Source organism: Pyrgilauda ruficollis, unplaced genomic scaffold, assembly GCF_017590135.1.
Source record: "Pyrgilauda ruficollis isolate IOZ18807 unplaced genomic scaffold, ASM1759013v1 scaffold2, whole genome shotgun sequence".
NCBI lineage: Eukaryota > Metazoa > Chordata > Aves > Passeriformes > Passeridae > Pyrgilauda > Pyrgilauda ruficollis.
The window spans coordinates 6,422,185-6,494,273 of record NW_024519206.1 but is presented as its reverse complement, the minus strand read 5'-3'; positions in this window follow the sequence as shown (position 1 = coordinate 6,494,273).

The following is a 72,089-nucleotide window of genomic DNA, read 5'->3' as shown; positions in this document are numbered from 1 at the left end:
ATCTTTTATCCTTGAAAGCATTTTTACATATTTACATTTTTTATTTCCTTAATAAGGAAACACTGACATTTTGTGGGTTTTCCTCTCTTATGAAAAAAAATTCTTAAGCCATGTAACATTTCAAAAAATTTCTACCTATTGAAACTTTGGTACTTACTCTAGTTTTGCACTTGAGCAAAGAAATGTTTGCCATTCCCATTTCTCCATAAATAACAAAGTACTGCACAGTACTTTGAACTTAAATCCTGTATCCTAACAGAAACAATGTTCAGAATGATTCAAACCCAACTGCTAATTGTGCCACATCTCTACAGTATGAATCAGAAATCAGAAAAGTCTCAGTATGTGATCACTGAATTATTACTAGAAGTGGTGATCTATGTGTACATATTGCCTTTCAAAGTACCTAGATAAAATCTACGTCACAGAGAGTACAGAATCTAAAGTAGAGAGAGCATATAATGAGAAAAGCACACAGCCTTTGAATAGCACATGTGCAAATAAATTAATTGAAAATAACAGATAGTCCCTATAAACATTTTGTGCTCTTTTTCTGTTAACTGCTCTAAAATGATGCATCTTGCCATGATGCAGCAAGATTGCTGCATTTGCAAAGATATTAATGCCAAGAAATAGACTGTAGGTGTTTATTTCTACTTTTTGCTTAAATTTGGGAACTGAGAACAAAAAGGCTGGGCTAGAACCATATTTCTCTGGAGTCCATAAATTTCAAGTATTTCTGTGTCTGTAACTAGTTTGAAAATCAAGATTCCTGAAACACCAAGCTGATAACTCCCTGTCCTCTTGTGTTTTGCTTTTAAGCCATACAACTAAAATATTGTGTTTCTACTTCAAACAGAAAATGCTTGCATGGGTAGCCAAGGTAATAACCCCTTGGATATTCTTTACTGGTTTTGTACCTTCTGTAAGTGTTCTAATCCAATATTTGCTGCCAATAATGGTGGTTATAAATGCTGATTTATAATGGCAATAGGCACTACCCACAGTTTTACAGGTGGTGAATAAATCTCAGTCACCACATACAACTCAGGCCAAGGATTTTGTCTTTGTTGCACAAAGTAAATAATGTTTATTGCTGAAAATCTCCAACCTCAAGTGAAGTACACCGTGTTATCACATATTGCATTATAACTTGCAGTATCAGACAATACTCAACGTGCCCATCTGATCACTGGAGGAAACAGGGGAGTTCATGTTTGAATTAAGAGAGTTGTTGGGGAGGAATTTGAAACAAAAATTTCAGTTTAAATGGGCTAAGATGGTGCATGATCCAACACTTTTTTCACTTTTTGTGAAAGTATGACCAGACAGGTGTCTTATCGTATTTTCACAAAGACTGAACTATCAGAGACAGCAGTGCCCATTGGGACTCTGCCATGGTGGAATTTTCTGGTATCCAGCTATCAGAAGGAGAGAGGGGAAAGGAAAACTATTGGAATGGAAGGGGATGCTTAAGCATAACAGCCACAGGTAACAATTCATATATGCAGAACACCCAAACAAGGAGTAGTCCTCAGGAAATGCAGTGAGTAATACAAGGGAATGGGCCTACCTTTTTGATTGATCTAGGACTTCTTTTTACATAAGAGCAGTAGTCCACTTTCCATATAAACAAGTAAACCTCAAGGGTTTTTTATTTTGTCCCGTGTTTCTTCATCATCATGCTGCTACCTTTAGCAGCCCTGACCATGATCTCATGCTAGTACAGATATTTGTGCACAACAGGCAGCAGTGTTAGCAGGGAAAACAAGCAGGAGTCTAAGTGGTCTATTTTTCTTTCTGAAATCTTTTGTTTTCTGGAACAGTTACATATCCTATTAAAATTATTTGGCTGCCTTTCTCTCCCTATAATAATCTGACTGGCTAACAGGTGACTTTGTGGTAGCTGCTACTTGTCTTCCGGACAATACTAGTAACAGTAATTAACACAGCAGGAAATACAAATATTTCTACAAGGCAAATAATCATTGCAAGGCAACTGCACTCTTTGACCAGAGTGAATAGTGACTCCCAATCCCTGTACGAGTTTTTATTCTTCAGCACTGAAAAACAAAATATGAGAAATGTATTTCAAAGCCTATTAGTTTCTGTTTAGCATCTGTTAGAGAACTGGATAATAAGAAACAGCTAAGGAGAACTAAGGAGAGATGAATATTTTCTTCCATGGACATTCTGTATTCATAGGGATGAGCTCTGATTGATTGATTTGTTGGGGAAATGAGATAAAAACAACTTCAACTGGGAAAAAAAAATAAAGGGCCTAGTGAGGGCTGAAGTCTATATGAAAGAAGAATGTGAGACTAATACCAAATCAAAAACCAGTTCCTAACAGTTCCTTTGACTTTGTAGTCATAAAGTTTTGTGATAAAGTTTTTTGTGCATGGAGAAGTACAGTGGAAAGTGGCTTCTTCCCTGAAACTGACTCCACAGCGTAAAATAATTGCATCAAAACACTATAATCGTGGCAGAATAAAAGGGGAACTATTTGGCTGAAATAGTATGAGAATATCATTTGTCCTTCTGCAGTTTACAAACTAAACAGCTTTATTCTTATTTCTTCATGCTCATAAGAGTGTTGCAGAGCTGATCACAAGAATCCATGCAGCAGTATTGGGACAATGCAAGAACATGCAGTAACAGCAAGTCAATCTAGCACCTGATGCCCTCAGAATATAGTCCCTTCAAAAAAAATTTTTTTTTCATAATCATTAAAGCACACAGAGAATGCTTCTTTCCTACTCCACTTCAAATTCCATATGCTTCATAGCCACAGATACTCATCTCAACAAATGTTAAACAGAGAGCCTACATCTGAAAGAAGCATTGTCCTATTCACAAAGGCATAGAAGAATGAAGGTTAACAATGGTATGAGAGATGAATTAGACTAATTAAAAATAAATTCTGCTCAGTGCCATGCTCCATGCTAAAAGCTAATTAAACGTTCACACTGGGAAATATTTTGATGCATATATTCTAACAAGTCACTGCTGTCCATCCTTTGTCTGTACTACAGGTTTCTGTACCCTCACTGTAATCTAGTGATTCTAGGGTGTAGAAGGGGCAGGGAATGAGCAACAAAGATCCTCAGGGTAAGACCTTAGGGTCTTAAAAATCTAATCAAGGAAAGTAAATTTCACCCTAGCAACTAGTTGGAAGATTTTTTTCCAAGGTGCATACATCTCATTGAAATCCAAAGACAGGTCTGAAGTTTTACTTGTTGTCACTATTTTTTGAAGGAACACTGAGTTAACTGTATTTAAAGTCAGATCATGCGAGCTCTGCAGTAGGCTCTCCTGAAAAGTGAAGCAGCTACTCTTGTCCAGTATAGATAGAGCCAGTTATAGAGGGGCGTAAAAGTCATGAACAGAATGAATGTTTAATGTATAGCTGTGCTCAAGTACTCTTGGTAGCAAAGAATGAAGATGTAACACTTAGGCTTAACACCATAGTATTTATTCTTGTCTTTTGTCTCTTGGTGGTGGTGAAGGGGCAGAACCAGTTATGATGCCAAGTGCTGCCATGCAGGCTTATCCTCTCTCTTCCACGAGTTTTCAGTGGTGTGCTCTCTAGCATCACATTTATTTTCCCAATATATGACAGAAATTCCAGAGAAACCAAGCCACTCATAAGGGTTCATCCCTTGTCATCAAGCCCATCATAGTATTTCATTCAGATCTCCCTTGCTCATAACTGCTAGAAAAGACAGCAAATTCTAGAACACTAAATTAGATCATCACCTGAAATCACTGCCATAATACAGAGTAGAAAGTTTGCTTTAAAGAGTATCTGTTTATGTGATTCACTTTTCCTCAAAGCTTTGTACTTAGGTAAATGCGCCTTTCTTCATGTAAGTTAGTACATCTCGGTGAAACATCCCAGTCTGCAGTTCACTCTCTGTAACTCACCTCTCTAATAAAAAATGTTACCATTAATGACCCAGTAAGCATTGCAATCAGTCATTGATACAAAACCGCCATTGTCAGACCGCATTGGCCCACAGGGTACCAAAAAAGGCACTTCCTCATGCCACAGTATGAAACATTAAGAAACATGGAAGAAACATTTCAATATTCAAATCCTTTGTTTATCATTCTCATAGCAAAATGCACCATTGTATACAGACAAGAGACATCTCTTTTTGCTCACTGATGCTCTCCTTGGCTGATGAACACCCACAAGACTTTATGAAGGATACAAGGCACTGTACATCCTAAAATGTGAACTTCCTATCCTGCCTGGAGATTGTGGCATCATTAATCTCAACAATTCAATCAACACACCTGAGTATACATCTGGTCATGACTTCTAGGTAGACCCTGGGAGGTCAATTCCCCCTTTTGGCAGTGCAATTTATTTACATGGAGATGATGAAAAATCAGCTCAAAAAATTCCATAGAATGCAATAAATCATATAAACAGATACAGCAATCTGCCACAAATAAAAACACCCCAAGAAAAATCAGTGCAACAGATTTTAAACAGAAATTATCTGAAAAGCACCGGATCCAATCACTTAAGCTAAACTCTGTTCTCACATACCAGAATTCACACCTTTATTTTGAGTGCCAGTCAGTAGAGATGGAGAGGATTACAAATATTTGTTCCAGTCTCAGAATTAAGGCCCAGGTTTAGAAACCTGAAGATCTGAGAGTTCTGTTTCTGTCTGGCTTTAGACAAACATTTTGGATGGTTCACACATTGAAAATTTGTAGTAGAAGTTTGGTGGGAAAAATGTAGGGGTTTCAGTTTCCCATTGATTTTACAGGAGTCTTTGGAAGGCCAGATAATTCATCTGAGTGGGATGCTAAGTGCTAAAGCTACTAGGTATCTTATCTCACTTTATCATGCTTTGGTTTCTTCATATTTCAGAGGAAAATATTTTGGTATTTGGGGATAACCTGGGGTATTTTTCCCTTATACAAGAACTAAAAGAAGTTAAAATAACTGTTATTCCTAAAATATTCCCCTGAATACTGCTAACTAAAACCAGATTTCTGAATGTATGGAGAAGGACTAACAGGAGAAAAGAAGAGAGCATTTCTGCATTTGTCACTGAACATTAAAAACTTTCTCTGTCATAAAACAAGAGAGAGACATATACAGTCTTTATTTACCATCCTGGGAGACCATCAGCCACAGAATTCTCCCAGGGTTGTCCTCAGTAATGATCAATTTTTCACAGAGCTTCCACCTAGAAGATTAGGTTATATCCCAGGATAGAAGGAACCTCAAAACATAACTCACCCCAAACCTTTCCTGAGAAATGGAGTTTAAATCAGAATGTAGCATTCTGTCCAAATGCACCTTGAAAATGCCCAGAGAGGGAAGTCTACTACCTCCCTGAGGAGGCTGTTCCAGCGTATGACTGTTCTTACTGTGAAAAATTTCTTGTGAAAATATCTTATGTCAGGATGAAATCCTTTCCAATGCATTTTATACTCATTTCTCCTTGTCCTCTCCATGCGGCTTTCTTTTTAAACTGCTCTGTATCTTCTAATGCCCATGCTGATATTTACAGTTTAAAGCTCTGAAGAGTTAGATATTTTTGTTTGTGCTCAGATGAAACCTTAACTTTAAATAAAACATGGCACCAAATCTTCTCAAAACAGCAGCAACAGGAACTCTAACTATTAAAATCCACATTCTATGAATTACAAAATACTAACAGTAGAGGAAATCCAACAAAATCACATAAAATTTCAACTTAAGTGACTTACTTTTTTACAGCACCTTCCTGTACATATCAATAACACAGTTTCTTCTAAAGCACCAAGAAGATCTTTAGAGATTTATCAATGAAGTATGTGTGAATTCTGCTTTACTTTCTTTTCCAACCTTTCACTATAAATACATAACCATGTCTAAAGGAAGCAAATGTAGGTAATGGAATCAGGCATAATGCAGCATCATACTGAAATGTAAGAGGGCAAACAGAAGTATTTAAATCTATCTTCTAGCTCTTGATAGATTACATAAGCATCGTTGCATGGAACAATCTACGTGTTATTTTAAATATTGAATACATGTCCCATAATGCTTTTGTGTAAAATCCCTCCCTGCATATATAGCAATTCGTCCTATCACATTGCAGCTGGTGATGCACTGTTCCATGAGCACACTCTGTTTTGAACTGCACAGTCCATTTTTATTTTCTCTTACATTCGTCACCTCACCACTGGGAAGGTTTCCTGGAACTTATTTCATTTCACATCTGACACTACCAAGACTTCATTCAATACATTACCATAAAAATTAAGTATAAACAATTACATTTATATGAGGTCAGTGAACAAGTACAGGAGATGGAAAACCTAAAGGATTCATTGTGTCTTCTGCTACAACGTTGTAAGAGAATTCTTTATGAGAATAAGGAAGCAATAAGGAGGAAATAACTCCATTTTCTGTGTGCAGATATTTTTCATATAATGCCATTAATACTTGGGTAAATCAATTTGAAATTAATATGTCCTCTTCATAATCTGTCTTCTCACAACAGAACACAATGTTAGCCTCTTTTTGTTCTGCTATAAGTCAGCCACTTTGAGATGAGGCACTGATGGATTTTATTTTTGAGGAATTTTCCTCTTTAATTCTGAATTGCTACATTCCAATCAATATATACATTCACAACGTGCTAATGTAATCAAACATTAAAAATGGTCACTGCAAACATAGCATAATCTTTACGTCATGCATATTTGAAAAAAAAGAGGAAAACCACTTGTGAAAGAACTTGCAAAGGAAGAAAAATACTTGTGAACCCAGTATAAAGCAGAAAGGCTGAGTACCATTTTCAGGACTAAAAACCTCTTCACAATACTAATAGAGAATCTGTAAATATTTAACTTTGTTACAAGGAAAGGAATTAGCAGAACAGCGCTCTTTGATCAATATTTGCAGCGTTGTGTATAATTTCCAATGGCCTTGAATAACAAAATGCTATCTATTGACTAAAACATTCTACACTTCATTGAAGCTTAATATAAAGGGTCATGAAAAACTTACTTGATCTGGTGGAAGACAGTAATCTGATCCTAGTCTGATCAATCATTTCTTGCATTGCAATAGCACATGATAGTTCCCGTAGTCATCATTTTCTAGAAGCTTTCCAAACTGTGGACAAATTCAGTCCCTGAAATCAGGAGGTTAAAGTTATTAAATAAATTAAGATGACATTAAAGAAACAGGACAAATGGAAGTATGAGCAGTGAGAAGGTAAAAAGTCCAAAAATATTTGGGATCATGGTGTTCAGTTCATCATTCTGAATAGGAACCATTTTGCTTTCATCTTTCTAGCTTATAAAACTAATAAGAAAAAGTTCTTGTAGCTTTTAGCCCAGTTTCATTTCATACTTTGCCATGGAAGCCCAAAAGGGACAGCAAATGCGAACAGAGAAGCCTCAGAGAAGTTAGCACTGGTTGTGACATCCAGGAACCATCCAAGCAGACCAATGCTCTGTCAACATCAGGAAACTACCAAGCACTACTTGGGAAACATCAGCCTGTGTACTTAATTCTGGTCTTCTAAATTTCACATTCTTTCAGTAGCTGAGAGAAACAGCTGAAAGAAAGCTGCCTTGAAAGAAATATTTTTCTCATCTTTCATGCAAAACCCCTCTGCATATTTGGTTCCAAGAGAAAAGTACAAACAAGGAATTTCACACCATATAGATTTCTAATGCTAAAATCTTTCAGAGATAAATCGTTGCAGTCAACCGGCTCTGCAGCTCACCACCCTTTCTGCTGTAACATGTTACCAAGTTCGGAAATCTGGACCTGCACAGTGGCAATATGGACTCTGGATTCAGAGTATGAGTATCTTTTTTCTCGGTGTTGAACATAGATTAAATTATCCCATGACAGAAGCACCTGAGCACTGCTCTCACTGGCAATGGAAGAGACAGGGCAGGGACTTCCAGTGCAAGCAAGCCCAGTTCCCTCTAGACCCACAATCTTCCAGGACAGAGTTTATTTCTCAGAGTACATCCTCTAAGTAAAAGATTTAGTTGAGTAACACTGTATTTCACATTTAAGTTCACATATCCTTCAACTCCCATAAGGTTTTTAACTGATATATGTAAAAAACTGACTGTGAATGTCCAAGGAAACCAAGTAGACAAAATTATATACAATCTTACATAAAATGTCACTTATTCTTCAAGAATGAATCAGTAAAATAATTACTTAAATTATCATTATTTCTTTTCAAATGTAGACCTCCTTTTTCTCTTGAAGTATTCTGAATTATCTTAGATGAATAAACCTTTGTTATGATTGATCAAGAGTTATGATAACACTTCGAGATTGTTTTTAAGTCAGATTTGCCATTGTTACTAACTTTCATCAGAAATCACATATAATCCCAATAATCTATGAGGGATTTTAGAGATTAAGTTTCAACAGAGCAACTGAAATAAGAATTCTGGCAGATCTCAGGTGCACTGAGATCTTACTGATGCAGACAGATCTCAGATCTGAAATGTCATGCACAATTACCCCAGAGACCTTGGCTCTGAATCGCCAAATAACTCCAGCATTGTACAAGCTCTCATCTTCCTGCTGACAGGTTCCAGGACTTGATTTCAAGGGAATAAAATTCATCCTTCAGAAGTACTGGGTAAGAGTACCAACTTAACATGGTGGGGAAAAAAACAAAAAAGCTCCACCATCTATTCTCACAAATTAAGCACCAGCACACAAAAAATTAGAAACAAACAGAAACAGAATGCTTCCCTATGCAGGCTAACTAAAGATTTCCAGACTATTTTTTATTCCGTACATTGTCTGATACCTCAGGATAAAACATTCCTCTTACTGACAATAGAGATGCCTGAGAGCCAGACTTGTAGTCTTTTCCATTTTTTATGTAAAGGATTTTAAGAACCATATTCCTACCTTCAGTTACTATTCATCTTCTAATATGTAGTCACATTTTCAACTGTACACAACTAAGGTTCTTTTGTGTTTCATTCTTTTCAGAGATCTTGGTTGTGTTATAACCACTATAACCTCAGTGGTCTCTTGTACCCATCTATCACTGGTTACTATTAATCTTTAAGTTTTTTTGCGATTTAATTGGAACTTGACTCCTGTTCCCCTGAAGTGAAACATAGAAAAGTCACTTGTATATACTTTGCATATAGACTTAATTGTTTGTACTCTGAATTCCATGCCTACGTGTCCAATGGGTACACAAAGACAAATAACATTCGCGATACAATTCTTAATGGATTGTGATGGATATTAAATGAATAATTTACTCTTGGTTATCAAATTCTATTGAACTGGTATAAGAATTCTGCATGAGTTTTCATAGCATGGAAAAACACATCAAAAGTAGAAGCAGAGGTATTGATAGGAAGAGATTGCTGGTTTCTGCTCAGTAAAGCATAAACTCTGGATCTTTTATATTCATAAAGTGCTGTCATAGTCCTAAGAAACAGGGAAAAGAAAAAGAAAGGCCAAAAACAATATCTCTATGGCATCATTTCCCAGGGAGCCAGAAAGCATATTCCCCAGAAAAGATTACAATTTTGTTTGTCAAGATGGATATTTGTAACATTAACTCATTAACTGCTCTTTGGTAGAATGACTTAAATAAATCAAATATGTTTTATCACTTCTCCTCTCCAAAGAACTTTGTCCCAGATCATTATACATGAAGACAGAACAATATTTTACAGGAAGATTTCATATCTTCCAATTTCATGATCTAAAATTTGGAAAGCCAAAATTAGTTTATTGGAAAATATTAATTAGGATGGCACGTGAGAATGCATGTAAACAGACATATATTGGCATTGATTTGATCTGGTATAAATTTCACATAGGAGGAAAGATAATACATGCTTTCCAATAAAGACGGGCTTATCCATTGTGTAGAGTGATCATACTCCACGCCACTTACATTATTCCATGGTCATGGCTTTTTTGCTTGTTACTGACCTATCACATTCTTGGTAGTTGTCTAGCTTAATTCTGACCAGATGGTTTCAGGGAAAGACAATTTTCATAGGTTACAAATTACAGCCATGTCCGCTTCTAATTTTTAAATTGCTTTTTATTGCTTATTTGCTTTGTATTTCCTTTACAAAAAGCATAAAATCAGCACAGCATTACTGTGACTCAGATTGAAATCCCTTTCCCCAAAAAAAAAATTATTTGTGCATCTGCAAAATATTCCATCTGCTGATTTTTCCTTCTGGTACACAATTATCGTCAGCAAGAAGCCACAGATCCATTTGATTATTGAATCGGATTTAGGTAGATCTTTCAGACTTAGGACAGCTGGTCTGGATATGCATTTAGTCTGAGCACCTGTCATGGGCAAGAGAGTCTTAACTAGAGGATTTTTTGCTTAATTTATTCATTGCCAGTTACACCAACTTCTGATTAATAATTCAGGTACTAGGAAAAAAACCTCAACATACGATTATAGAATACAAAAAAATTCCTGAGCTGGAAGTGTTAAGGTCACCTAGCCCTACCTCCAGCAGTGAGAAGAGTTGCATTGTCCAATCTGACTTTAAATGTTTCCAGGCATGAAGCATCCACCACCCTTTTGGACAACCTGTTCCAGTGTCTCATCACCCTCAGCATGAAGAAGTCCTCCTTATATCCAGTCTAAATCTGCCCTCATTAGCTTAAAACCACTACCCCTTGCCCTACAGCAGACCTTGCTAAAGCTTGTTCAAACCTTAATAGGACCTGTTTAAGTACTGAAAGGCCTCAATAAGGTCACCCCAGAACCTTCTGTTCCCCAAGCTGAACAACCCCAACTCTCCCAGCCTTTCTTCATAGGAGACCTATTCCAGCTCACTGAGAATTACTGTGGTTCTCTGCTGGACCCACTCCAACACATCCATGTCTTTCCTGTGCTGCAGATCCCAGAGCTGGAACACTACTCCTAGTGAAGTCACATCAAAATGGAGTAGAGGGGAAAAATCACCTCCCTCGACCTGCTGGCCACACGGCTTTCAATAGAGCCCAGGAGAGGGTTAGTCCTCTGGGCTGACATACCTGTAAAAAAACCTTATTAATGTCTTTTGTATTCCTCGGCAAGTTCAGCTCCATCTGTGCCTTGGCCTTCCTGATCCCTTCTACATAACCAGGCAGTGTCCCTACACTCTTTACAGGATACCTGCCCCTCATTCCACTGCCTGTGCATGTTTTTTCTTGCCCTTTAGGTTGTCCAACATGTCAGTCCTGCCCTTCATTCCTGATTTCTTATTCCTGGGGATCGAGATTGCTCTTGCAATCTGTGGAAAGCATCCTTAAAGACCTACAAGCTCTGGTGTGCTCCCTTATCCCTGAGGGCAGTTTCTCAGGATGTTCTATTGACTAATTCCTTCAACAGTGGGGAGCTTGCTTTCTGTCTGCAGGACCTCAACAACTTCCCATGGGGATAGAGGTCCTACAAGGGCACTGCTTGCCACAGTGACAGGCATTTAGGCAGCCTGGGGGAGAAAATTCATCAAAAACTTACTTAATCTAATTGAGCCTGGAAAAACAGTTTGAATATTGATTTCTAGCCCCTTGACCTTTTTGAAATTACATAACTGGCCCTCAGGAAGGAAAAGTTACACACTGCTGATGTAAATAAATAAATTTATTAGGTCTTGACAGAATATGTTCAATCTTCTCCTAGTTCTACAAAGTAATTTTCATGGCAAGGAGTATACAGATTATCCTCAAAGTTATTAAGCAAACTTATAAAATGTATATTCGATTGAGTCAAGTGAAGTATAAATATTTTTAATATTTGTTCAAGCCTACACATCTGAAATCTTTCTCAGATACTTCTACTAAAGAATATAAAATTTTAAAAACATTCTTAAAAGGTAATTCTAGACCTGCTATGTAAATTGAGGCAAAAGAAAAATCAAGTTGTTAATATAACTGAATATAATTTACCATTAGCAAAAAACTAATAAGGGGTATATCTGATTACTTATTATGTCACGTTTGCACTATTAGGTAATGCCCAAACAGCAACAGTGTTTAGAAGAATTTATTCCATAATAATAACAGTGAAATATATCATCTTCCTTACAGAAAAAAAAAAAAAATTCTAATCTGTTATTTGTATTTGATAACCTCTGATCAAGTGTCAGTTAGTGGGTTTCCTCCCTCCAGGCCAGGCATCTGTGGCATCACCAAGTTATATCTCTTCAGAAGACAGAGCTACGAGTGATATGGACTTGTACCTTCCTTGAAATGAATGCAATACTGCTCACTCATTCTGGTTTCAGAATCTCATTCAATAAAAATCTAGTCATAAACTTGCCATATAACAAGATTTCTCCAGAGAAACTGCTTTAAACCAGCAGCTCTTTGATACATCAAATGATAGTCGCATCACAGTTTCTTTTCCCCATTCAGTTGTTGAGATATTACTCTGAGAAAAGAAAATGTGATAAAGATTTATTTATTTTAAACTTTGTCACATCTGAAGAAAAGTCATTCATCCTCCAAAAATCCATCTTGCTGCAGCTAGAACATAAATAGCTTTATTCATTTGGAAAAAAAATCTCACTTTACCTTACAATCCTTCACATCAATAACATGAGAATTACTGCACATTTCTCTTCAGCAGAGAACCCTCTAGAAGCAGATACGGACCTCAGAACCCAGACAATAAGAGTTCAAAATTAATTACCTGAAGACCTAATCAGGACTTATACATGGCAGGAAGGGATGCTCATAATGGCAGTACCAAGATTTTGGCCTGTTGGCTACTGTAGTGCCACAAATAATTAGGAAAAATTTGCCCTGAAGAGGCAACAAAGGTATTTGATATAATCATTAAAGATTAGAGGACTGAAAATTATTCTTAGTAGTGCAGCTACACATCTTTTACACCCTTGAGAAGTGGATAGTACCATGGCTTTCCCAGATAACAACACCAAAAATATGGTTACAGTTCAGGGTATAAGCAGCAATAATTGCAATCACAAAAAATCAACCCTGTTGTGACAAGGGGTTTTGTTACAAGGAAGCATTTAACTACTGATTGTATAGATCACTCAAGGTATTTTGCTGGTTACTATATTAAAACAATAGGTAAATTATTATTCAAGGCCATATGTTTATTCTCAAGGGGAAAAAAAGATCCAAGGCATTACTAGAGACTTTATTTATATTATTAGGCTCAAGACACATTTTCACTTCCTTTTTGTATTTTCAGATGTTGCTACTATAATTCAATGAATAACTCAATTATGTCTTAGCAAAAACCTACCCCAAAGGTGACTGGACTTGTTTGTGGCAAAACACCGTCACCCAACAGCTAAACAAGACTTCAAGGTTTTCAGAGCCTGTTCCTTATCAAAATAGTTTCCAGGAATACACTTATTAAATAGGTGAGAGCAGTACTATTGCTTAGACCTCTCCATCAGGTGTCAGACAACGAGAAGTCTACATAAGCCCCACCTGAGGGGATACAAGCATCAGAACAGCCAGTGTCAATGCAGTGCAGCAAACAATCTGGCTACTGACAGTCTTACAGACATCTGCTTTTCCCTGGGGACACAACATATCAGCTGCTCTCAGATTTAAGAAAATGTACAATTCCTATCCACTTCTTCCAATGGAAAAAGAAATAGAGTCATGAAGATTTCTAGTCATTATTCCAGACTTGATCAGAGGTTAAGGAGACCACAGCCCAAATTCTGTCATATATATGTACATCCATTTCAGCATGAACATTGTGCCTTGTTTTGACAGAAAAAATAAAACTATTTTACATAAGGTTTAGGAAATTACTTATTATTAGACAAATTTTGCTCTGAGTGTACAGTGCTAAAAGATGGATAATTGTTTACAAATGGTTTATAGTCAGAAAGTAAGCTTTGAATATTTCACTGCTTTGCAAGGAACTTCCTATAAGTACATCATAATATTGTGAAGAGATTAATCTAAATTGTATGGTAGGTGACTCATTTCAGTTTCAGAATGGGGTAGAGGGGGAGCAATGGCCTTGATGACTGCCCACAAATGGAAATGCTACATAAGGGAAATGAATGAAGGGAACAGCTCTGCTCCATTTCTAAAATAGAGTCTGCAGGCTCAAACAGAGCAAAGAATGGAATCACATTCTGGGTAATCTCAGAATCTGAAAGTGTGTGAAGGGATTTGGAGTTGAAAAAAGCTGTACATAATGCTGAAAGAGCTTTGTTAGCTGCTATTATTGTACATTCAGCAATAAGGGGCTGGGGCCAAATTCACTGCAATTTATTAGTAGATGGAAATTAAATGTTAAGAATCATTGGGATCTATTCAATGTAAAATTCAATCCAAAGTATTTTGGGATATTTATACCATAAGAAGTTTTTCAAAACATTTCTCATTTCCTAGTTACTAGAACTAATATTAGCTGCACATGAATATCAAATGTAATTCAAGTATTTTTTTTCTTAATACAATATCCCAAATTCAGTCTGCCCTATAAATGGTTCTGTTAAAAGCAGTTGTTTCAAATACCAGCATACCAAACCACATCTCCACTGAAGAGAAGACAGAAAAGAATTATGAAGAGAGAATTTATAAGTTCCAAATATAGATTGGCAATCCCCTCCTCATTCTTCCATTGTATGCCATTCATTTAAATATCTGCTTTATAATTCTATCCTCAGTATCCTCCCCACAAGTATTTTTATACAAATTGAGAATAAAAGTGCTTAGGATTACATTTGTCTATTCAAATTCAGACAGAATTTAAAAGTTAGCACTACTTAGTTCACATTATATGAGCCAGATTTTATTGCAGTTTTAAAATGCTACTGAAGGAATACAATTGGACTACAGGGAGAAACTGAAAAATATCTGCCAGAGTTACAAATGGTGACAGATTTTTTGGCTATAGTCCCTATGTCTCTCCAGTACCAGTCTGTCACCTGTGTTGGAGGAGAATAGTGTGTATTAGAGTGAGAAAGGAGTCTTCCCTAATCTGGCTTTTCTAGAGATATCACATGAGCAGAAATTTAGAGCAGCACAGATACTGGTCTAGGCCAGTGAATTCACCACATTTGAAAACAGTATATCCACAAGGAGACCTATAACAGGATCCTGTGAAGCCCCTTGGTTTTTTGACTTAATGGAATATCAGTGCAGCAACTAAAAGAGAAATTTCTCAGATAATCTGTTAAATCTTGTCTATAGGTATACTATAGGGTAGAAGAACTTTCCTAATAAGGGAATGGGCAAACTAAAAAGGAGTGAAAGCTTGCCTGTGGGCAAATGAGACTAAGAAAACACAGTGATTTTTCCTTTTTTTAAATTATCCTATATATTGCAGTAATGAGAAAGAATCAGTCCATTACAGATACTTGCCATTGAGAGGCACTAAAAATGCTTCATCTGGACTTCTTTTCAGTAAACCTTTGGCTTTCACATCGTTGCCTTACATCTGTGATTTCCCAATCATTATACTATTGCCAAGCTATTGTACACATTTCAGGATGCCAGCCAAATTCTAATAATGGCATCATTAAGAGAGTGATATTGCAATGGTAAGTGCGGTATTACTTTGCTCATTTTGGCAATCAGTGATGTCAGTAATATCCTGTTCCTTAGGAGGCCTAATTAAATTCTTTCATTGAAATAATCAACATTCGTGTTTCCAACCACTTTGCAACTACAGTAATTCTTTGTCCGCCAGCTGTGAGAATTTCCTATCCTACCCTATTACATCAGTAACCAAAGGGAAAAAGTTCACTTCACACTTATATAATATAGTCAAGATTGAGGTAGGTAACAGACATATTTTACGTGTAATAATAAAGCTTAATTTACAAACTAAGCTTGAAATAGACTCTAGTCAAAAAAATAATGTATCAAATTCAGTCATAACAAAGTATTTTCAGAAACCACTACCTTTGAATTAGTAGATCAAACAGCTAATCCAGTCACTGATGTAAGGAGCATATGATGAGTCTTCATTTGGATCTAAAGCAACCAAAACCAGCAAACAGTAGAATTTAATTGTATTAAAAGTCATTTGCAGAAGACTTATGTGTGACTAGGACTCTGGATCACAAATTCTAAAATATAAAACTGGCCCTAAACCATGTCAGAAAAATATATTAAAAACAAAGACATACTAACTGGAAAATAAACTAGAGAGAAAAGTACTGCTGTGCACTTTTGACCCTCTTTCTACCAGTATTATACGGCATAATGGCTTGAATCTAGAGCTAATAATTATTTCCTCCATAATGCAGAGCCTCATGTCCGAACTTTAGTCTGAATCCAGTGCCAAGGACAGCCATTAGCTCACTGTAGAAATCCAGAAAAAAAATCTGTCTAAGCAGAACTCAAGATGCCAAAAAAATACTATGTAGGAAATGTGAAAGAGGAACATGGGCACCCTTATCTGTCTGTTATCCACAGCTTAAAATCCTTTTCTGAAACAAAAGGATCTATTAAAAATCCCTTTAAAGAGAGATTCTTGCTTTTCTCTATACACAATGGGAGAGGATAGATATAACTCTCCTTCTTCAAAGCCCCACACAGGAAAATCTTGGAGCCCCACAGGACGATAACTGAAGCCATCTTGGATCCTATCAACTTACGTTTTGGAACTGTGGAGAAAAGAATGCAGGATTCTACATGCAGAAAAATCCCAGAATCATAAAAATTTTAAATTGTAAAGACCTCTGGAGGTAGTGTAGTGCAACCCCCTGTTCAAAAAAACCTAATATAATTTCTGAGAAACTTAATCTAACTTCATATTCACTTAAGGCTTTGCCCAGACAAGTTTTGAAGATGTCCAGGGCTGGAGATTCCACAGCCTGTTATACTGCTTGATCATCGACAGTGAGCAGACTTTTCTTTCTTTATGTCCAGTTCTATATTAGTGTTTCTTGTCCCTTCATCACAAATCTCTGAGAAGAGTCTAATTTTATCTCGTCTATAACTGTACATTAGGTATTGGAAGACTCAATTTGATGAGTGTAAGTCTATGCGTCATATTTAGAAAGTATTCAAATGCTCATCTCAACATTTTTTTGGATGCACAGGGGAAGGAGAAATGCACAGCTCAACACAATCAAAATTGGTCAAAATTTTTCCAGGCACTATAAAGCATAATTTTTTTTTTAAGTTTTTACTTCCCTTTGATTCACAAAGCAGTAATCATATCTTTCCTTCTTTTTGTAGGGTTACTTTGTAAAAATAGGAAGACATTTCATAAATAGCTAATTGGAGAATATCACATTTGTAATTGAAACAGTCTGAGCTGAATTTGCTGACAACAAGATAAATTGTGCCAAAGCTGGGAAACTTGGAATAATATTGCTGGCATGCACAAGTAATAAAAATTTTAAATTTGGTTCTCACATTTTAGAGTATCTAAAATTACTGGTCCATGGGATTCACTAGCAAAAAAAATCATGAAGTATGTAAAACCATTCAACATTTTGAATATTTGTGAAAATGCTGTGTAGCATTCAGCTGCTGTTAGCAGTTCTAAATCCTGCAAATTGCAGGCTTTAGAGTAGGCTAGTTAATTGAAAGATAGAAACAACTTCAGCAATTTCTTCAAATTCAGAAAGATGATTCAGTATCAGGAACCATTTTTTCCTGGTTATTCCCTATTACCTGAGAAATTATCTATGTATAAACATTTGACTGAAAACCAGTTTAGTAATTAAGCTTCAAAGAAAATCTTAATGCCTTTACGTGGTATTTTCACAAGCTGATACTGAAATTTCTACAAATTCTTCATGGAGCCACTGCGTTCAACACATTAGCTCTTTGTAACAGATTGCATGATGGTACATACTACATCTGAAGCTAAAGGCTTCCTCTCTATCCTCTCTAGTCAAACCTGCCCTAGTTTAATTAAAGGTGTGATTTCAACTCCACAAGACCAGAAATGTGATATCTTTGCCTTCTCTAATTTAATTCACACTTCACTGGCATTTTTTAGGTAATTTTCATCTCGGGTTAAATCAACATACATCAAGATTGCACTGAGTGCAACCCCATGGATGGACAACCTAAATTTTAACCATCTGAAAGCTTCAGTGTGTTACACACTTACAGGGCTGGTAGCTGAAGCAAAAATGGAAAAAAAAAAAAAAAAGACACTATCCATCTATTACATTACATAGCCAAACGTGAAATTCTGTATCTCTAAAAAAGAGTCTGGGGAGAAGGTAGCAAAAAACCAGATCATTATTGCCTAAATAGCATAACAAAGATTTCCAGCTTGTACCATCTGAATCTTATTTTTACTGAACTCCTTGAACATACTTTCACTGTTCTATTTTTCAATATTAAACATATTAATTCACCTACTCTTTGGTATTGTATGGTTTTCATAGCTAAAGTGCTTAATTAGGCTTTGATTTGCAGTTTCTAATTAGTAGCAGAGGCAACAAGCTGTAGTACAGAACTACCAGATTTAAGGAGGCAAGAGGCATAATAATTTAAATTACTCATGCATATTTTTGGATCCTAGAAACATAATCACTTAGGAAAAAGATATGACCATATTCTAGGCAAATCACCCAAAAGAAAAATACTATAGTGCAACTGAATTTTTAAAAATGAAGCTTAAAAATTCTTGTCTAAAAATCCAGATTTTGAAATAATTTTTAAAATCTGTATTACAAAAACCTGAGAAAACAAGCATAATTTCTTCAAGTGCTTTGTTCTATCTCATAACAGATATAGCAGATGCAAAAGCAGGACTGCGATGAGCAGATAGATTATTACACTAGATATTGAGACTATTAACTAAATAGAAGACTTTTGATACATTATAAATGTGTGCACATTGTCACACTATAAGAATTTCTTCAACTTCCGTACCAAAAATCAAGGAGTCCTGGATCTGACCTGAGAACATCTCAAAAACCGAGGAATGGGGATAGGGATATTTTTTTCCTTGTTCTAGTCTCCAGTTCCTGGAGCGGGATCAAATCCTCACTTACAAAGACTTTCATTCATTGTAATATATTTTTGTTATTACTACTTATTTCAATAGTCTTGCTCAGTTCCTTCTTGAACTGCTAAATCCATTGATTTGAGGAGTCAACACTGCCAGTGCAACAGATACTTTTGCTCTGTGTCCTAAGAAAAGATAAAAGAGACAATCTGAATCACAAAATTCTTCAACTATTGAGTTCACTTTTATTTGCAGCTAAGTAAACATAGCTAGATTTCAAACTGCCTTTGGGTTAAAGTGTTTCTCCCTGTACCCCTTCTTGTCACCTTTATCTGACCTCTCCATAGTTCCTCAATATCTTTTCTGAGGCCAAGTAAGAATCACAGTTTCATTGCTGAGATCAGATTGTTGATTTATTGGTATAGCAGCACTACACTGTATTCCTTACTATTCCCCATCCGATACTTTATTACAAGAACATCTTGTTTTGATTTTGTACAACTGCTGCTCATTAAACCAGACTCTTCATCCAGCTATACTCCAAAATAGGCAGGCCTGCTTCCTTAGTTATTACAGGTAATTTGGAATCCTGTATGGCAACTAAAAGGTCTATATTACAGTTCTGGATACATTTAAAGACATCTTTTCTCCACTCTAGAACTACAGGAAATAAATATTGCTTTCAGATGTCCTACAGGCCACAAATATCAAACATGTCATCCAGAAAACAATTCAAATCATAAAGAAAATATGAGAGATGGATTTACTGGGACTACTCTGACTTATCCACTAGGACAAAAAAAGTGTATGAACTTTTCATTTCAAAGACTTTAGCTCATGCAGAGATGCAGCCACATTGGGAAAAAAAACAAACATCAGTTTTATTTCAGGTCTTGATGAGTAGAAGAATGTTTACCTAGGTTGCAGAAACTGGAAAAGTAGGCAGCTGGAGCTTGACGTACCACAGGCACCAAGGTGTCATCTCATTTCAGGCAATGTTAGCAATGGATTTGGATCTCATAGTAGTATATCTAATAGTCTGACATGACCCATGGCTCTGTGAGCTGTGGCCTTTCTAGAGTTTTGAATCTCCAAGTCAGAAGTGATGTAGAAAAACTTGAAGAGATCAAATATCTGCCAAAATTACCTGTTCAAGAGTTTGTGGAGGTGGGAGAGAGCCAGTTGAGGGCAATCTGACTATGATGTAGCTGGAAAGCAGATGAGTGTTTCTAACAGCCTGAAACCAAACTATTCTGGGTGGTGACAAACAGTGTAACAAGAGAGAATGTTTGCAAACCACATCATGGGAAACTCAGATTGGACACAAGGAAAGATTTTCACTGGGAGGATGAAACCCTGGGGAATAGTGTCTATACGTCTTGTGAAACACCTGTTCTTAGAGGCTTGGAAGATTCAAGTCAACAAAGATGATATGGTTGAAAGATGTCCCTGTGCATAGCAGGGTGTTTGGGCTGTGTATCTTTAGAAGTCCTTACCAACATTTCTGTGTTTTTATGGATCCAAATATGTTTTTTCCTCACTCAGAAAAAACGTCCTAAATTTACTCTTTCCTGTCCTTACTCATTTAGAAACATCTCTTTTTTACAGAGTCCAAATTGAAGCCATTAATCTTTGTAGTACAAGAAATGGGATTGAAATGTCGTCCCACAATTCTCTACAGTACTGCACAATTCCTGCAGACATAACTATACAAATTAACATTTCCTTATTGGCTCAGACACCAGCAATGGCATTATTGTAGCAAGAGGAGAGTGCAGGCACACTTTGCAGCCACCTCTGTGAAGATGTAACTACATTCTCAACAGAATCTAACACAACTAGGTTAAAGTAGACAGGATTTGTCTGCAATAAGTTGGAAATAATTCCTTTCAGCAAGTTTGAAATAGATGCACTCATTCTTAAATGAGGTAAAGTGACAGCAAAAATCAGGTTTTTCTGATTTTTTTTCTGCTTCAGACATGAATGCAGCTGCATGGGCAGTACATTTCTCATAATGTTCTCTGGTTAGAATTAACTGCCTTTAGATTCTGTCAAAAGTGGTTCAATTATAGTCACCAGAGTTTTTCATTCTTCACCTACTTTCATGCATTTGACATCACATTATGTTAATGTCTCTTACAACAAAGCTTATTTCTGAATTATTTGCAAACAGAAAGATTTGTCCATTTACCCCCAAGGTCACCATGTTCATCAGAGGAAGAAGCACATCATATGGATGTCACAGTGTTCCCATGCAGTTTCCTGTCTGAATGCAGGCAGGAGTCTTGTGTCAATCTGTGCTACACTGAGAAATCCTTGAGAAGACACAGCTTTCTCACTATTGTGAACCCGTATCTGTCATTATTTTTTAATTTTATCACTGCTACTAATTCTGGTAAGGACATTTGGGACTCACAGAGTGGGGGAAGATGATGTGTTATTAGAAAAATCAGTGCTGCCCTACCATATTAGTGCACCTGAAAGAAGTAATACTAACATGCAGAGCAATCAGAAACAGACTGTGCCAGTGATGAGCTCCAACTGAATGCTTTGTGGTTACTCAGCAACCGAATTACTGAGAATAATGACCCAATTCCTCATAATATCATTATATGAATGTTCAGCTCTCCCTTTGCTGTCTCAGGCAAGATGCTACAAAAAAGGAAATAAATAAAAGATTATGTAACCAGGTAACCATGTAATACTGTATTGCCATTGCTAACAGACCATATGCTCCATGCAGAATTACAAAGGCTTCAGGACTCAGGCTTGTCAGGCTTGCTCTGCCTGAACTTCTCTTGACCTGTCTCTGGTTTTGTTTTACCTAGTTTAGATGTGACAGCAATTTCTTGTATTGACCACAAGCCTACGGCTGATTTATTTTACTTTTCTTTATCTTTGTATAGTGCAACTTTATATCCTTCCACTTACAAATCAATAACAAGCAGTTATCCTATGGAAAATTGAATATTTACAATTCCAGCATGTCACATAGCGCAGAGAAAAACAGGCCTTGAGTATTGAAGACAAGATGCAGTGAAGAGGGCCTCAAGCTGAAGGAGAGGGCACAGGCTGGCATTGGAGGTCCCTTGACTATAAAAAACTTACCACAGTCAGTTAAAGACATGCAGACCTAAAGCTGGACAGAACTCATTTTAGGAAGTAACAAAAAACAAGAGTCTAACATAAGGAAAATCACCATATATTGTAAATTTAGGTGTAATGGAGAACTACAGACCAATGAAGAAAAATGAGAGGCATAAAAGTATGTTAGAAAATTTATAAATATCACTCCTGATCAATCCTAGAACAAGCAAGAAGAAACTAGCTACACAAACATGTTCCTCATGCCATGTCAAGATGCTGACTGTTGACTGTAATGCCCCACCAATAACATCAGCAAGAAACCATCAAGTTCAGCAGCCAGACCATCAGTAGACACATGAGGCTAACACATGAAATGGAGTAGGAAGTAGGAATTGTACATGTAACAAGTTTACCTGTGTTGTTGGTATCACTTTCTTTTTCTATTAGAACTACACATAGAATTTCTTGAATTAGATGGTTAAATTTTCACTTATTATAACAATAAATTCTTGTCTATAAATGGAGATGTTTCTACTGTGCCCATAAACAAGAATTTGAGTGTAGAGAGTGTAGCAATGAGCAAAAAACCAGTTTTCTATGTGCTAAAAATGAAAAAAACCCACCTTTCTGAAGTAGGAGTACTCTAATTTCCATCAACAGTTGAATATACACAGATTACCTCAGCCAGCTAATTTAAAACACAGACAATATTAGTACCCACAGGATGAGCTATGATAGCAGCACTTAAAATGTAGCATGATACAAACAGAAGGCAGGTCAGAAAGTTCTGTTTACATTTTGATAGAACCCAACAACTTGGAAGGATTCAATGATATCAAAGCATATTGCATTCAAGCCTGGCTACTAAAATAACTGTAGGTTGTACATAATTAACCTCTAATATTCATTGCTGTGATGGATGTAGGATCACTTCATAAGATTCTAAGAAAGTGCTGGAGGTTTAAAACAATAAGCACATCTTAGGAAGGATAAAACGGACTGAAAACAAAGATTGTATTCCTCCTGCCAAATAGCAGATTCTCATCTGAAATGAAGTGGCACAGAGCCACTGATCTCCATCGGGGTGATCTGTTACAGGTACAGCAACTCACGTGTTGTAAGGCACAAAACCATCTCTAGTGGCATTTAAGGACAATCCGCATTTCTGTTACTCTCTACTATTACTTGTTTGCTTGCCTGGTCCTCTCTGTTTAAGACACTACTCTAAACTACAGAGAAAACTCATCTGATTCCATAGAGCAATGAGTAAACATCCAAACACTATCCTGAAGACCTAGAAGAAATTGGTTCTGATTTTTAAAACCACTGTAGATCAGTGACACTCAGTACATATTTTCTTGCAATACGAAAGCACTCACTTTTCAAATTTGAGTTACCATATAACTCATTGTCCTTTTCATATTGAAAAACTGCTTCAGGAAAAATAATAATTTAGCTTGTAACCATTGACAGAAAAAGGCATTTAAAGAAGGTGCTGAAAAGCGAGAAATTTATATAATCTTTATTTGAGCCATAAATACATTTTCTGTATTTTTATGTAACTGATGAATTTAGGATTACCTTATTAAGAAAATTATTTCCTTCATGTAATTATTACTACACGGTTACCTAGATGTCCAAAATTCTTTTAGTGTTCATTCAAACTACACCTGTGGATTTGTTATTAACAAGGAGAGGAACACACAAAGGTAAGCAGCCTTTCTGATATCAGTTAGAAGAATCAGTTTGTATTTAAGCAATGTACAGACAACAGAAATAAGATTTTTATATAAACCTGCTAAAGCATAGAGCTCAGGCTGTCAGAGTCAGTGAGAAAAAAAATTATCCATATCCTGTAATTAAACCAGATGAATGATACATAAATTGTGGTCAAAAGTACAGTATGATGTCTTCCTTAGCCATATGATAGTGTTTTCTGGTAAAACATTGGATATTAACCAAGCAGAAGGTGTCCTTTAGCATAGGGAGACAAGAATTTCTTTTTTCATAATATTTCTCTGGGTCAAACATGTTTCAGCTTTCAGATGTCAGCTACCTGTTTTTCCAGATATAGATTTCTCACTTGTGTTATTTCTATGCCAGAAATTCGGGTCCAGAGATAATCCAATGCTGCCTCTGGAATAAAGTGAATGGAGATGTCAAGTTTCTGAAGATAGATTTGATAGATTTGAAAAAAAGAAAACATGTTTCCACGAGTAGCTACTCAATTTCATAAAAAAGAAAAATTAATGGACCACACAGAACCTTAGAGAAACACCACAGTTTGTCATAATGCTCTTTCAATAATGGGTGAACATTTTTGCCTTTAAGTTGCCAACTCCTCCTTGCTGACTGTAAAGCAAAGCTTTCTGTAACCTCTTGGTCTAATTTGATCACAGCTCAAAGACAGGCACTTAACCAAGCACTTGGTAACCTAAAATGCTATTTGTGTACTCAGGAGAGCAGCTCAGGAAAACTTTCTCAACTTGTTTAGACATTGAAGATACCTTGGGAATCTAGTTTCAAGCTTTTACAGAGCAGCAGTAGGAGAAAATAATGGTCTTCATCAAGGTAAGAGTAAGATTGCTTGTCTGTCATTTTGCAAGTGTATTTGTTGAAGCACCCTAAGAAAGCAAGGTGGGGATGGCATTACTGTCATTCCCCTGAAGGTCATGTTGGTCCTCTCTCAGCCACCACAGCTGCTTCCTCTGCTGCCTTCTGCATTTTCCACTGCTCACTCAAACCTTCTATTTATAACAGAACAAGGCATATGATTTTGTATTGAATCTTAAGATAAGCCAATTTTGTGCCCAAATAAAATTGATAATAACACAATCCTGAGCTAAAGCCATCATCTTCTATTTATTCCCAACCTAAGATTTGCACAGGGGTACTGAATTCATCCTCAGCTGTTGACAGAACTGGCAACAAAGTCACTTAAGGTTCTCTACACAAAAAAAAAAAAAAAAAAAAAGAAGGCAGAATCTGATGTTTACTTTTCCAAGCTTCATTTCTAAAACTCTGCCTTCCGTCCACAAAGGAGCAATTTGACTAAGTGGTTTCTCTGTAGGCAGTCTTCAACAGCCTTGTCAGGAAGCAAAAACAAAACAATCAAATGAAGCAAACAATACAATGAGAAATAATGGCTAATAAACAGGGAAGTGCAGCAATCTAATCTTATTATCATTTTCTATTTTTATACACTTGGGACCAAATCCAGAAGTGATGTGAATCATTCAAGACTGAAATTGGTCCTAATTCTTGCTGTCTAAATCTCTCAGTGAATCAGAGTCAACTGGGATGGGTGGGGGAATCTATCTAGTTGAATATTCACCTCCCAGTTCTTATTTTTATATAGTTGGGTTTCCAACATGGAAATTTTAAAACATTTTCTGAAAATTCTAAATGTGCAGATAGATAGGCATGTATATACATAGGTTCATATCAACATATGTGCACACATACACTATACAATGCATTGGTTTCAAAAGCCAGCTTATTGTTTTACTATTTTTCCGTCCTTGGAATCACTGGAATACCTAATATATACAATCAGTATATAGTCAAGGAAGTAATAAGTGATGTTGAGCAGTTCAAACAGCAACAGTGGCATTGTTTTTTGCAATGCACACAGGTTTCACTGAGAAAAACAACAGAATCAAGGTGTTCCCCACACTTTGTCTGGCCTGCACTTAAATGATTTGCCAATTGTGGGGTCAGCTGTTGTAATATAACCAGATTTAGGCAACTGAGCCTTTGTCATAGAATTGTCTTGAAGATAAACAATGCAGCATTCCCTGGGTTTTCCCTAACCAACAAGATGAAGAGTTTTATATCTTCTTTTTCCATAATTGTGAACAATCAACTTACTTCAGCAGACACATGGAGAAATACTGCAGAGAGCAAGAGATGTGCACCACCACCAGCTTTCTGGGTGTGCATGTCAGCATCAGTTCTGCCGTCAGATTCTTGCCAGTGCAGTTCTGCTTGTATGCCATTACTGCTTTGCCTTCCTTTCTTATTTCATTCTGGTCACATACTGGGCAATATTTGGTATAAGGGTTTTTTGTTATTATTTTGAATTATTTTATAGTTCTCTTTCCTACCTCCTTAATAAACAAACAAAATATTTCAGCAAAAAGAATATTGTATTCTTCTTCATTGTAACTTTAATGGCTGTTGGCCATTCTTTGTTTGATGAAGATTTGCCAAGCATTAGATAAATTTGGCCCCCACTAATGAATAAAATGTTTAACTTCTTTTTTTCCTGAATAGTGTCTATCCTGCAAAGAAAAATCGAGCTGGGTGTAGGTAATGCTGCAAGAATAAAGATTCCTTTTGTACTTTTTGACTTCTGCTTTGTTATTAAACTTTCTCATTCCATGTGGCTAGTAGGTGGATTTGGTGCTCTGAATAGTAACCACAATCCTATCCAAACTGGACAACCTCTTAAATTTCTGTCATAACACAATATCCTGTCATTGAATTACTTTGGACTTTGTAGGAAAATAGGCCATGATTTGATGATGCTCTTGAAAATGCAGTTAGACTTAACAGAAGTTAGATGATGAATAATAGGGACAAACCATGAGGATTCCTTCCTGTAGGAAAAAAAATACGAGAATATCTCCTCTAGAAATCAATCTGTATAAAATTATCACTCTTGCTTTGCCTTGCTTACTGTATAATGACAGTTCCTATATAAAATTGTCTCCAATCACTGTAACAGTATTGGAAACATTTCTGCTGGTCAAAAAAACTGTTAGGTCTTAATATCTCTGGGTTGGCCTTTGACAAAAAGCATGTTGTCTTAGCAGAATACAGCATGTTCTTAATGAAACTAAATGTTTGAAAGGAACAAAATATCTGATATCTGTGATATCTGATATCTGTGATATCTGTGCCCAGATTTCTCATATTCTCATGGGGTATCAAAATATCTGATATCTGTGCCCAGATTTCTCGTATTCTCATGGGGTAAGGAGTCCCGGTTTTGGCAATTCTGGTAACCAGTTATAAGTCTGTCCCTACATATATGTGAATATTCAGAATCAGTCTCATTAGTGAATTCTTTTGCTGAATTGACTCAGTAATGGAAGAATTCCATTTAAATATTTCCAACAATTAAGCATCATTTCTCTGTTGTGTGGATGTTTTTTTAATCTCTCTCATACTTACAATCAGGGAAAAGAGATATTGATCTCTCTCTAATGAGACCAGTGTGACATGCAGATAGGTCTTACTCTTTTGTACATTTTTCTAATCTCAGACTACAAATTGCATAGCCAGGTCAGCTATTGAATAGCATGCATTCATTGAACGACTTCTAATTGCTTTTCTAAGTGTCATTTAAAACATTCAGTCATAATAATTTCATAAAATTCTCATTAGTTATACCACAGTCACTGTCACTTTAAAATTAACCTAAGATATGTAGGAGATAAACAGATAGGAAAAATTATTTCTCATAATATGGTTTATGAGTTTTGTTTCTAATTTAATCCAGCAAAGAAGCCTGAACCCAAAGGTTCCTATTCACAACTTTATTGAACTCAAGCAACCCAAATTATGACTTCAATAAGTGCTTCCTCTCATGAACACAATGACTTAAATTACTTTGTCTCAAATTTGCAATCTGATATAGAATTCTGCTGTTAGCTTCACTTCAGTCTTTCTACACTTGGGTGCTTCTCATAAGCCTTTTGCATGTTTAATTAGTAGTGAGGAACACTTCTTATACCTGAAGGGTAAGAGGTGTAAACTGACCATTAAGAAAAATTTTTCAGACCATTGTAAAATCATATATTGGCAGGAAAGTGGCTTTAAATGGAAAGAGAACAGATTTAGAGTAGATATGAGGAAAAAAATCTTTACTGGAGAGGTGGTAAAACAGTGGAACAGATTGTCCAGAGAAGCTGTGGATGTCCTATCCTTGGAAGTGTTCAAGGCCATGTTGAATGGGGTTTTGAGAAGCCTGGTCTAGTGGAAGGCGTCCCTGCACATGGCAGGGGGTTCTGAACTAGCTAATCTTTATATCTTTTTCAAACTAAACTATTCTACAAATCCGTATTTAGGCTTTTACATTAAATTGGCTTAAATTTTGATAGCTTAACATCCATGACTCCTACATACATTAGAAAGATTTTCAGAAAGATTATGCTACTTTTATTAAGACACCATATGTCAGGGGATTTATTCAAGGTCTGTACACAATAGTGATATAGGATTTTTACACTTCGACATTAAATATTAAAATAATACTACAGTTTTTAGGGATTATTATACAAATTAAGGGACTCCAAGGACAGAATATCAAAGACAACCAAATCTGTAATAACTCCTGCAGAACGTCACCCGCAAGCCAGGTGCAAGGGAGGCCACTATATTCTCTAACCCTCTGTTAATCAGAGTTTACCAAAATTAGGCCATATCTATCTATCTCTCTATCTAATCAATCTATCTAACCTCTGCTGTTATTTCCTTTTTCTAACCTGTCTTTCTAATAAATAGCTTTTCTATATGCTTAAGACAAGCTATTTACCCAGCTTCATGATGGCTTACACATTTTGTGTTTGAAAAATACACATTCCATTTTCAAATAAATAAAAAATCAGACAGAAAGTGGTACTGTGTCCTACAGGCCTCACATGTCCATGATTTGAAGTACTTGAACCAAGCTCCTCTCTAGAATAGAAAACTAAACCCTTCCTGCCCAACCCAGCTCACAAATGAAAAGATCCTTCTGATTTTATGGTCCTCATTAAGAAACCCATAACTGCAAAACTCTTTTTCTAATAGCGTTTCTGCTGCCTGTTACTGGTTGTTTTTTAGATAAAAGTTGAATTGTATGTTCCTTTGAATGAGCTGCCACCTCCACTCAAACACTCATCAGCATCCTTAAATAAAGTTATTTCTCATTTGAACCAGGAGAACTGGAATTGTTTGATGACAAATATAGGCAAACATGGGGTGGGGGTGTCTCTGTTAATTCAACCACAAATATCACATACTTTCTATTTAACCTCTCACCCTTTCAGCTTCCTGGGGGAATATGAGCTAAGGAAAACAGGAATCATTACCTTTTCACCTTACACTTATTATTGTTAATAATAATAATACCTTATTATTGTATATAAAACTGCCAGTTGGAATGTACACTGGAATAACACTTACTCCATTAAAATAATACATGAGTGTCCTGGTTGTGGCTGATACATATCATCAGAACCTTGAGAATACAAAGTTTAAATTTTTTTTAAATCACTGGGATGTAAGTTATTGTTATTTTTGTCAATGTTGAATTTTATGGTCATTTTCCACTTGTTTTCAATCCAAATATTTATTATTAATATGTGGGAATACTAAGCCCTTTCTCAGATTTTGACACTTTCATCATGTTACACATTCATACACCTATTATGAACCTTTATAAGCAGCCAGCCTGTGAAAGCAACATTTTGTCAAAAAAACTTGATTCTCAATGAACCTGCCTTAACAGAGAGTATAGAGAGATCAACTTGGTGCAAGGATTTTGTCTTTAATTCAGTGGGAGAAGCAGCCTGCTGTTTTAATGAATAACCACTAATGACTTCTACACTAGCAGATATTGATTTCAGTGGGGGCTACTTGCCTCCTAGGCTGACATTTAATATCTGTTAAAGGGAATAGCCTGCTGACTGACTTCAGCAAAAGCATTACATTAGGACTTCAGCCAACCTTGTTGGTTAGTAATTCTCCTTGAAAAGATCTTTCAATCAGCATTATGAAAAGCTAAAAGCAAGGCAAAGTTTGACTTGGCAAAATTAGAGTGAATAGTAGTAGAACACAGAAGAGGGAAAAAGCCTCAACAGTTAATTCTGATAGTTTTCTGCGCTGCACATAATAAGTTAAGAGATCTCCTAACAGAAAGCATCCTGTCCTGATAGCGTTGCAGATACACTGCACTCCCACATCACTTGTTATGCCTGTTTCAGTGTAGAGTCTTCTGTTCAGATAACAGGATAACAGATAACAGGAATAACAACTGCCTTGTCCTGTAAGAAGCAAAAAACATGCATTCACAGCACAGTACAACACATTGCTTTCCTCTGTTTAAATCAAATGGGCAACTCTAGTTTGACACCATTTTTTGTTCATCTTTCTATTACACTCAAAGTATGACTCCAGTCTTAACCGGTATTTTTTTTTCCTTACTTTGGTAGTTTTCATTCAGCCTTACTTTAAATATTTCCTCTGCTCTGGCTACTAAGAAGATGCATTACATGTTTACGTGTCTAAATCCAAAACTAAAAGTTTAAGAGTTCAAACAGAGGATATTTAATTTTTGTGATGTACGTAATTTCTTTTCTGCTTTTTGACGCAGTCAAAACCATCCAACTCCTATAATGTAGAAGCTGGCATCAACTTTTCAACTGAGGCTATCCTGCACCTAGAACTGGATTTCTCCACCTTCAGAGTCTGACTCCCAAAATTTCTCACCATCTGCCACAAAAAGGCTATCACAGTATATTTCCCTGTTTCCTTCTTAGAACAAGGACAGTAAAAAATAAAAGACCGTGATAGACTGCATGAGATAGCCCAGTACCTTGCAATGAAAGGATAAAATTTACCTGAATGATGAGAAACCATGCTGAATGCCACTTTTTCTAGTTTGGTAGAAGATGAAGGATACAGGGCTTCCAAATTTGAGGGAACTAACTCAATAATAATTGTTATGTTTTAGGAGTGAAATACATCACAACTAAATCTAAATCCTCTCTTTCCATTTCTTTTGCTAGAAAGATTAAATTAGCCAGGGCTGTGAACTTTAGTGATGACTGTAATAGGATTTTCTTATTTTGAGGTTTTTATTTGTTTGCTTTATCTTTTGTCCACTCATTATGCTTCTCTTCCCCAAAGGAGCAACAGGATGAGATTAATTTCTGTGGGCCAGGGGTCAGGCACTTCTTCAATTCTTATCTGCTCAAGGCTACCAGGCGGGCCAGATAGGAGAGTCACCGCAAGGACTGTGTGCAGCTGGGTGCACACAGCAGAAGCCAAAGGCCACAGTGTGTAGTTTGCTGCCACTCAGAAAGATACAGAGCTGTCTGGAAATCAGAACCTTCCACAAAGGTGGGAAAGAAAAATGCTTATATGATCCTTACATCTGCTTCCCCTGACTTACTCTGAGTTTTCTGCTTTAAACAGTTTTCTTGCTAGTTTTCCCTGAATTGTGTTTCCAGTGAGTCTATATAAGCATCAACATAAAACTTTTCCCCTGAAGTGTATTTTTTCATTGCTATGCCCTTGTGTAAAACTCATATTTTGATTTTGTTCATGCTACCACAATGCTAATAGCATTTTAACCCACGTTGCACTGTCATGAATGATGATAAAATAGAAAGCAGTGATAAAACATCTCAATAGATAGGTTTCCTAGGAAACTAAGATTACAGAAGCTTTTTAAGAATCAAAATTTTAAATTAATATATAAATAAAAAGCAAATGGTTGCAAGACTTTTTTCTTTCCCATGATGATTCTAATGGGATCTCCTCTGAGAATTTGCTCTTATGATTGGCCAGAAATCTGTATGAATGTCCTCTCCACATTACTGTGTATTGTAATAATCTCCTGCTGTTCTGTTCCAGATCAACAGGCAAATGGGAAAAGAAATAATACCTTTTATACAGAAATGTATATAACAAGTTTTATTTTCTATCAAGTTTTAAGAGATGAATTTCTTGGAATTTTGTCATAAAAATTTGCCAGTGAGTCTGCTTTTTATTTATAACCAAAAAAAACTATAAAACCCCCAGAGGAATACTGCAAGTGAAAGGGTAAATTCCATTTCTGGGACATACTGTTTCTGATTTTAACTTCATTTCCCTAACAAGAGTTGAAGAAGTTCTTAATGAGCTTGACATAAATACATTTTACTGAGTTAGAGCAGCAAATTAGACATAAATATTTTTTTTTTAACTCATGTACCACAAAATACCATTTTCTAAATTGGATTGAACCAATGATGGCCATGATATCTTTTAGTATAACAATAGTTGCTTCAGTGTAACTTAAACATACAATGTGGTAGAGTTCTGTTTGATTCTTTCAAATATTTTAGGGCCAGAAATTCTCATGTCTGAACTCTTCTCTAAGACAAACTCACAGAGCCTTATTGCAGTACCAAGTTCAGCCTGATGACATTTGCATCCTTTACAAAAACAACCAGCATTGATGTTAACTGTACAAAAGTGAAAAATAGTTCTCAACATATAAGGATTTCTTACCAACACTTTTGAAAATATGAACCTTTTCCAGTATTTGACTGACTAGTTCTAAAACAGACCTTGCTGTACTGCTGTATTTATATAGTGCTAGACTAAAACCTGACAATTATCTACTTCTAGAAGCTTGATCCTGTGCTAACTCTCCTCAAGTCATCACTAAAAGATCCCTTGGAACAAATTAACAACACTCATTTTCCTGGGCCTCTCAAGGCAGGTGAGGCTCACCAGGTAGTGACCCTGGACCACCCCTACTATTCCTTCAGGACCCCTTCGACTTTGGAGAAAGGGATGTTCTCACACAGGAATGAAAGGCAGAACTGGAAATACTCTGTGTATGAGGCCAGACTCCATCTTGTGCAAGGCCTTGTTCAGTGTTGTTTCACTGCTTAAAAAAGAAAAAAAAAAAACAGGTGATTTGAGTTATTATTCAGTGTGCTGTGAAGTGATCACAAACGTGACACATTTGACTCATTTCCACATGATCTCTTCAGAGCTTTTACTCTTTCTTCTTGTTCTTTTGGTTCTTGTAAATTAGAAGATTGTGGTTTTTGCAACATATGAGGAAGAAAGCTATTTTTTCATTCATACATCAGGAGGAGGAGGTAAATAGAAAAAGGCAGATCATTTCTCAAGCACTTTAGCAGATCATTAAATAGCAAAATAAAATATTTTTCTAAGTTTCAAGAGTTGATAAGAGAGCAGGAACAAATAACTAATCTATATATTCTGCAAAATCTAAATATCAGTCATTGTAAAGTTTCCTTAAATTTTACTGAATATTCCAGATTAATAGGCTTTTTTCTGTTTTAAAATACAATATATAACAGAGTTAAAGCAAGTAGCACCTAACTAACAAATCTGCACAATGTACAAGGGAGAAAGAAACTCTGTGTGAGAATGAACGACAACAGAAGCACTTGGATATTTACCAGAAACAAAGTAAATGCTCACATTTAATGCTCACACATTTTTCTACAGCCAACTTCTCTGCTGAAGTACACTATCTTACAAGATTTCTCCTGTGCAATTCTTCCCGGCACTAGGATTTTGATCCAAACCCTGCTAAATACAGCCCTAATCTATAGATTCACTGAAGATCAGGCCTTATACAAGCAGAAAGCAGAAAAAGATTTCTGAATTTCTTTTAACACTTGCATTGTAAAGGCATTTCAATCTGTAGGACAAAGACCCCCAAAAGAGCCATCTATGATTTGCAGTTTCTAATAACTTGCTCTAGGAGAGCAGGAGAGCTCTACATCCCATTTTTTTTATATTTGTGTCGTCTCTTGAGAGCAGTTCCCAACATGAGCAACACTCTCCTATTTTCATAACATTTCAGAAATGTGCTGGCCTATTGCCCCTTCCAGCTCTCTGTCCTCAGGGCACTGTTCAGCTCAAATTGTACTGCTGAGAGTGAATTAGGTCCAGAGCACTTTGCTATCAATATATTAGCTAAGATCCACATGTTATAACTCAAGCATGGAAAATTTCTATCCTGCAATGCTGCTGTGCCCCTGGGCTTGCAGCTAAGCACTTTGCCATCTCAAGCACTCCTTCCATTAGCTATGAAGCTTGGGATGCTTTGGTGATCTTTTTTTTTTTTTTTTTTTTCTCCCTTCTCTGATGGTTTGTGTCTTTGTTTTGTTTTCCCTTCAGCTTCTGGCATCCTTCAGCTATGGAAAGATACAGATTTGTTAAAGTGCAGTAAGGCTGCTGCTTCCAATGAATAGCTTCCAGTGCTGAAAATATGAGAGTCTCAAAGTGCTCCATTAGTGAAACTTTCTAGAGTCAGCTGTCACATGGGTCTAATACCACCAGTGCCCCTTTTTATGTTTTTCCTCAGCGTTTGTATACTTTGAAAAGTGCTATAACTCTTCTTTCCTTCTCAAGTGTGCCTGGCAAAATTTCAGAAGTCCAGATCTTTCTTGGTTAGAAAGCTGGAATCTAGGAAGAATGCACACCAACATGAACTACAGTTTGATTGCATATTCAAAGTATATTTTAACCAGGGCTCTCTGCAAGTTTTGCAAACATTAATTAATTACTCTTTCTGTGAGGCACACACACATCAGGGTCTAAATTATATAGCTGAGGAAACTGAGGTTCACCAAATGTCAAGGCCTAGCATTTACGGAGACTGGTTACCCACTGGTCCCAACAAATCAGAATTGAAAGCACTGAGTACTTGCAAATACCTTTCTACAGGGCTACCCATAAAAAGCACCACAGATCCGGAAATAAACCAAGAGCCCTAATTGCAGCCATACGTTCATTGCTTTTCCCATGATTAAAGAAAACGACGCTGGTCATGATGCTTGCCTCCATCCATTTAGGAGATCTTCACTTAGTGACCACGGCCAAATCACCTACTGCAACTGCTGTTTTAGCATAGACAAGTCAATGCTTATCAGAGACTGTAAAGTTTCTGTTTTGAAAAAGAAGCATAAAGAGACTGATCTCCATGATTCAAAAAAAAAAAAATAGAAAAGTTAAATCCTACCCAGTGAAAACAAATAAACAAAAGTTTTCCTCATCTCACTGACAGTATTCCATGTTCATGGCAAAATACTCTGCTTGAAGTTCTGCATCTAACAGTATTTCAGGATAGGGGAATTTCAAGGGTAATTTCTTTTTAAGGTAAGACAATTCTACTTTGATCTTAAGTGCTTTATGAAACAGGTAAAAGTCAGAGCAAAGTCCTCTCTTGCTGCTTTAGTCTTTTCTGTGGTAAGAGGTATTTGCTTGGAATAAAGCCTGGAGTTTATTTGCTATTCACATGATGGAATAATCCTTTGCATTTGTAACCATAAATATTGGAGCTCACAGCATCCTTTTGCATCACTTTCTAATATTGTGTATGGTGCTTTTTCCCAGATTTCACATTCTGATTTTCAAGCAGAACAGATTAAAGACACCAAGCAAGTCCAGGGAGAAAAAAAATAAAGGTATTTGTTCTTCATGCATACTTTTGAGATCTGATGATGAAAGATTTTTTTTGTGATTCTTAACTGATCTGATAGTTTCATCTTTTGGATAAAAATTCTACTCCTTTTCCCCCCAGCAGCAATACATTACGAAAGAAAACATCCCTCACAGAAGCACTGGGATATGTAATTTTTGCAAGTCCTGGATCTGTTCCCTGCCACTGTGCTAGAGATAGAAAAAGTTTATCTGAATATCGCTGCTGATATGATTATAGGGACATATGTTTTTTGAAATCTGAAGCCTTAGGAGTAAATAACGTTTCATTGAATGTGGATTAAATACAACTTCCAACTTTCATTATTCACTATTTAAAACTTCTGTAATAAAGTGCAAAAGTAGTTCATAGTTTCTGCTGCATCATTTTTTTCCCTTGTGCAGGAAGATACACTGTTTTAACAGGGGATGTGATGTTATAAACTTTCTCACCTGTTTTTTCTTTTTTGTTTTGTTTTTGTTTTTTTTTTTTAAGTGGGTGGTGGAGCTGTGATGTGGAACCAAGAAAGAAAGGATAAGGTTATGCAGAATGGAAGATTTTATTAAAAGCCAAATACTATTCATCCATTCACTTCTCCAATCTGATATTTGTAACTATAAACAGAGTTAGAATGTTGACATTATCTTTTTGCATGTGGAAATTCAAATGAACTCTTTTGCCATGGACAACATTAGTTTAATTTTGTTCCTTAATTAAATCAATCCCTGGAGATGCTTACATTATGAACTCTTCAGGCTAGATAGCATGGTATCTACATCTTGCACAGCACTGAACACGCTATCAGATTTAAGCACAACATAAATAACAATAACAATAAATTGTACACACAATAAACCATCATTTTCCTGGCTTTAAAGTGTGCCTGGCAAAATTTCAAAGGTCTGGAACTTTTGTCTGAATACACGTGTTGAGTCAAAACAAAGCTCCCAAGTCTTCCTTTTAAACAAATCCATTTCCCCAGACTGTTTCAAGCCCAACTGTGAAATCCAGACTTCAGGATTCAGTACCTGGATATAAGTGAGTTAATCCATGTTTTCCATGTCTCAGTTCACTAAGAGAATACTGGAGCTGGTGTCAGTGTTACAAACATATTTCCTACCATATTTTTAATAAGAAAAAGCATTGAATCTTGGGAATATATAATTTTGTTCTTGGTTACTTCTATTGTGAGTGTCCATAGAAATAAAATTGTAAAAAAAGCAACACGAAAAACCCCAAACCAAAATAAACCTCAACAAGAGGACTTTCAAGTTTTTTTCCCTCATTCTCTGATTCAGAGACAAGAGTGCTCTCTGGAAACTAAATATGACTAGACAGAGAGGGGAAAAAAGACCGTAAAAGGCAAAACTCAACTTTCAAGCCAGATTTTTTTTCCCATAAATTTTAAATCATGGTTTTCATGGCCACCTTCTACTGCTTTTCTAAGCCCACAAGGCCTAACTTTACATCGTCTCTAGGCACTGAAAAACCTTTTTTTATGACTAGCTCTCTAATGTTTGACGTACATTCATTTCATAAAATTTCCTGCTCCCTTCTGACAGACCAACCTGTCCTCTAACTATGCATTCCTTCTGATGTCTCCATCAAATCACTCCCATCATCTCCCTCATCATTCTATTCCAAATGAACTCCTACCTAACACATACATCAATGAAGTATCCCAAATTCTGCATTGTGTGTCAGTGACAAACAGAACTCCTGATAGTTCATTTGTTAAAAAGCATTAAGAGAAGAGCTAGCCTTTCCCCTATGAATTAGTTATCATCCTTAATCTTATTTCTGAGTCAGATTATTGTATCAATGTAAAAGTATAATGTACATTTTTCCTCTGCTGATTCAATTTATTGTTCATGTGGAGTGTTCTGGATAAGATACTATTTTTAATTTTAGAAATAAAGCAAGAAAATACACTTAACCAGAGCTGACAGAATTTTAATGAAAAACACATAAAGGGAACTATAGAAAATAATTAGAGCCTCTTGCTGCCCAGACTTATTGTCCAAATAATTTTAAATCATCAACATGAGCTGTAACTAAAATAAAATTGCATAACTGTGTTTTGCTTAACAGTGAGTTCAAACTGCACAATAACTAAATATTGTTTAATTTTTATGAGATTTGGATAACTAATTCACCAAAGCTCCTTTGAAAATCCCAGCCTGACCTGTGTTAATTCACACTCAAAGAAGAGAAAGGAATGTGTATGCTGGTGCAAAAGTTAATTAAGAGGTGATTTTACAGAATAATTTATTTCCAGATAAATGCTATAATGTTCTGGACTGGATTGGGTGGATACCAGGAATAAGTAACACATTTTCCCCTGCATTGAGGATCAAAGCAAAAGCAAAACATGGCTCTGATCAGGAATTCAGCTATCAGAACTTCTTTCCGCAGAACACACTTTATACCTCAAGATTATATATGTATGTATGTATGTGTATATATATATATGTATATATCTACACACATACACGTTACAACCTATCCAAACCCATTTAAAAATCTGTTTTGGTAAGTCTTTTCAGTTGCTTTTCAAAATGAGATATTTCTATTTACTCTTTTCTCTTAGAGTAATAAATTTTTCTTGAATTCCCTGCCACCCATGTCACCAGTTCACAATTTTCCACCACTGTAATCTACAGCAGTACCTCTGCTAAACTCTTCTAAATAAAATTCTTGGCATTTCACCCAAAGAAAGTTTTTCTTTTACAAAACAACGCTGATATTTTTAGAACATATGCAAATCTTTGAGAGCACATGCAAACCAAATAAACTAAGTGCCACTTGTTTATGGTTGCTTGGGTTGTAGCATTTTAGAACTGCCAACAAAGTATCTGGGTACCATATCCTGTTTACAAGAGTGAAATCATCAACAAATCCAAGACAGACAAAAGACTTTTGCAAAGTTGACATTTGATCACTGTGATGAAATAAAAGCCCATGTTCCCCTTCAGAGACTCCTGGCAGGAGGACCAGGGTTGAGTAACTTGCTGATAACTTTCTGCTAGTGCTACATACATGATGGTTGCTTCCCATCTTTCTCCTTTGCTCCAAATACTGCACAGCAAAGAGCAGAAGACCCTTGGTAAGGCAGAGGCTGCCCAACAGATGCTGACCAAATGATTTCAGGATCACAAGACAATTCTGGCAGCTGTAGTGGAAAAAATCCACTGAAAAATCCCTGAACTCAAATCGTGTAAGCAGTGAGAAAATCAGCCTCAGGAATCCTTAAGGCAATCACACTGCATACTCCAACAATTTTAGTGATCACAAAACACGAGACAAGTTATACAAAAACAAATTCTAATTCCTCACTGACTCATTAGTATGTGGAGACACGGACAAGTGGTTCATAAATCTGTGGGAAAATGATGTGAGGAGTTGGGGGAATGTTCCAAGAGAACAGACAAGAGAACAGACAAGAGAAATTACTAAAAAACCTTTATATGTCTGAGGCCAGGCTATTGTTTCAAGCAGTTCTCTGCGGTAGGATCGTATTGTTCCTCACTAACCCAAGTGATACAAATCAGAATGGTGAAAATTACAGCTCCTTCTCCATGTGCTCAACAGTTGCTGATGGCCACTGGGACCCCTGCCTTTCCTTGTGAATTGCTGACACCAGGAAGGAGAAGCTGGAAGGACTGCAGCCAGCGCAAAGGAAAAAGCTCTTTCCTCCTTTTTCCTCTCACATAAATGTGCAGAACCAAAAGGCATAAACCAGCACTTGAATAAATGATTTTATTATGCAGGATACAAGAATAGGAAAGGGCTGAGTAAACACATGGAAAGAATAAAATTCCAAAGCTTGGTGTCATTAAGAGGCCCAGACTCCCCACTTCACATGTCTGTATATCATTTCCTTTCCTACAGAGGCTAAAGTCAGTACTGTGACTGTCAGTGTAGGAAGCTGGAACAGTAACATTACTGGGCAATTGTTTGCAGCAGCAAAGCTGTGTCACAGAGGCAGTGGACTTCATGGAAGAAATCTCCCAGCACTTTTAAGAGTTTGCCAGCTGGAAAACACTGCAACATCGGGTTCATAGATTTCTGACTCTTTTTTTTTTTAATAGGAACTGTATTTACGTGCAGAGAGAAGGAAGGTTTTGATAGTGCAGGATTAAGGTGTGTTTATTTCGTGCCTGATTTCTACCATACAAAGGACTTTGTGTTACTTGTGCAGTCATACAATAGTTTGGAGGGTAATAGAAAACTCCTGAATAGAAGGAAAGAGAATGGTATTGCAACAGGAAGACAATCACCAATTCAAGAGAAATACAAAGGAAGCACTGTGAAGGCCTGGTCCGTAACCTTGAACAAGTTTTACATCATCTACATTTGATTCAACTTCATGATTTATCTGTCCTCTGAAATTAAATAGTTTAAGTAATGTTACTCTGAAAAAGGAAGAGTATAAGAAAGGGGAAGGGAGTTCCAAAGCAGTGGTACAATACGCCTCTTCTTTTGTCTTTGTACAGTGTGCAGTCTACAAAGATACTGAAAGTGCCTCTGGGTTTCCTGTGTTGAAGAGGGAAATGTGATCACACAAGAATTATCCATTGAGCATCTTAAACGTGGTTCAAAACCACATAGACATTAACACAAAAGTTCACTTTCAAAATTGCAGAATACAACAATTCAGCAGAATCAATCCAATAGAAAATTTTGGCTTCATCTAATAAAGTTCTTTTGTATATGCAGCTTTATACTGTGGCACCACTTCCTCTGAATGTGCATTTTCTGAAGCCACAGTCAGTAAGCCAGAGAGGAAGGTGAGCTGTAGGGTGGAAAGCAAAAACTAGTCTCTTTTGTAATATTTCTGTCACACAGGGATTGTTAGTGTTCCCACATTTGCAATTTCTAAAATAATTTATTATCTTCTAATTATTTATTTGTTGGACCCTGAATATTAATGATAAAAATATAATTTTAACATGTTAGCTCTTGCTTTCTCCATGAGCTTCTAGAGAGAGTGTAAGTGCACGTAAGTGCTGCAGGGTTCCCAGCAGAAAGGTTGTCACTCTGTGTGCAGAGGATCTATGATTTCCTGACTGCTGAAATCTGACCTTAATTCTGCTAGAATTATGGTTTTCTGAATAGGAACCTGGCAGTCAATTTGGAGATGAGTTGGAGATAGAAAAGTTGGTTCTGGGCTAAAATCAACTTCTAGATCAATAAAACATGCTGTGTAACAGTGTGAGGATTTTGTTTCATCTATTGTAAATATGAACACCTACAGAGCTCCTCTCAAAGCTAGGATTTCAAAAGCAACTGGCCAAGTCCATTTGAAGAGATGGGATAGAAGCCCTCTTTTCTTAGTTCAACATGAGCAATGGTTCAGTGATGCTGCAAGGAGGACTCATATCTTGCTGCCTGTTCTGTGACCCCTGAGCCTCACTCTCTGCTGCCCTGCTGTGGAACACTTTCCAGAAAGAGTACAAGCCTTTGTCTTGTAGCTCTTTTGGATTTGAAGCCACTGCAGAAGCATTAGGAAGATCTGCTCCTCCATTTGTCTCGTTCATGGAAAAATACCATTTCCTTTGGTTTACGCCTATGGGTGACTGTGAGTTTTGCTTTTGTGCTTCAGTGAATATCTAGCCTGAATCTGTCTCCTCTGCTGAGTACTTCAAGCTTAAAGTAAACCCCTGGCAGGACATGCTGTGTAGGATTCCTGTGTTCAGTCTGCAGAATCAAATCCCTCTTGTTAAGACAAGATTTACTGAAAAATCAGAGCATGAAATGCTTGTACTTTTCTACTATCAAGTGTTAACAACACGCAGATGCTAGCATGTTCCTACCTGGAAGCACTGACCACTAGAACAATTGATCTAAAACTTATGCCAACTTTTGCACTTCAAAATCTTGTGAAAAAAGGAAGAATAAGAAAATGGATACAAAAGGCTTGTTTATCCCAAAGACATATTCTGCAACTTATTCTCTGATTTCATGTTATAGAGTAGGGAACATCTAAGGCATGACAAAAGTGTCTTTTGCCCATGTCTGAATTGTCTTTGTGGAAAGCACAAAAGGGTACAAAAAAGCAATTACAGTCTTGTTCCAGCATGAAGCTGATCCACATTCAGACTCAAGAGCTACAGTATTGAAATATTGGGTATAAAATCCTTCCTTATCAAGGAAAATCCAGTGATGACATCTCTTTTGAATCCAGTACCAGATGCTTTTGGAAGAGTCATTTGAGGAAAAGACAACTGAAGCCTGATATGGTTTAATTCACATTTCATAGGATGTTAATTATTTGCAGAAAACCTTGTGATTTACAACTATTTGTGGAAATGCACAGATGCTAACACCATCATTTATTTCTTACTATAGATAGGATTAATCAAGTCTGTAGTGCAGAAAGCAATGGCTATAGTATCGCAATGGCTGCACACAACACAATCTGTTTTCTGGAGTGTTGTCTTATAGATAAGAAGCTACAAATTAATATTTTGTATTTAGATCAGATATCAAAATTCCTAAAAATTTACAGTAGTGCAAGGTTTTTTTCCCCCTCTGGTTTAATTCCAAGAATCTGGGATGCGTCCACTGAAGCACACAGCTGCAGTGGCTGAAGATATTACTGTACCCACGACTGTCTCATCTCTCCTCCTGAGACTGCTAAAGGCAAAATTATCTGCCCACAGTTCAGCCACTCTGTTTCATAGTTTTCACACAAATTGACCTCTGCGAGTAGTTTAAGCTCATGTGTGAACAGCGGCAGCAGAGATCTGAGCATTATCCTGCTGCTGCTTCTCAAGGGCAGACGCGCAAGGAAATGAGCTGCGACAGCTGTAGCTGCAGGCTCTGCAGCAGGGCACAGTGTGACAGTGGGAGACCACGGGGAAAAGAGCTGCCACCCCCGGCTGTGCACTGCCATTGCTCTGCAGAGCTGCTGCAGGAGCTGCCTTTGGCTTCAGAGAACAAAGGTTACCCACTACCTAATATTTAAACAGTCTGAGCTTAAACATAAGTTGTTAAGTCAAGTGGCTTAAGGTGAGCTTGTAGAAGAGTCTCTGTAAAGAGATCTGAGAGAGAGAAAACAGGAGTCTTGAGAAGGAGGGCAGTTCTACAAGAGGGTGTCTATTCACACAGCACTAAACCTCACAGAGAACAAATTCCACTAGAATGAAAGTACTGTGGCTACCAGCAGCCTTTGGTCATGGAAAGCACTGCAGTTCTGCAGTGTCACTGTTAGCTAGCAGACATTTTTATTAACTAAGAACTATGGAAAAGGAAAGTCCTATGACAAACAGACTATTAAAAATGCAGAAGAGGTCAGCAAAGAAGAAACAAGTTTTCAAACACTTATATTTTTTTACACTTGAAAAAAAATTTGTTACACTTATAAAAAATTGAATAAGCTTGAATGCTCATAAACTCCTGGAATAGCTTAGTCTGGAAGGAAGCTCTGCAGCAGGCCCACATTCAGAGCATAGACAAAGCCAAATTTAAAGTTGGACTCAACTTGTAGATTAGGTCTGGTTGCTCAGCTATTAACAATGACTAACCAACCTGAAAATTTTGAAACAGCTGTTTAAAGGGGTAGCTTTCTCATCCTTTAAATAAATGTTCACTGTGCATCTTATTTTATGTCACAGCAGAAGGAAGAGCCCAGACTTCATTCAGCAGACTATCATAAGTTTGACATCACAACAGAGTTCTGGAAGAGCTATGCTGAGAGAGCAATCTCCACACCCAGCCTGGCTTTAAAACACGGTGACTGTAAAGACATGCTGAGGTAAACTGCAGCGTGCAGCCTGTCTGGGACAGACCTCAGCAAGCATCTCTCACAGCTCAGCTAAAGCACCTCCTCAAGGGATGACTCACAGCATTAGGCAAACTGGAGTAAAAATATGGCTTCTTTAGCATTTAATTAAAGGTCTTAAAAAGAAAACTATGTTATAGAAAAACGTTTTAAATTAAAAAAAATACAGTGCTATACCACAGAGAGAAGCAAGAAGAGACCTGCCTCAACAACTTTGGCTGCATTTGAACTGTTTTCTCTGAAATCACTATGCAAATAAAAACTCATTTGATGCAGTTTATGCTCTCAGCTACTAGGTCAAAAAGTCAATAGAGAAAAAGCCTATTATGAAAATCTTATGTTTGACTGCAAACTCCATTCTTAGGAGAATAACACTATTCAGTGTAGTACAGATGATGGACACACCTGCCCCAGTGTGGAAAAAAATGAAGTTTGAGAAGTCATGTTTCCATGGATGACTGAAGACAAACAAAAGAGTGCACAGTGAGATTTCCAGCCTCAATACATCAAAGTAGATTTGACACTGTTTGTGAGATCTTATTTCTGGACCAATGTTTCAATCTCAGAAATAAAACCTCTTACTGTTAGTAGACCAGTGTTTGAAAAAAATAAAATATAAAATATGTTTAAACCTATCTATGCAAGATTAATTGTATTGCTGGATTCAACCCTTCTAATTTATTTATTTATTATTTGGCCAAAATTATTTAGTAACAAGTTCTAGCTCTTTTAATCTTTCTACCTCTCTGGGAGTTACTGATAATGGACAATATTTCTGGCTCTCCAGCTGCAATTAAGTGTTACTCTTCCCAAAAGAAAGGGAAACATCTCTGTTTGCATCATGTTATGTTAACCACCTAGCACCTGGATCACAGTTCAAGGAACATAGCCTGGCAACTCTAAAGAGCTCTAGAGAATTAGAGCCCAGAGATCATATGATAGTGACAAGAATTTGGTACAGAGCCATATCAATCTGTTTTGAAAAAATTCCAGGTTATCATGGGTGGTTGTCCTAGCATAAAACTACATAAGGTATGTTATGCTAAATCAGCTTTACAAGCAAAGGTTGTAAAGAGAAATTAGATACATCTAAACAATACTGCAGAGATTGAAACTACGATGTCAAAACTTGTCTTTTTCTTTATTTTTTTCTTTTTTCTTTTTTTTTTTTTTGTTTTTGTTTTAAGTGTAGGTAAATTTAAGTTTGCTTACAGAGCAAATTATTATTTAACTCCTTTCCCTGACAAGCCTTGGTTGTCTGGACAAACAAGTTCTGACAAATCTTCCTGGGAGGGTTTAAGGAGAATTCAGTTAACCCTGTGCTATCCATCCGGCCCCTTGGAAGGAAACATTGCCTGGCCATGGAAAGAAGTATTTAAGCCAGTAGAAACATTCAGCCCAGGAGAGGTAACAGCTTAAATTGCCAGCTATTTTCTTCACTGCACATGGTTTGGAAACTGAAGGTTTATAAAGACCACACCTACTCCAGCCAAGACAGCCTTGCAGATTATCTTTACCAGAAACTTCATGCTTTGGTAGTCCTGAATGAGTCTGCTTTGATGGCTCATAAGTTAGAGTATGAGCACTGATGATTATACCGATGCTTTGATGTTTTCTGCCTTATGTCAGTAAGGTTCACTAGGCCCTTGAAAAATAGCTTGGTATTTAAACTGCTCATGCTTATACTCTCTGAAGTTTAATTTCCTGTAACTGTGACCTTAACGGCTACTTTTAACTTATTTTAATAATTTTCACTCCTGAATTACTACCATCTATCTCAGTTTTTACAGAATTCTTGGAAAGCTATTTCTGAAGAAATATACACATTTTAATGGCCTTAAATGAAACTTTGGTTCAGAATAATACCCAGAAGCTTGCTGGCACAGTGTACTGTGCCAAATTAAATAACAAAAATTTGATGGTTTTTTGTTCTGTCATCGACTGAGCGAGACCTGAAAATTCTGTATGGAAGATCTGCAGAATAACCTGTATAATGTCATTTTGTATTTAAGTAGCTTTCAAGTTAAAGAAGCTATCCTTCTGCCCACTCTCTGGAAGCACATTCAGAACACAGATCTCTTCCCTACAGCTGCAAAGCAACATGCTGCACAGCCCTTGTCATCAAAGCAGCTTATTCCTTCCTGAGCAAGCAGCTACCAGGCACACAGCTCTGCCTGCCCTGCAGAAGGATTTATGGTGTAAATAGATGTCAATGGCTCTATCAGATGCTCAGCTGGAGAGATCCTGCCTGCTGTGTGCACACCAGAGAGCATGAGGGTGTCCAGGCTCAATGTAGGACTGTGAGAATGCCTGAAAGAATGGGATATGTCACCGTGATGGCATATGAAATTAAATCCTTAATTTTGATAAAGCTGCAGGGAACAAATAGTTTCAATGCCAGTTTAAAAAGGAAGGCATTTCAAGGCAATACCTTGAGATATTTTTCTCTTTCTTTTTCACCATAATTAATGATTAGACTAAACTAAAGCACCACAAATCTGTTTCCTATCACTTCTTCCTCCTGTAAACTAAAAAAAGGAAAATGTTTATAGGTCTGCCAACTACAGAACGCTGTATATTTATTTTGTTCACTGGGAATTTTACACACTACAACAACACATAATTGTGCAAGGGTTAGTAGGAAACGCTCTATTGTTTATAAAATATACATTGAGATATTAGAAAGGGTTATAGACTATTTTTGCTTTGATGCTAAAAATAAATTAGACTAAAAATAATTTCTGCAAAAAAAGGAAAATGTTTATAGGTCTGCCAACTACAGAACGCTGTATATTTATTTTGTTCACTGGGAATTTTACACACTACAACAACACAGAATTGTGCAAGGGTTAGTAGGAAACGCTCTATTATTTATAAAATATACATTGAGATATTAGAAAGGGTTATAGACTATTTTTGCTTTGATGCTAAAAATAAATTAGACTAAAAATAATTTCCGCAAATAATTTCTCTGATTATCTGTACATTCAAGCACGTCTTAATTTTTTTTCCACTATAAAAAAATTATATTATCCACCACCATATAGGCTGGAATACAGATATTTAATACATATTGCTCTTTTCCCAGCACAACTAACTTGTAGGCAGTATGTGAGGTAGGTCAACTCAGGCACATCCATTTACTTCTCCTTTGGAATGTCCCACAGGGTCAGGCAGTGCACAGAGGAAAGTAGTTTCTGGGTGTGATGTAACATTTGTAAACCCATTGCACGCATCTGTCTGCATTGCTCTCATGTTTTAAACACTTTTATGTGTATTGCAGCAACTCTTAGCAGCCCCAGACACACACCAGAACTAAGTGCTACACCTGTACACACCAACCAGCCACCCTGGTCTCAAATATTAAGCCTGGAGCTTGTTTTCTAGGTAAACATTTGACTGCTTTTCTTCCCCACACACACTGATGTTAAGTCTGACTAGTTGCAGCTAACAGTTCCAGGGAGGTCTGTTTTCAGGATACCTCCTCAGCCTAGAGGTAGGACTTGGCCTTTATTGTTCCCAAAGGCTGTCTAACATCAGATCAAATCAACACACAGCTCTGTGACAATTGATTTAGTTTCATAAAAATAGCCAGTACAGTACTAAAAAAATACTATTTCTAGCAGCAATTTCTCACAATTCAATTGCACAGCCAGTGGATACTCTCAAAATACCCCAAATATTCAAGGAGTTAGCTGTCATGAATGTCAAGAAAGAGACTTAGCCATATGCTCCAGGGAAGGTAGTCAAAGAGCACAAGAGAAAGACCAGCTTATTTGACATAAAGTTGCTTTCAAGCACTTCAGAAAGTTATAGGGACACTATCATGATGAAGTTAAGGATGAACATTGTCCAACACCTTGGCCATTTTTCCAATTATAACTCTTCCAAATGTGGAAATGCTGCAGTGCTGCCATCCAAAATCCATTCCACAGTCTGCCTGGGCTTTTTCATAGAGTGAAAACAAAAGTAATTTTTCTCCCATGCCTAGAAGGTATCACTGTCTAGGCCCCAGGCCAGATGGTGTCATATGCTGCAAATGCTCTTGGTCACCCAGACAATTGCCTGCTGACATTCAAATCCACTCTTCTAGCCTTTCATATCTGTGTTATTCTCCTGGGTCTGTGCCTACAGAGATACCATTTAGGATCAGATCACATAGTTATGTGACAAGCAGGGAACTTTAGTCCAGTCTGGTAACGGAACCTTTGACACCATTTCTGAACTTAAAACACACAGAAGAAAAAGACAGCAAAGGAGATGAAGGCATGGCTGGAACTCACTGGGTACTCTTTGACACAAAGAGACACTATCAAGAGTAGTCAATATCTAAAGTCACGTGTAGAAATTTCAAAGGCTTGTTTTCCAGATTGGCATTTTGACTACATTTTAAATGTTCTGTTTGCCAGGAGCAAAATTTCCACTGCCTGCTAGAGTCGAACTCACCTACTACATCTATATCCAAGACTGACCTGAAACTGTCCAGCTCCTGACAATACAGGTCTTCCATACTTCCAGGTTCCTTTGAAATAGCCCTCCTCTTCCCATGATGAAGTAGGAACTACAAATCCAGAGAGGTTTGGGCTTAGGTTGTTGGGTTTTTTGTAGGGGAGTGTTTGTTTGTTTGGGGTTTTTTTCAGAAAATTTGTTCATAGTATTGACACTGAATATACCTATTTTATAAATGTGATTCTGACCCTTCGCTAACCACTCTAATTAATTCAATAAATGTTAGAAGGATAAATTACAGTTTGTTTGGAACATCTATATATGGACACATCTCATATAATTCAAACACAATCATCTGCTTAAAAAGTAGAATTGAATAGATATATTAAGTATAACGTAAACTACTGAAAGCTTAATCAAGTGCTGATGAGTTTCCCATAGGCACACCCAGTCCATGAAATGTCTATATATATATATATATATATTTGAAAGCCTCTTGATACGCATATAAAAATATGTCTCTTCCCCTATTTATGGGTGCACAAGCTCTACAGGATATCATAATCAACATCAGATTCAAGAAACTTTTCAATTTAAACACCAGACAATTTATTGTTCACTAATATTTAATTTACAACTGTATTATTGTTGCTGCATTTAATGCTGTGAAATTTTCATAGTAAGCTGTATAGAGTTGATTGGAACCATATTGTATAAATATGTGGCAATAATCTGCATGAATTGTTCGCTTACTGTGTTCTAATTTTGATGTTACAACAAATGCTACTTTGAGAAAAAGGATATATATCACTTCAAGTTATGTTTATTATGATTGATTCAGGAAAACTAGAGCTGTAGAGAACTTGCGGGCCTAAGAATATTTTTCAGAATACAGAACTGCCAAGTGAGATGATAGCTATTAATTAAACACACTGGAACTCACACTGTAATTTTAATAGTTACACACTAATAACTAAAATACAATTATTAAGATAGCAATTCAAAACCAAATATTTTTTCCATTTTTCAAAATTACTGAAATAGTTTTAACTTCAGTAGGAATTTTCCATGCAGTTCCAACAGGTTAAGTAGTATTTATTAGCCAAACAAACTTACAAGTTTAAAATTACTCAGGTTAAGCCTAGCAAACATTCGTGGAAGCAAAAAATAAATAAGCTTTAAACACCTTTTATTAAACAAGCTGGCTGAAAATCAAAGAGAAAAAAAGAAAGCCAAACAAACAGCATAGCTCAAAGCACAGGCAGACTGAGCATGCGCTTAAAGCATGTGCACAAAACTTTAATTAAGTGTCTCTTGTGGCTGACTTACAGAATTTGTCTATTTTCCTAGAAACCTGCTTTTCCAAAACTTGGAAGGATCTACATTCTATCTGAGAACTCAACAACCTCGTTTTCAAAGCATATGAAATCAACACTCAAAACTGACTTGAGATCACCCACACACAGCATGAATTTTTAACATATCTTTCTTTGACCTTATAAACTTAGTAAGGCTGGAGTTTTTCTGGCTTCAGTAAAATACTTAAAAATGCGTAGGACAAGGTGAAATTTTGCAAGAGGATTAAAAAGGAACCTTTCCTTTTATGATTTCACACAATTTCTGGTGACAAATTTTTCTCACACTGGACATGAACAGTTTTGCAATCAGATCACTCTCTTCCTTCTGTCTCATCATCTTCAATTTTCCACCCTCTGTAGCACATCTATTTCAGGCAGGTACTTTCTTTTCCTCTCTTTGCCAGTACAGTGTTTAGCTCACTAGGAATAAATATGTGAATGAGTTTTCCAGTCTTACCACAATATAAAATTATTATAACAGTTCTTTGCACTCTCTGATTTTGTCCACTCTGAACACAGACAAGAAGCAATTAAGCCAAATAAATTGACCAGGAGTAGTTCTTCCCTCATTGAACCGCACACAGTCATTGGCTGCAAAATACATGTGGTATCCAAGCCTTCACTTCATTTTTTTTTTTCTGACTTTGTAGCTTGCTGTGGCAGCAGACAGCTTTGGTATAGTTAACTATAAAGTAATATGCTAAATATGCAAGACCTGTCATCTTTGCCATCCAAGCTATTCTGCAGCCATACAAGCAACCCAAAATATAAACAAACACACAGGCAATGGCTAGCTAATTTAGGAAATACCCCATCTTTCTCAAAGTGCAGAGTCAAGTAACATCCCCCTTTTGCTCTGGAAAGAATGCTCCTCTGGCCAGCAGACTCCAAACCATAGCAGATGGGCCCACAGCAGCTGCTACTGCAAGGCCCTCACAGGCAAAATTCCCCCAAATCTCTTCCCACCATGATTTTGGATGCCAAGTCCAGTACCACAGTCTTGATTAGCTTGGGTCAAAAATCCCCAAGCCTTTTTTTTTTATTTTCTAATGCGCATTTCTTATCTTCAGTGACTGAAGAATTGCAAGAAAATAAATAATTTTCAACAAGAAACATTATAGAATGAGTTACTGGCAAATTTCTGCCTTTTTTTTTTTTCCTTAAAAAGCTCCAAACCTTAAAACAAATAAATGATTCTCCATACAGATTATAAATTGCTTACTTGAGCCCAGAATGAATGTGAATTTTGAGATTTGGAAGGATTGTTAAGTGCAAGGAGTACAAGGAGAGGAAAATAATTAGAACTTTGTCAACTTCATAAGGAAATCAAAGACAAGCTGGAAAAATTAGCTGCCTTCTGCAAAGAAATATATTGAATATACTTTCCTTGAAACTGTTGAATAGATAAATTCCATATTTTCTGAATTTAAAAGTTTCTGTGGGAGGAAAAAAATATTTTCAGCTGTCTAGCCTGTTGTCTCTCCCCCTCAAACACACACCCCCCCTCAAATCCCAACAAATGAACAACAAGAACTCTATAATGGATTGCCTAAATTTATTGCCTAACCTAAAAATTTTGACTAAAGATGTAGTAGAAAATCTGAGATCCTTTATAGAAGAATAATTACACATTAACCAATTTAAGAGAGATATAGGCTGAACCAAAAGAAGTCTTTTTATAGAACCCATAGGCAATCCCACTTAGAGTCTTGTTTAACAGGAAGATAATCAGTTTTCTATGTTTTTTTTAAGCAGCCTTCACCGTTTTGAGACGTGCTTTTCTCTAGCATACTTTAACTCATATAAATAATGATTTTGTGTATAAATTCAATTTGGTCATGAAGTAGCTGCTACTTCATCTCTAGAGACACAAACAGCCTTACTGGGCATAGTTTTTGTTTGCCATGATATTGATGGCTGGTGCAGAGCTTAGCATAATACTGATCTCAGGTGACTTCCTGTCAGGAAAAATGCATTGATTAGAGGCCTCAAATACAAAACACTAAAGGAATAGCAGTAAGAAGGCATTTTTGTCATTGATGCATGGTTTCTGGGCAAAGCCCCAGTGAACAGGCTATTTAACAAAAATGTTTGCATGCCTTTTGTCTCTTTATTCTGCTTCTGAATGCTGAGAAAAACTGCAGCCCTTATATGGAAAAAACCCACAGGAATTGCTCAAAGCAAGAGTACGATAATTACTGGTCTCTCTGACAGCAGCAACATGTGTGAGACAAACCTAAAACTCTAACCCTGCTCTAGCCAGTAGGAGCGAACATTTCTACTCTTGCAGTTTCACCTGTTTCTTGACTTTGTTCCTGCTGTGTCCTTCGACAGAGACATTGACTTTTGTAGGTCATTCTTTCTTCTCTGTCCTCTAGAAATAAAATTTTAAAAAATCATAACAGTGAAATCAAGCAAGTTCTAGTTGGTAGCCATACAAGTATTTATCCTGTTATCTAAAAGGCAGGTCTTTGGCATACAAACAAGTTAGACAGAACACAGGTGACAGAATTCCTGCAATAACTAATAGTTGTTCTGACTGATAGAGTAAAGCCTTCACTCTTCTGTACTTGTAGTTAACAGTGGTCATCCATAGCATTAGTATAACATAGGTTTTCCAAAGTAGTCTGTAATTCATAATCAGTTTCTTTCTAAATGCATGATTTTCAATATACAGAAGCTATATTTTGAAGATGTGTCGTGAGCCTGTAACTTAACGAGTGACCTAATATCAGCTGAGAGGTAGCTGAAGATAGATGCCACCTTCAACAAGGGCAGCCTGGAAATAGGATATCAGGTTTCTGCTCCCTGCCATTCTGCACCACCAATCCCCCTGATCAGTTACTTGAATCAGGTGTAGAGAATGGTCTGTATTTATCATGAGCTCTTGGATAGTAACACACCACCATTTGCTGTGATGCCCTAATAAGTAGGTTTCTAGCCCTATCCCACAAAAGTCAGTTACTGAGTTCTGTTAGGACAGTGACAGAACCCACATGCCAGAGAGCACATTCTGTCCTAACCAAGAGCAAGTTTATTTTGAAGCTAGATAGAAGGTTTTAGTAAGGACAGATGACAACTCAATGCCTAAAAATACCTACACAATTCTATGATGATCTTATTGAACAATACACACAAAGGTGGCTGTACCATAAGCATGGTGATATGTTGTCACCCCTCTTTAAACATTCATAGATCTGGGTACTTACAAATGCACACAGAGATGCAAAAAGTCTGGTTTTTGGTCTCTTGTAAAGAGATTGTAAGAAAAGAGTTGCAGTATGTCCCCTGGGACCTGAGTACCTGAACCAGTAGGTACTTCTGATCAGCCAAGGAATCACAGAATGGGTCAGGTTGGAAAGAATCACCATGGGTCACCAACCTCCCTGCTAAAGCACATGGCACAAGATTGCATCCAGATGGTTCTAGAAGTCCCTTCTGAGCAATTGCACACTTTGTAACAGTATAAAGCAATTACAGCCCTTGTTTTTATGCAGATTAAAACATAACTTCCAGATGATCCTTCATGGAAATATTTCTGTAGGGGTTACTTCTTGATTTTCTGTAGTAGCAAACAGACTCCTACCCCATCCAGTTAATAAATTTAGTAAGCAAATTGCAGTGCAGTGCAGATGCAATTTGCAAAGTTCACTGCTCTTCAGTTTGAAAGGAAATATGATTGCCTTTAAATAGGAAAAAAAAGTGTTCCTAGGACTGCTACTGTATAAGTAAGAACATCAAACACTGTGTTAAGGCCAAGGTTTGGTATGTGCTGTAATCTTGAGAAATTGCGTATATATAATGATTTATGTGATTATTCTTTGCACCTATGGTCTGTGGAGAGTATGGCCTCTTTTGGCTGTTACTTATTAACAGCAGTCTCTCCCCAATACAGATAAACACAGCCAAAGTACTTTTAAACACATAGGTCCTCACAGCACAGCACTTGCCATGCAAAGAGCGTTCAGCTCTATACAAGCACAGCAAGCTCCCAGGTACTTTTGCTGAGGCCACATAGAACTGCACTGATCAGAGCTCGATGCAGAACCTGTCCTACACAAACAGTTCATTACCCCCATTGCACTGTCCTGTGCTTGCAGCAGCAGGCAAGGTGAGACAGCAATTTACATGAGAAATCAGACAAGTACTCTGTGCTCAGAACACATTAAAGAACACATTACACATTTATCTGTGTACAGACTAGAAGTGCTGCTGTACAGTTGCCACTGTCCCACCCTGCACAAATGGGCTAAGATGTTTATAGGCTCTTAGCTTTTTCCACAAGGCAGATAACAAAACAAGTTATGCTATTCATATATTTATATCCTAGGCATGTGCTTCTTTTTGTGTTTCAGCTTTGGGAACCAACAAGCAGCTGTAGCAGCCTTTAGCAAGAAGTTTGCTGAATTCCAGTCATACTTATTTCACAGCTGTGCTTTCAAATCCTGTGCTACTCACACAGCTTTACTTACACTGCTGCAAATGACAGCCCTTCCAATGGACAGCCCTCACTGCTGGGGCACAGCTTTTCTCTTTGGACCACTTTCCTACCTTGTAGCTGTAAGATCGTGTGAAAGACTAAGCAAGAGAAAAATCAGCAGAACAGTACAGACTTCATTTCATTTAGGTCATTAGGAAATGGTGCAACTTCTTCAACAGAAGCATGAATTTTGTACATTTAACACCACCATTTCCTCAGAGAATGGATTAATTACCAGATTGAGGACAGATATTCATGCTTTTTATAAAAGTACATAGAATTAATGAGAAACAGTAGTGCTAACATCCCATTTACTATTTAAATTACTGGAAGTCTAAGCTTAGTGCAGGCACAGAATCCTTTACCCTGTGACATACTGGAAACTGCAGAGATATTTAAAGAAACTGATGAGTTTGCCATTTTCCCTATCCCAAAGAACTGAATTGCATTGCAAGTTGAACAAACTGTTATCCATAATTAAATTCTTTCATTAAAGACACATGGAATTTAAGTCAGTCCATTCCACAAAATGTATAAAATAATCTATGTAGAATAACTTTGATGTTGTTTCTATCCATGGTTACAACTATGACTAAAATTAAAATAACATTATAATTTGTTATGTAGGAAAACACAAGCCTGTGCACAGTACAACAGAATCCTGGTCAACCCCTGGAGAAACACTACCACCATCATATACTGCAGGAAGAAAATCCCCTAGCAGTAAAAAAAAATCCTATTCTCACAACTCTGACAGGGGAAAATGGTTGTTTGGCTTTTCAGAAACTACCAAAAATCCTGAGCTAATCACTATTCATTAACAAGGAAAAACAAAAGTTGAATTGGGATCAGTATTGGGTATGTACTATATTTTAAAAACTGCTGGCTAAAAAAATGGTGAAGTATCTAATGATGCTGAAAGTTCTTAAGAATATTTTATTACTTCTTTTCTTGAATGGTATTTTCCAGTCCCCATCCATAGGTGTGGATGTTAAAAATTTAAACATAGCTTTGATTTGCAAATACAGTCATTACCCTGTAGTCATCAAAAAACAGACTTGTAAATATGCAAGTAATGTAAATAATGATATCTTGATGGAAGTAGTGAATGTTTACTTCTCCAGGGGAGTATGATGAGCTTCCCAGAAAAGTGGGTTTGAAATGTCCTAGGAAAAGAATCTAGTTAAAGACTAGTTAAAGTTAGGTGATTATACAGCTCCAGAGAATATTTAAATTATGGATGGGGTCTGGATTGGTTTCTTTGATCATTTTGATCTTTACATAATTTATTTATTTGGATCTAAAATGTAACTGTTAATGTCATCAATGAATTTCATGACAGTATAAAATTAAATTCTTGACACAAAACATTCTTTCCAAAGAAAAACTAGTAAAAAGATCACTAATTTCCTAGAAAAATCCTAAACATGAAACTATTGTGAAATTTTTTTTCAATATTCAAGCACCTTTGCATAAATCCTGACAGACTTCACTTCAGCTTGTACATATTGGTGGAGCTCCCAAGCCCATGGAGATGAGGGCCTGTCCACCATTATCTTAGGTGGGAAACATGGTTGTCAGGGCACATGATGGCCAGTCTGCCTAGTGATCATGGCTGTACTTCAGCCAGATGGTCAATCTAAGATTAATATTTTACAATGATAGAAGGGAGAAGAGATGAATCCAGTAGCAGGAAAGGGAAGTCCATACAGAAACACAAGGCTTCATGTCCCAAGGAGGAAAGGTCTTAAGGGGGCAGTAGAAGAAAAAACTAAATACATAGCGAGATTTTCGCTCATGTGGAATAAAATCCTGCAAGTACATAACACAGTTCTCATTTACTAGAGCTTTTCATTACTAAAAAAAAGAGAGCAAGCCAAGCTTTGCTAAGACATTCTGGTATAGCAGGGTTCTACAGCACACTACAGCTTTTCAAGCATTCCTCAATATCTCACTCCAAACTCCTTTAGAACAGACTCAAACAAATCCCCAGGGTTTTTCTGGCACCCCAGTCTAGGGAGCAGCTCAGTCTGGGATGAGTTTTGCCCTCCCTCCATGCCCAGACACAGGCTGTCATCACCCACACACACTGAGCTGTCCCAGGAACATGAACCATCACTTCTTGGAAAACATGTTGGAGTTGTAACCATTTCAGGTATGGCTCCCCAGTGTGGATCACTGCAGAGCCACTGGAGATTGCATGAGGAAGAACAAAATAAGCAACCAGGAAGAGGAAAGAGTAGAACCATCTCTTTCAGCAGATAAACGATTGTCTGAATTTTGTTAGCCATTTGCTTATTTCCTCAGAATTTTAGTTGAAAAATAATGGCATAATATAATACTGTGACATTATACCATTATATCCTATATTTAAATCAGATTCACCCCATGAGATTAATGAAGGGCATATCACAAAACACTATGAGGTTCAATTCTAAATATGAGGAGAAATTGAATGACTCATCTATGATCCCATACAAAATGAAAGCACATTAAAACAGTGTCACACTAAAGCTCCAGCAAAAGAGTATTTTACTGCAGGTTGGTTCCAAAAAATGTCAAAATAACAAAGAATATACTGCATAAACAGAGCATTTTTTCCTGAATTTTCACATCACTATAATAGCACTTTCACAAGAGTTCAAGTTAGATTTGGTTTGAGATATTATAATACTGTTTATGATCAGATGGAGAAAACAGAGAAGTTCATTCATTTTGCAAACACCTACCACATTACCAGTAAGCAGAAGCACACTGACTTGGTTGCCTTGGGAACATTTACTGGCTGTGACACTTTTGAGGAATATTTGTTTGTTTGCTTTATATTTATTTGCTACCTAACCATCCCTTTGAAAATTTTGTGCAATTCAGGAATGGTCAGGCATTTTTTCAAAAACATGCTCCTTAGGTAGTCACATGCATGGGCTGGTGAGGGGAAAGGCAGGGTGGTGTTTCTGCCAGTAACACAGTACTGAGGCTGAGGTTATTTCCTTATGAACTTTACATTTCAAACAACACAACATGTTCCTTTTTTGGATAAATTTCCTAGAAATAACACCTTCCCAACTGTGAGCTGTACATTTTGTACATCTCAGTACTACTACTCATGTGATGACTCTTACAAATTTACATTTTGTGTTTTTCCCAAATATTGATTCTTGGGAGAATTCACAGTAGATTCAACTTTTATGAGATATCTGGGGAAAAAATATGTTCTGTCCACAGTTTTCTTAAGAGTCCACAACTACAGAAAGCAATGATCCTATTAAACTGTTGCATGAATATGTACAAAAGCTAAATAAGTAACCATGTAAATTATTGGTTCCTCTGAAGCTAAAACACAACAGTTTCTGAAATAAGAGAATCTAAACCATAAGTTTCAAGTATTTTCGAATAGCAGTGAGATAGTGTCAAAGTTTTGAATTCAAAGAACATAGTACAAAGGCCATGGGACTCATTTTAGTTGGGCATGCACGTTTATGCAAAAAAATTATCATTATTCGGTTTCTAAAATATTATTAAATAGGCATTGACTTCAGGCTGGCAAACTGCATTTCTTAACAGTGTTCATCAGTTTCTTTGGAATGCATCTAGAACAAATTTAATCACTGTGAATTTGCCCCATTGGGTTAACCTTTTCTCTTTTTTTCCACCAGTGAAACCCTAGGCTCATTCAACTAAAGCAAACAGCATTATCAAGGTATACACCTGTGTAAGCATAATTCAGCTCTGCCTTCTCCTATACCAAGGTTTTTCTGCTGTAACAATTCACTGACAATTTTTGTTTCTTTCTAGTTACTCCAAAGTCTGTTGCAAAATGTATTTCTGAAGTGAGTGTCAGCACTAGCTGTGTCTGGGGATTGACCACCAGCATGGTAGACTTAATTACCTCTAGTGAATTGAAAGGAAACAATAGAATATAATTGAAATTTAAGAACAAAGGATGCTAAAACTCCAATTCTCTATTATGTGCATGCCTTTATAAATCTAGTTTTCACAACATGATTAAAGGCAACCTAAAATATGAGGGAGTACAGCTTATTATACAAGTATATTTTGTTTGTTCTTGAACTAAATGGAAGCCTTTGATTCTGCTTAATGACAAATCACTTTTAACTGAGAACAAAGAAGTCTAACCTTAATTACCACTTGGACATTGGTGATTTGTTTTAGTAGCACCTGTGAAAGACAAAAAAATAAATGGAGCACTTGCAAGGTGCTCATGTACTTTTTATTTGTCACCTTTTTAAAAGTCACTTCAGGTACTGCAAGAAAATGTCCCTCTTCTGATTCTTAAGAAATAGCAGGAAAGTCTGTATAAAAATTATTTATGAACCAGCAGGTTTAATCAATGCTGAATGTTGAGCTATTCTTTACAACCCAGTTAAATCAAACAAATCAAGATTTTTACTGAATAAAAACTGTATGTTTATTTCCCCTTATACATTTTAGAGTTTGGGGATAGATGATGTAAAATACAGCCCCGTGACTCGGGAGCACTGAGAGAAGTTGACTTAATAATAGACTTCTTTTGGGCAACTGAAGAATGACAAGGATGGATATCAAAGTGAGTCTAAACTTCCCTAACTTTGCTGATAAAACCCTATAGGACATTGTGAAGTCAAGAGAGCTGCTCTTCAGCTTTCTTCTGCAGAAGAAAAACCATGAACTTTTAAGAAAACTAGCCTTGTTGTCTTGAAGAATTACTTTAATTTGAGGTACTTTTAAGGGTTTCTAAATGTGTACACTGAATTTCAAGGGAGAAAAATTAACACGTAGTGCCTGCTAGAATAAATATTGCATAATATATGCAGATGAATACAAAAGTCTAGGAAAACATCTCAACCATTTGTAGACTTTCTGCCACGCAGCTGTACTAAGGTGCTATACGAAGCACTTTTGTTATATCAACCTTTAATATCTTAGTTCTCTGTCAGACAGCCAGTCATGCAGATTTTTTTTCTTCCTTGTAAGTCTTTGAAGCTTGACTGATGAGTGAAGTATATCCAAGCTTCTTGGTTTTCCCATTTTCCTGTGCCAAAATGCATTTCTCTCAGAAAACTACAAAAGCCTTCTGATTTTTATTCTACTCAAATCTGTTACTTTTATTTTAGTCTTTCCCATGACCAACATACAGCAGAAAAACAGAGACAGTTCTAATGAAGTCTATTAAAAGAAATACCCCAAACACAACATTCGTTCCATGGAATCCTTCTAAGAAGCAGCACCACTGCTATCTTGTGGAGAACATGAAATTTATGAAAGATCAGGATGTCATATTCCCCGAACACATTTGAATAAATTATTTTAAGAGCAGAATTTACTTCTGGTCTACAATGTCAGCAGCACCCTTAGAGAAATGGAAAAAGAGAACCAATGAATCAAAGGGCTGTGTTCCTCTTGCCTAGTGTTTACGGTGTAAAAGTTTGTTATCTAGTCTGTGCTACTCACATTATCTCCCTCTATTCTCAGTGAAAGCCAATATATCTCTGAATTTATCCCTGTTTAAGATTACTGCAGAATAAAGCCCAACACTCTCTTTTCAGTGCTACAGAAGGCTGTTTCCATCCACTGGCAAGATGAAATATCTGGCCACCTAAAACCAGGATGTGTTTCTTAGGGGGGGCATTGGGTTTTTTTTTTAATCAATCCCACTCAAAATCCACAAAGCTCCTGAGGGTCTGTACATGTCCCTGAAATTTCAGAACTAGGACATGGACTTGGATAATATTATCTGCCAGTCATTTTTGTCCATTTGCTCTAGTCACTTGTTTGCCAAAACATTCACCTTGCATCAAAATAAAAACCTCTAGGCAGAACACCCAGGTAATTTTGGCAGGTTGTTCAGAAATCTGATGCATTGGGGTTTCCTCACCTAGAGCTCTGGGCTCAGAACATGTCCTTCAGCTGAGCAGAATCCAGTATTCATTTTTATGTCACTATCTTACTTTCTTAATTTTTTAAGAAGGGACCTTGCAGTTGCTGTAAGAAATTTCAGGAGCAATGCAATTCCCTGACATCACTTCCAAATCTTTCAAACAACTTTTGCTCATTGTTTTTTAAGGACCAAATTCCTACTCCACTCTCAGATCACTGATTCCCATGAACATGTAACAGTGGTAGCAAAAATGTTCATGTTTGATAAAAGTACTAGGAATTTCTCCATCCTTTAACTAACAAAATAAATATCAGCATTCCAGGGAAAAATGCCAACATTCTTTTCCTGGCCTCCTCGTTCTTGAGAGCCCTCAGTGGCCATGTCAGAATCCCTCAAGATCCTCCAGGATCTTCCATTATATCCACTTACTTGCCTTCAGCTTTCTGTCTAAAACTGTGAATTTCTTTCTTTTCACTTGACAAGCTGAAAGCTGCTTTTTTCTTTTTGTGGACATTGCTAACTGATCTTGTTGACCAAGTAAATCAACACTATGTAGTGATGAATCTGTTAAAGCATTTCCAATACATCCATCTTCTATGCATGGAGAAGACAAATAACTGGAAATAGGAATACTGGCCTGTGTGGATAAAACAATGTAAAAGACAACAGTGTAATTTTCTTCATTTAAAACAAGCAGTAGCGTATGGCAATGTGCATTGGTTAGCTTGGATATTAATCCTTGGAGATTGGACTGTATGGGTCTGGAAATAAAAATGAGAAAAAAACACTGAAAAAGAGATAGATGCAAAAAAGTGAAATCCAACAAAAGTCTGACCATAGAATAAGACTTGGAATCACATGCTTTCAAAGGACCCCCTCTGGAATCATACATCATATATCCCTCTTTTTTCTTTCTCTACAGAATCAGTGGCATCACTTCTATTTCTCAGTCTTGTCTGTGGGCATGCAAGCTTCCCTGAATACTACTGAAGGTGCCCAGTTTGTTTCCAAAACACAGAGGTTCGCTGACTACTATTACTGCTTGCCCTCCCATTCCACACAGAAAACCTGACAGTTTGAAAGAATTTTAAGCTCCAGGTTACAGAAAAGTAGGGCAATTTTTTCTAAATTGGATGCCAGAATTAGCGGAAGGCTTTTCTACATGCAAAAGGCACAGCATGAGCGGAGCTACTTTCAGAAATCTGCCCTTCTTTCAGCTTTACAGCATTGTGTGTGCAATGTCTGTTCCACTTTGGGAAGTCTCTCTGCTGTCATGTGCAAGCTGACAATGAAGCAGAGGATTCATTCAAGACTCCAGGTAATCATTCACATGCACATTTCCTTCCACCCTCCCAGAGAATACCTCTGTTACACATTTCATATGGGAGTAGTTTGGTGATGGACATGCTCTCCTAGTATTTCAGCTGTTCTTTGTACACTAGGTCAAGTGAGGTATCCCATCATTTGAACACTTACTCAGTCTGCTCCCACTCCTTTAGACTCAAGCAGCTTCAGGACCTAATGCTTGCTGTAATCCTACTCATTGTTGCTACTCAAACAGCTTGAAAGAGGCAGAAAATGGAGGTTTCTTGAGCAGTTCTTCCTAAGCATCTCAGAGTGACCTGCTTGAGTTTCAAAGAACAAATCCAAAGCAGGCACTCAGAAGCATAAAAGAATAATCACAGAAGATCACTGCCCAAACCTTCCTGCCCTATGTAAAAATCTTGGCTCTCCACCACTACCCATCTGTCACAACAGCTCATTCTATGCAGCTGAGCCTATCTGAAAATTTGGGTGTATCAGTCTCCAGAACACTACTAATCACCAGTTCCCAAGAGAGAGACAATTATCAGACTACATCAAAATATTGGCCTTGTTATGGGAATGTGACCTAATTCTGCAATATTTTCTTGCCTAAAGTTCAAGTAAGTTTTAAGACAATGGTGTGTTTTGGGGTTTTTTTCTCAACTATCCTCCTGCTTAATTAGATGAGATTATAAAAAAAAAAATATAATCTGTTTAATCTAACTGTGCTTTTATGAAAAAGAGTGGTTAAGCACTACAACAAACCTTCAAAAGTAAGTGGAGGTGGACTGGAGATAGGATGGCAGCTATACATTCACATAAATCAATAGGTATTACAAGCATCTATCCCATCCTTAGCTTTATAGGTGCTGTGCACGTGTTTCTCGTATCCACTCCTTTCTACAAGAAATACATTTCATAATTACTTTGATTTCATATTAAAACATTCTAATCCATGAGGAGAATCTACTTGCCTGAAGGAACAAGCAAGCGTAAGAGAGACTCAATGCTGTCAAAACTTGCACAGTCCTGCAAACACACAGAGAAAACCCAGCTGTCTCTTTCCCTGTGACAAAGTTATGGATAGTCTCAAACTGCCTCTGGCAATAAATTTGCTACACACTGTACCACCACATAATAGAAAACTCAACTTGAGCTAAGAGGATGACAATAAATTAGTTTTGAAGCTTGATATATCAAAACATTATTCTTTCAAAATATAGTTTAAGAGTGCAAGTTGAAAACCAATGCAACACCCAGATCTAGATTAAAAAGCACCTGATCACATTATAAACACAGCCTTGGTGAAAAGGTACTGATCATTACCAGGGTAATTTGGGAGCTCCTCACAGTCCAGACTATAGCTTCAGCATAACACTGATTTTCAAACTAGAATAGCCATTGTAAGAGACTTTTTAAAAAATCTGTATAAAAACAGAGACGTACACATGCAGGTGTGAACCCCTCCAAGGCAGTGCAGATACTGCCATTGCTTATACTGAAGTGTTTCATTTTCCTTCAGATCAATGAAATTTCTACTAAATGCTTTTTACTTCATCAAACCACATGTAGACAAATGCAACTCTTGTCAACTGCACCTTTTGGTTCATGGTCATGAATGTTAATGCTGCAAATCCCTGCTGGGTCCATGGCACTCAGTAAAGCACAACACATCACAGGGCTCCACTGAAGGACATTCATCTGTTCTTCTGATGAATGCCCAAAACCTGTAGGTATTTGGAAGCACTGGTGACACCAGCAACCCTGAGGCTGCACTCAGTGGTCGTGAACAGCCTGTGGTTGGTGACTCCTTCATTTCACAGAGTTCACAGTGCAGATACATGCATGCAGTGGCACTTTCCTCAGAATTAATTTCTTAATCTACTTCATATTAAAATGCACATTTTTGGAGAAAGATAACATGCTTATGTTTGATAGATAAAGTTTAGTAACACAACATAAATTAGCAGTGCAGACTCTGTCATGGAGCACACAGGTTTTTACAATCTGAAATTATAGACTTCATTCAGAGTTCCACAATCTTTAAAAAGCACCTGCTTATCAGCACACACTCTGCAGCATACTGTAAGGGTTCTGATACAGCACAATAAAGATAATTTTGTTATAGGGACTAGTAATTATGAATTCACCGTACCAGATTAAATCTGCAGGGGCAATTTGGAAATAAGATGCTTACTAAATGTGTTAAATTTTTTAAATTTTCTCTGAAGACTTACTACAGCTGAATGCATCTCTGTCACTCATTTCTGAGAGATTGAAAGATGAGCAGAAAATCCTGCTTTTCACTTTTCAGAGTGACTCTCACATGCATGTATTGCACTTCCTCTATCTGAAAAAATGTCTTTCCAATGTGAGCATTTCTCATGCAAAATAATTAATTTGGGCAACATTCAGTTCTACAGACCAAAAGAGGAGTGTTTCTGCACACTATGGGATAATTCAAACTCTGGGTCATAGCTACAAAGAATGTGATGTTTTGCTTCCTTTTCATTTGCCATCTAATAACTTGTATGTTAAATATAACAGAAACGTGGAAAACACCGTAAGTGTACTCTTGGTATTAAACATTTAGATCTGCACTAAATATCTCACAATAAATATTTTAAGGTACTGCACACATTCCTGTTGCCTTATTTTGAACATTGTTCTGAATTTTATGGGCAAAAAACAATGCTACACTTTTTGAAGGTCTGCCAATATTAGGTCTCAACTCATCTTCAGCTTAGGTTCTCTACTACAAACTTTGGTCACTATTATGCAAAGTTAACATAGCTTGTTTCTGGGATTCAATGCTTTAACACCAGCACACGTGCACCAACAATAGTACACAGCCATGCCAGCAAGTCTGTACAAGTTTACTCTAGTACAAAGAATTACAAAGCAGTCAATCAACTCAAGAAATTTGAGAAGTGTACACAAAGCAAAAACAAAAGGTTATCCCATTAAAAATACATTATTGCTCATCCACCTGGTTGTATTTTTCAGTAAATAGCCCCCATTCCCCAAAATAGTTCAAGAGGACTAAAGAACTGCTGCCAGTTGCTTCAAAGGATTTTTTTTCACTAAGACCCAGATTGTTCCAAATCACTAAAATGAAGTTAATGCACAAAACCCACAACAAAGTTTAACAATTTAATCCTGTATGCAGTATTTCTCTCTCAGAGTAGAAACCAAAATGTTGCCTTTTTATTGCTACATCTTTACCCATGTGAGAATAAAATTCTACATCACAAGAGTGAATAAGGGCTGAATAATATCCAAAATCCAGATGCCATGTGAACAAAATAGTCATTACTGAAACATCACAGCATTTAGTTATTTATAGACTCTATTCAGGCTCCACCACAAGCAAGACAGCACATGCTACGACATTCTTTTTGAATAGCCTTTCAGAGCACTTGAAAGATCTATTTTACAAGCCTGTACCACCATCCAGAGAAGAGTCATGTATATAGGGTAGAAGTAAAATACAGCAGGCAAACACATGCACTTGAAGGAAAAAAGAGCATCTAATCACTTTTCATGTAAAAAGAGTGTTGAAATGTTTTCCTGTAATACTGACATTCAGTCTGAGAGCTCTTCTCATAAAAGATCTATTACCCTTAGAGATGCAGCATTTTGGAAACATGTGCTGATACTTTCTAAGAGACCACTTGAAGAAAAAAAGAAAACTGCCTATTCCCAGCTGGCACAGCCAATCCATTGTATGTGTTTTTCTGTGAGTAAAGACTCCAAGACAAACTTCATCAAGAAGTATAACTTTCCCTTTTGACCCAACCAACTAATCTTTTCAGTGTGGTCCTGCCTGCAGGGCAACCTGGTGGAAAAAATATCTTTGCAAATAAGTAGATCTCTTCAAAAGTAAATGTATGAAATCCTTGTTTCCACAGGCAAATGGAAGAATCAGGAAAGAGGGACTTATGAACAGTGATGTCCAAAATTTGCTTTTAGGCTGTTTTTGGTCTAAAACCTGCCCCTGTCATTGCTTTATTCAAGGTGGAAAGAATGACAGAGACTCACAGGCAAGCACAGACCTACTGAACTCCTCAGAGGATTCACACCCAGTACACAACTACCCCTCTGGAGCATCTCACACCACATTGCACCATCAGTCCTCCTTTGTTTTCTACCACTTTTTTTTTGTTTCTCCCCCTGGTGCACACACATACTTGCCAATACAAGCCAGTGCCAGGGGCCACTATCCAAAAAGTAATTTGAACTCTCAAACTCACACCTTCATCTTCAGAGCTGCTGCAAAGATACTCTTTGGTTCCCAGGTAGTGAGATGCTCTCCTGACCAGCCAATGCACAGGTCTCCTGCTCCAACAGGTCTGTGGGCAAGAAAGGCCCAGAGGCAAAGGGCCTGCAAAGATGGTTCTGGTTGCAGTGGAGAGATGACTTTCTAAGATTTGTCTTGGAAGGCACAATGCTTACCCAAAAGTAGAGAAGGAAGCAGTGGTACAGCAATTGTGGTCACGAGCCTGGAGCTGTGATGGCATTGTTATAATAAAGTGATGGGGCAGTGTGAATAATGCCTTTGTCTGCCAGGCAGCTCTGCCATCCCTGTGCCATTAAGACAACATGGCCACCTGCCAGACCTAACTGCTCTGGCATAAACATGCCAGGCTTATGTGAAAGCAGTATTTGATTTAATGGTTTTTACACTTGGATTTTTACATGCAAAAGAAGTCACTACTTCCCCTTGACTGTATCACTTCTGTTGTCCACAGTGAGTTAAATACAAAAACATCTGAAGGCAGGAGCTGACACAGCAGCAATAGTTGTAGATCTCTGCTCAGAAATGAAATGAGGACAGATGATAACCACTGGTGTTTGACTCTTCCCTGTTTTCCTGGTTCTGGGACAAAGCACCATAATTTATAAGCAGACTCCTAAAAATACAATATGTACAAAATAGCAGAGGTGTAATACTGATATGAGGACTGTGAATTCATTTCATAAGAATGATGCTAGGCCCCTCAGCTACCTAATTAATGAGTCAGAGGTGAAGAAGTTTATTAGAGTTCTCCCACTACATTCTGTTTCACATTTGCATTTTTATACCTGTTGTTCTGCCACACTCACAGTTCTCCAATAGCCATACATCTTAGCCAGTGAATGAAAACACTGGTAAAGGAGAAAGGGAAAAAAATTATTTGACTTGGTTTTGTTGTATTTTTTATCTTGTCAACACACTTTTAAGGAGTTTTTATTTAGTATCTGATAATGTTTTGACCTTTCACTTCCTTGGCTAATACTCAGGTCAGTAATGGTGTCTCATATATAATGTATGCCATCAGGTTGCGTCTAGGGAGTTTATTATTTTCAGGCCAGAACCACTGATGAGATACTATTTACCCCCAAATTTCTCTCACTCTTGCTGGCCAGGCTGCCTTACTAGCACTGTCCATTTTTGTCCTCAAATTCAAATACTTGTTTGAGATTTGAATTTCATACAAATTTTCATTCTGCACTTCATACATATTGCTCATGTGATTTCTTTATGCCCCCACAAATGTTGGTGAATGGGGTTGTCAGCTATGGGGAAGATGTAATGTTCCAATGTTGCACAGGTTGAGCACATAAACCTTGAACAGTGTTGTCAAAATTTAAGCTGAATGTATCAATGCTGTGTGTGCATTTTTCCAATTCCTCTGCCCTCCTACAGTTAAAAAATTCTAAATTGGACATACCACAGAGCATTTAAGGGCCAAATCTTTGTCTTTCCAGTTATTAGATGTGTTTCTGAAACAACTGTAAAAGTAGTTTTTCTATAAAAATGTATTATTTTCTATGCTGTCATTTTCAAAGGAAATATGAAGCAATATAAATTAAACATTAAATGCAAAGCTTTTCTATAAGGCTGTTCAGTCAGAAACAGAAAGGCAGATAATTAATGAGAATATCTGTCCTTGCATATTCACTGCCCTCTCCAGCAGAGGCCATTAATCTTTAAATGGGTATGAAAATTGCACACATGTCAGCACACAAAGAGCATGTATTAAGGATAGCTCACGTGACAGAAAAAAAATGTATATTTCTAATCTCTCCAAGCCACTTTTGCACAGTCACCTTCCCACTCCTGTTACACAGATAACCAGGAATTCCTGGGAAGAGGAACAGGGAGAATCCCAGCTCTTCTCCAAACTGTTTCAATTTTTTATAAGTGATTATTTAGACATCTATTTTGGTTACCTTATAAAGCATTTTATCTTATGGATAGATGCACTTAAATGTCACAAATGGGGAAAATCATAATTATTAACTGAGTTGTTGAGGCAAATTTTCTTGCTTCTGGCAGAAAAGTTCTTACAGTCCCTTCATTGCCAGAGTCAAAATGTTTATAGTGAGGAGGAGATATACCTGTGCTTTGAAGTTAAACAAGACTTTTTAACAAGACTAATTCTGATTGTAAAAATAAACAGGGAGATGAAGGAATGACAATACTTAAGTGTTCTTACTCCTTATCTGCCCCAAGATCTTCAAACACTTCAAAACCTGATACAGTCTGTTACACCTCAAAACATGCTCTGTGAGGACAATTTCCAAGCAACTTACTGGGATGGCTCATGGGTAGCTGGATTTTTGAAATTCCTTAACTTTCTCCTGCACCAAACAATCATTTTGCCAGGTAAAACAATTTCAGGACTAAATTTTTTTTTAAAAAAAAGCACCACCAAAAAAATCCCACCAACCCACGAAATAAAACAGCCCACTGCCCAAAAAACTCCAATACCAAAGAAATACCTCAAGACAAAACTTTTTTCTAAGATTCAAGTCTTGGTGCCTAATTACTATGGGCTCTGTCTCTCCACCAAAGGCTAGGTTGCATTTCACATTCTTGGGGTGAAACACCTCATTCTAATCTTTAGTTCCTTCCAGAACACTCATCTGGGTTTGGATTAATCCCATCTACATTTTTATTTGAGGCTGCAATCAAGAAGTTCTGCACTGCAATAAAAACATCTCCTCAAGCTGCCAAAATTTTGCATCTTAAAGGCTATATACATGGTCATTTCATCTTCTGCTTTTTCTCAACCATCTTATGGACTTCCATGTGACCAGTTGCAGCCTCTAGTGCCACTTGTTCTGCACAAGAAATTGTAGATAGCTCCATACTCAATTTTTTTTTTAAATCTAATTTCTCCAGTCTGAAAAGAAGAACTCTATCTCCTGTCTGTGGCCTCAGGTCACACAACTCCAGCAGCCACATCTCACACAGGAAGACCTTTGAGATCTATTACTCTGACTTGTAGGTTAGAAATTGAAGTCACAAAGAATGGGGGCAACTAAAGATGTCTCAACTGCTTTTCAGTAAAACTTCTCAGTGGAGAAAGGGGTTTTTACAAAAAAGACAAGTCTGATATTTGTGTTATTTTGTCTGAAATAGTCTAAGTTTAGAAGTTTTTCATTAATTTTAAGGTTTGCATTAAAATGTCATGAAAACCAGACAGTGGGTACGTTTTTCTGGTTGAAAATTTCCACATGAGAATAATAATAATAAAAAAATCAACTTAACTTCACTGAAGATTAACTACTAAAAAAGGAAAACAGAGTAGAGCTACAGAAAAGTTACTTTCAGACTTTACCTTAATCATGTGGTCATCCCATTGTAACAATCTGGACATCCCAACAAACAAATATGTAAATTATCTGGCTAAAAATGCTGCAGTATTTGTCATCCTGAAAACAGAAAGGCATTTCAACCAAAACAGCAAAGCTGTGGGGATTTTCTGTACTCATTATTATATTAAGAATCTGTTTACTCAGATGTATGTGAAAACAGTATCCATTTTTCAGAGATCTCTTGTCTCCTTTGCAAAGAAAAAGTAAGCTTGGCTTCAGAGTGTTCCTCCTCAGATCTATATTTCATGATAATGTGAAAATAAGGAAGTTAGTGCTGCACACGGTTGGGAATTTTCTGAACAAAAATGGTGAAAATGGGAATAAAAATAACATCTTAAAAGATCTTTTTTTGTGGAGGTTCATATCTCTTTATGTTAGATCTCTAGACCCTAGGCAGATTTATAGTCCCACTGGAGAATTATTTGGCCAAAAATCACATCATCATACGTCTTCTAACATTGAATTAAACAACATTCTGCTCACTTATGGCCCCTACATGAAAGATTGGGAAATGAGATGTTCTACTGCTTAATGCAAGCAAGGACTTAAACAAAATTATCAAAAGCAAAAATTATTGGGTTCTGGGATCCAACTAGGCTACAGGAGTTCTTTAACTACAGGATGATTCCATTTCTGACAGCACTGGAAAGAATCTGCTGCTTCTTTTTTTTTTTTTTTTTTTTTGTTCTTCATTCACAAAAAGCTTCAAAAGAGCAGAGCTTTCCTTTAGTTAATATTAAAAAGAGAAAAAAAAATCTCTAAAAATTCCATGGGTATGAAAGCTGATATCAAGAACTACAAGATCTTTAGGCAGGAGCTGCTGCCCAACAGCAAACACAGCTGTGAAGTTCCACCTCGCAGGACTGCAGGCAGCAGCGTTTTCAGTCACTAGCCAGCCAAAGTGCCCAGAAAGGAGCTCTGGCCCTGTGAGGATTGCATCAAGAGCTGCACGGTAAAAGTCTGTCCCTGAGCTGCTCTTCAGTCGTCACCTGCCACCCAAGATACATTTCAGTAAAAACCACTCCAAAATTTGCAGCTCTAAAGGATTTGCCCTGATCGGGGAGCAGTGGCTGGGCAAAGTGTTACCTGCAAGTGCCAGCCAAGGAGTGAGATTGCACTTGCCAGCTCAGGCAATTTCAGTTTGCAACCTTAAGAGGAAAGCTTCCCACCTCTAAAACTTTCACCACTCCTGCCTGCACACTTCCTCTTCTACCTTCACATCTGCTCTGATGTTTCATGGGTCCCTTTTGTGAATTAAATCATTTGCTAATCTGGCAGAAAAGTAACCAGCAAAAACAACTGGGTGGTTTCCTATGGAGCTGCTGAGTTAAACAGCTCCACGAAGTAAGGTCCAGAGCCACCAGGGAGCTGGGCATAGGGGTCAGCCTGGAGGATAAGGCCAGAGAAGAGGTGAAGCAACACATCCCCTCCACAACAGAAATGCAGCTCTGACTCAGCTCAGTTTGCTCCTGAAACAGCAAACTATACTCCTGCAAAAAAAATAATCAGGGCAATGCTCATAATTCACATTAAGTTGGTTAAGGAAAACTTTTCTTATATGCTGTGAGATCAATAAGATTGGGAAATAAAGGTAGCTTTTTATGAGAGATCAAATTTAACAGTTTCTAATCACCCCAAACTGAAGGGCTTAAAGGTTACAACCCTTTGTAAGATTTGCATTTGCTTCAGTTAAATTAGGATCAAAGTCTGGAACTTTTACCATTCCTTTATAATTTCATTGTCTCAGATGCATGCCTACAAACATAAAAATACTACCAGCATCTGATATGGAGAAACACATTCACACAAAGTGCTGTTTTGATATGCATTGCTAGCACATTCCTATTTCTGTTGTTATTCTTGGTTCAGTCCTGGTGGGTTTGACCAAATGAAAGCACAAGACTCTTGCACAAGAACACTTATGAAGTCATCTTTGCATGCCACAGAATAATGAGTTTGAGCATCCTGGGTTTGATGCCAGGTTCATATTTTACAGAAAAAGGAAAAACTAATTTAAGCTTTTATTTTAGGTATATTTGTATTATCATTAAGTACAATACAGTCATGAAAAAAACAATGAGCTAGGACAAGAATGAAATGGGAATACCACAGTATGTTTACAAACAATTTACATTACATTTACAATACTGAGTAAAGAGTTCAGATCTTGCGAAACAGCTACAATTTTTTTTCTTAGCTCACTAAGATTCATGTTCACAGAACTGTTATAAAAACATTAGCAGAACTGGAGTTCTGATGTGGTCTTTAAGGCCAAGAAGATTAAGGGTTTTTTGGTAAAAGCATCATCAAAATTAGGGAGGTTTTAGCAAACTTAAACGATTTCATCTTCCTACACTACCAAGAATCACAGGTGTAGAACAAGTGATATTGACAAAAAGAACAGAAAAATTCTGCACTTTAAAAAGCAGGTCATTCTCACTTCTTTTTTCCTTGGATTACCTCACTGAACAGCACTACTGTGCCTACTGTCCAAAAATACAGTCTGTGCTTGTTTCTGGACTGTATTATTCTGAGTGGCATTCATTACCCCACCTGTCATTGACATATCCCAGGTTTAAACACAGGCAAACTAGAAAAGTTTTACTTCAGAAGTCCTCATGAACAAGTTAAAGCAGAAAATAGTTTCATATTTCAGATACATCTCAAATATTGAATCAAATCAGATGAACAATGACAAACAGCCCACCTAAACTTCATTTAAATTGGAATTCTGCTAACAAGATTGCTAACACAAGGGAGTACTGGAGCATGCTGAATGCAAGAAATTTTTGCCTTTTAGCACCACAGTTGTTCATCATAGCTTTATCATAAGTTTTCCTGATTAATGAGGAAATTCCTAAAATTCATCTTTATCATACCTATGTATGTATACCTATGTATTTTCTCAGCATTTGCAAAATGCACCCACAACAGAGCACACAGGGGAAGGGTGTGGAGCACCCTGGTCACAGCCAAAGCACAGGTTCTGACAGAACTCTTTGTCCTGCTCTGATGGTATATGCCCTCCTGCCCCTTCCGTTAAATTAAGGGACCCTGACCCTGAATATTCAAAGTAAATTATTTAAGCAATTAACCTTGCTGGAAGGGAAAAAAAAAAAAACACACCTGTCTTCTCTTTGATTATGCATTGAGCTTGTTCAGCCTAAAAAAAAAAAAAAAAAGAGAGAAAAAAAAAGTCAGCAAGACCTGTGGGTCAATAGATAGCAGGTCATCAGTCACAGGGGAGGATATGAGCAGCCTGGTCCTTTCCAGTGTCACCTTTCCATCAGATCTATTTAAGTTTAAGGTCACAGAGCACAAGCAGTGTGGTTTCATTCAAGTTCTTTTTGCCTGGGTATGAACCAGACCAGGGAGCCCTGGAAGCTGAGATGTGTGTTGGATTTTTGATTCATTTGACACTGAAGGCAGGAGGTGTGCTGTGCCTGGGGAAGGAAAACAGACATGGGATAGTTTGATGACTCTCTCTAAACTCAGTTTCTGTCCTCTTCATCTTGCCCATGTGTGATGAGAAAGAGGTCATGAAGGCAACTTCTCACATATGGTTGCTAATTGTGTGCACCCCAGTTTTTGGCTGATAAGTGGAGCTGCCAAGTTATTCAATAGAACATTCACCTAAAAATCCTAATCCAGTAAAACAGACCAGGGTTTTCCCCACCAGTCTGTCCAGGTGCACAGCCTGCTATCAGCCCCTGCCTGTCCCAGCTTGGACATCTCTCCCCCATAACCATCTCAGAGGTAGCTCTCATGCCCTCAGCATCTCTCTGCGCTGGGTATGCTCCCATCTCACCCAGCACTGACACAAAATTATGCCCTGCTGGACCTTTTGCACCAGAAACTGAAGTCCAGAAACTGAAGGTCTGATTCATTGCCAGGCAATTGCAGACTTTTGACAGGATAATTTCTCAGACAGCCTTTGCACAAAAAGCAGCAACACAATCA